General features: G+C 42.3%; 4 protein-coding genes and 1 long non-coding RNA gene across 5 annotated transcripts; 1 reads left to right on the forward strand and 4 right to left on the reverse strand.

The window, feature by feature from the left end:
* Positions 1-4,229: 4,229 nt before the first annotated feature.
* On the reverse strand, positions 4,230-6,472 carry LOC118796268 (CD209 antigen-like protein C). Its single transcript, XM_036555071.1, has 4 exons — positions 6,379-6,472; positions 5,992-6,149; positions 4,821-4,945; positions 4,230-4,467 (listed from the first exon to the last, which is right to left on the reverse strand). The coding sequence occupies exons 1-4, from the start codon at positions 6,413-6,415 to the stop codon at positions 4,314-4,316; spliced, it is 474 nt and encodes a 157-aa protein (XP_036410964.1). The 5' UTR covers positions 6,416-6,472; the 3' UTR covers positions 4,230-4,313.
* Positions 6,473-7,396: 924 nt separating this feature from the next.
* On the reverse strand, positions 7,397-10,392 carry LOC118796430. The gene is made up of 3 exons (XR_005005891.1): positions 10,316-10,392; positions 8,577-8,657; positions 7,397-7,459 (listed from the first exon to the last, which is right to left on the reverse strand). It is a non-coding gene; the product is annotated as an uncharacterized LOC118796430 (long non-coding RNA).
* A 13,199-nt stretch (positions 10,393-23,591) lies between these two features.
* LOC118768793 (gamma-enolase-like) lies at positions 23,592-31,521 on the reverse strand. The gene is made up of 12 exons (XM_036515711.1): positions 31,444-31,521; positions 30,057-30,142; positions 29,324-29,419; positions 28,160-28,218; positions 27,025-27,094; positions 26,624-26,757; positions 25,985-26,207; positions 25,554-25,751; positions 25,008-25,209; positions 24,606-24,714; positions 24,191-24,249; positions 23,592-23,967 (listed from the first exon to the last, which is right to left on the reverse strand). Exons 2-12 carry the CDS (start codon positions 30,139-30,141, stop codon positions 23,898-23,900), a joined length of 1,305 nt encoding a protein of 434 aa, XP_036371604.1. The 5' UTR covers position 30,142; positions 31,444-31,521; the 3' UTR covers positions 23,592-23,897.
* A 4,758-nt stretch (positions 31,522-36,279) lies between these two features.
* LOC118768745 (myeloid leukemia factor 2-like) lies at positions 36,280-42,164 on the reverse strand. The gene is made up of 7 exons (XM_036515631.1): positions 41,374-42,164; positions 40,733-40,844; positions 40,450-40,485; positions 39,958-40,011; positions 39,699-39,827; positions 37,392-37,551; positions 36,280-36,850 (listed from the first exon to the last, which is right to left on the reverse strand). Exons 1-7 carry the CDS (start codon positions 41,415-41,417, stop codon positions 36,633-36,635), a joined length of 753 nt encoding a protein of 250 aa, XP_036371524.1. The 5' UTR covers positions 41,418-42,164; the 3' UTR covers positions 36,280-36,632.
* A 1,657-nt stretch (positions 42,165-43,821) lies between these two features.
* Positions 43,822-51,245, forward strand: LOC118796448 (cell division control protein 42 homolog). Its single transcript, XM_036555312.1, has 6 exons — positions 43,822-43,847; positions 45,105-45,209; positions 45,883-45,955; positions 46,120-46,229; positions 46,944-47,141; positions 50,909-51,245. Exons 2-6 carry the CDS (start codon positions 45,105-45,107, stop codon positions 50,996-50,998), a joined length of 576 nt encoding a protein of 191 aa, XP_036411205.1. The 5' UTR covers positions 43,822-43,847; the 3' UTR covers positions 50,999-51,245.
* The last annotated feature ends 8,369 nt before the right edge of the window (positions 51,246-59,614 follow it).

The following is a 59,614-nucleotide window of genomic DNA, read 5'->3' on the forward strand; positions in this document are numbered from 1 at the left end:
ACACAGACACACACACACACACACACACACAAAACAGACACACACACACACACACACACACACACACACACACACACATACACACACACACACACACAAAACAGACAGACACACACACACACACAAGCACACACACACTATACAGCCGACAGAGCATACAACACATTAGCCTACTACAATACTGGAGTCACAACACCAATGTAACAGCACAGCAGGTGAAGATACTGCTCACTCTACTGAGCCCCTTATCAATCACGTGATACAGTATATCCAAACCCTCAATATCAGGTGTGGCCTCAGCTGCTGACCCAAGATCAGTGCCAGATTTCTTTGAAATTTTGTTTTTGGGCTCCGATTAGGGTTTGGTAAACTGATCCTGATCTAGCCTTTTGAAACGCCCCTTCCTACCTGTTCTGTCATGTTCCTAATAATCACTAGGTCAGCATCCAGTTTCCCACATTCAATGCGACTGTCCGTCCAGTTTTTTCTCTCTGTTGAAAAGTAGTAGCAGCTGGATTCAAACAGCTTCCAGCCTGGTAAACAACGGCCACACATTCTCTCTGTAGGGCACACAGAAAAAAAACATTGTAACGTGTTTTTGTATGTATGATTTAGCATAGTTAGTTACTGTATTGCTCCAGTCAGACTGGGATTTTGCTTCAAAATGTTTTCACCAACGTAGCATGGGACAGGAGGGCACAGGTCTGTCAGGATTCCAAAATGTTTCAAAGCATAATATACACTAAAGAGCACTGCAAGTTTTTAAACCCTGAAGCTGACGTTAAAAAAATCAAAAAGAACTCACCCTGTGTGCCATTTTTCACAGGACAGTAGGAATCCACAGGGAAATACTGTAAGAGCATGGTGTAAGTCTGGTTCAGTATACCTCTCTCTGCCTCTGCCTCCGTTTTCTCTTTCTCTAACTTATCCAGAATAATTGTCAAATTCTTGTTGTCAGCTTGTAGAATATAATTCGTTAAGTTCAGGTTCTTGTTCTCTGACTGTAATCTCTGATTGGTTAAGGTCAGGTTCCTGATCTCTGACTGTAATGTCTGATAGGATGCAGTAAGGACGGTGTGGTTGGCTCTGAGCTGCTCCACTTCATCCATCAGCCTGGATGTGTCAGTTTGTGACAGCTGTCTATTGTCTGTTAAAACGAGTGAGAACACAGGAAAATTCTTAAACAGCAGACACAGTCCGCAATCCTGTTACAGCATTACAGAGTTCACAGACATTTATTTCATGCTCTGCAAAAACGCTCTGCGACAATATAACTGTAAATGGTGCTATGCAAAACACATTTACTTGATTGATTGATTGATTGACAGAGTGAGTGATTGATATATTAACCACGCACAACAGCCACTCAGAGCCAATGTGCAGTGTTTATTTACAATAAATATAAAATAATCACTCACACTGGACACACAACAGTAACTCACAGTGGACACACAGGGCTATGATGGCAGTCAGTAAGAAGACACTCAACAGCACCAGACAAACTGCGGTCACTCTACAGGAAGAAACGCTCGGTCCGGCTTTCTCAATGGGAGCACCTGCTAGAAAAAACAGGAAACAATATTTCACTTCATACAGTGGCATCACTGAACCCTTTTTCGAGACAATCATCAACAGTAACCACTTCCAATAAATCTAGCCTGTGTATGAATATGCATGCAGCTTATGGGGAAAATGGCAAATCAAGTCCTTAGCTTGCAATAAGCTCAATTTTATCTCTCTCTCTCAACCCTCGTGTTTCAGGAGGGGGCGCTGTTTGTTGGGTGCACATTCTAGAAAAAAATGAGAAACAATAGTTCACTTCACACAGTGGCATCCTTGAACTCCTTTCCTAGAATTTCCCCACTACCAGTAAATCGCAACAATTTATGATTGCAAAAGTCTCTTGTGTAATCTCTCTTGCTTCCCTTGTGGGCAAATCACAACTGAAATCTCTGAAGTTTTAAGAGGGTGACAGGCTGCCCCTGATGGGAAGCCATTTTTTACTCCTAGGTCACATGATTTAACTTTGTCATCCAATTGGGTGGCAGATTTTGCCATTGAAATAAATTGAATAGGTGTAGAGCTCTGAAAGGCCACACATTCCCCATATTCACCTGATTTCCCTGGTCATTCAAATGACAGTATTTCCTAAAGCACAATGTCCCCATCACTGCAGTTGGGCATTGGGTTTTCTTATTTTTATTTTGAATATAAAAAAACACATTAAATAAGATAAATGAATTATAACTATACAGTACATATGTACACTTTACATGCACCTCAAAGCACAGGTCCAACAACTAATCAAGGCAGCAGGGAAGGTCATAGATAGGTTTGCCATCTCTACCTCACCCCCCCGGAGGAAATATCATCAAGGTGTTGATTGAATGGCCTACTGTATGCCTTTTAACCTTGCTTATCTCTGTATTACATGACCTGTTGACCCTCATACAGTATATGTGACTTCTTAACTCATTGATTGTATTTGTGTTTTGACCTTATTGGATGTGATTATTTGTAGAAACAACGTTGCATGATTGTATACCCAGAATACTTTTTGCTTCACGAACAATAACATTTATTCTGCTCTATTGACTAGTACGTCCTTACCTGTTTTCTGAGCACCTTTAGTAGATTTTGTGATCTGCTCCAATGTGTTGTACACATCATTGTCTGGAAAAGCCAACCCGGAGTAGACATTCTGAAATTCCTTATCGACGGATACAATTGACACCATTTCTACAGTTGTGCTCTTGCTGTTTAACTTCACGTTTGGTTTGCGCTGTCTGTTACACTACCTCTCGACTGTATGTCTGTATTGTGAGGCATAAAGGGGAAGCTGCTATTTTTTCAAGTGGTAAACTCATAGCTTTAGGAGGAATGTGTGTGTCTGTGTGTGCATGTGCATGTGCATGCGTGTGTGTGTGTGTGTGTTTTACCCTATACCAGAAGCGTCACTAAGCTGCTGAGTTGTGAATTCAGTCCAGCAAAGTAGGTCACACTCCCTTTGATTTCTGCATGCAGGTAAAGACAAAGGAAAAAGGGAAGTAAAACAAATGACATTTTAACGGTGACATTATTTTGTAAGGGTGTGAGGATATAATAAGATCTTGTAACCCTTATTCCTCCATGTGGAGATGTTTATTTTTGAATAACACTGAAGCAACTCAACAGTCACTTTCCCCTATTTTCTTCCCAATAAATAAAGAGTACTATCGGTAGGTCTGGGTTTGCATAATTATCTCTCCTCTGAACTACACAATACACATTGTAGACACTTTCTGAATCTCCAGAAAACATGCTCAAGGTGCTAGGTGTGATTTTCAAAGTGCTTACTGAAAATAATGACATTGTGTATACAGGAGATCAGGCAATGTTCACAATGACAGCCACAAAGGAGCAGTTCCATGAGACGTTGAAACATTAGGGGGTATTGGATAGGCCCATCAGTATCACTTTAAAATTATATAGTCCTGTGCCAGTATTGATGGCAGTCTTCAAAGCTCTGAGAGGTACACTGGTACACTGCTGCTTGAAAAAAAAACATTAAAATGCCTTTATTTTACATGGCAAATAAGTTCAAATAAAACAACAATGACCAACTCATCACAACCTGCCTCTGACTTCATCAGGAACACACACCGACATATAGTGAAATTCGTTCACACCGCAATGGTGTGAATAATTGAAGGGGTGGGTCCCTTTACATGAACCAAAATGACATTAGTCCAATGACATAATCAACAAACACATTTCAGAAGTCAAAAAAGAAAAACCATAATGTATACCAAATCACTGATAGTAGTCAAGTGTGGAGAGCATACATACAAATAGGCTCACAAAAATGCAACAGGCATTAATTTGTGGAAGTTTAAGAAAAGGCAATACATTTTTACAACACCTATAGTTATGATGCATTTAAACATAATTTAGACCATAAAAAGCATTAATTTAAAGGGGGCATAGGAGGAGGAAAAGGATGTTTGAAACAGAACAGGAATGACATGATACCAGTATATGGCTGGATATGAGGTTTAACTTACAAGGCAGAACATGAATAAAAATGAATAAAACTTTTAAATGGAAGTGCACAGGTATCCATGTGTCCATGTATATTTACAGTATGATAAGATACAAGAAAGCAGTGTTTTGTTGTTTTTTTATTGTTTTTTTTTTTTTTTTGCTGAGCAACTATGATGTAATGGAATGTAATTTTTCACAACTCATATAACCACTTCTCCAGTGTTGCAACACCCATGTTGTGTACTGTGGGTGTGTGTGTACGCGCATGTGTGTGTCTCTGTGGCCATTGCCTAATTTGAACCTTTCAATGCCTTGGTCTCACAGATCCACCTATAGCTGTTACTGCAGCTGGCATCATACCAGCTCTGTGATGGATCTGGGGTCTTGGTTGTGGTGGCACAATCTTCATTCATAACGTTATTAGGTTCCAAATAATGCCACAGCCTGAAAGATAGCAGAGTGTCATAAAGATCAACACATCTAAACATTTACATCAGTAACCGCTAGCCTGTACCCAGCACAGCTGTGACACAATGAGGATAAACTTACACAAAGCGTAAGGGAAGATTCCTGTGCATCTGATCAAAGGACTGTGAGTGATCAGACTGAATCATCCCTGTGTGCTTGTTCACACACATAAACACACAGACATGTACTCAGACACACAGACATGCATACACATTCATACAGATACACACACATTCACAAAACCCCAGCTGAACTGTACAGTAGATTGTGATATGTGTGTACCCATTTTACTCAAAAACATCTACACTGCAATTATAATGCAATCTTACGGGGTAGTCATCAGAGTGGAGTCCACCCAGACCCACGTGCCCTCCTTGGCTGCATCAGTGAGTCCAATCCAGTAACCCTCCCATATCATTGAGGTATAAACCACAGCGTTCTGACTGATGAATGCCTGCATGAGATACACACACATTAACACCTTAGAGAGATTCACACAGTTACCAACCAGTCACGAGTTTTGAGCTGCTGCCCTTGACTTTCACATGGCTATGAGATACATTTACCTCACCAAGCTAAAGACCAAATTTAATGGTTTGATGCACTTGCATCTCCACCAGCTAACTTGACATCTTGACCATTTCATGCATTAAATGATATTAAATAAAATAAATTGCTGATTAAAATACACATGTTTAGGTAAGTGTTGAAAATATTAGAGGATGAAACAAGTGATGGACTAACTTTGGGAGAAACTATCCCAACATCAATAAACCAAGCTAAAAGCAAAAATCAGGCAAAAGAAAAAAGTTACTGGTCCTCATCGCTAGCTAAATAATTCATTTTGAAACATGTTTCTAATAGTACCAGAATTTGTCTGGTATCAGTCTAGTTTCACAATGTTTGACAACATGTTTTACATTAACACAAGCTGGCAGTTTTCATCGTACAAGCACAAACGGCTCAGAACCTTTTATTGTTTCCACACTACCAAATGCATGATTACAAAAGCTAGTTTGAAACATCCCATGAGTTCTGAGGAAATTAAGCACATGCTCATTTCCACATGACACATCAGAATTAAAAATGGCAGTGTAAGAGTCACACCACAGTGTGTAGGTGAAAACCTTACCCTGATGTTAGGGGGTTGATGTCATCTTCTGTAGTTGACATGCAAGCACACTAAAGAGCTCTGACACAACTGATGCATTTAACACATCAGTCTACATTATTCATTCAATGTAGCACAGCACAACAGGAAATGTGGCAGACTAAAGACCCAGGTGAAGACACAAGTCACTCAGCTGAGCTCCACATCAATCACATGACATGTTCATGCCCTCAATAACAGGCGTTGGAAGACTCTGGTCCCAGTTGCTGATGCTAGATCAGTTCTACATTTTTTTTTTAATTTTTTGTCTGTGGATCTTATTAGGGTTTGGTAACCTGATCCCGAGTTGGCCGTTAGTGTATATCAAGTGCAATATCGCAGTGTCCCACCTGTTCCTCTGTGTTCTTTATGGTCACTAGGTCGGCATCCAAGTTCTTGCATGCACTGCGGCTGTCCATCCAGTTTTTTCTTTCAGTAGAGAAGTAGTAGCACTTCTGAGTTGAGTTGAACTCAATCCAGCCTGGTAAACAAGGATGACATGTTCTCTCTGTATTGCACACACAGAAAAAAAAAAGATTATGACATGTTTTATTTTTTTTTACAATATACCATCGTTATTTGCAGCATTGATCTAGCCAGGCTATGATTTTTGCTTCAAAGACAAATTTTATTTACCAATGCAAAATGGGGGAGAGTATCTCCGCTGTAACTTAGACAGGTGTTTTACATTGATACTGACAATCATACTTTAATACTTTAAGACTTTAAAGTCTTACTTCTCTGCATAGCTGGACACATTCTTGAAGCTAGCATTGGCCATCTTCACAGGACAGACATCAACTGCCTAGGTTGAGTTAGCTGTAAGGTTTATACTTTGAAGTTATCCATAGCACCAGACAGACATAGAAAAACAGTTATTCCCTTCAGCTAGTTCATAACAAACCATCACTGATACAATATCACACTCAGCATTTTGCAAATGTATGGAACATACAGCTAATAACAGGTAGCAACAGGTCACAAACCCTGAAGATGATGTCAGAAAAGCAAAAACAACTCACCTTGTGTGCCATTTTTTACAGGACAGTAGGAATCCACAGGGAAATACTGTAAGAGCAGGGTGTAAGTCCGGTTCAGTATGTCTCTCTCTGCCTCTGCCTCTTTCTTCTCTTTGGTTATATGGTCCACGGCAGTTGTCAAGTTGTTGATGTCTGCCTGCAGCATATGATTGGTTGAGGTCAGGTTCTTGATGTCTGACCGTAATCTTGGATAGGCTGTCATCAGGGTGAGAACACAGGAAAGTTCTGATGAACAAACGTAGATAATGCACACTCCCAAGGATACAGACTTCATTGACATCTAGTGCCCTAAAAAGTGCTGTATGACAAAGTAGTTGTGCTTTAACAAACACAATTATTTGACTGGCTGATTGACACAATCACTCTCACTATACAGACAATGGTCACCCATAACAGATATACAGTATTCATTTACAGTTAGTACTGAATAATCACCCAAAGTAGACACACAACAGTCCTTCACAGTAGACACACAGTAGTAACTCACTGTGGACACACAGGACTATGATGGCAGTCAGTAAGAGGACACTCAGCAGCCCCAGACATACTACAGCCACTCTACAGGAGGAAGGAACGCTCAATCTGCTTTTCTCAGTTGATGCACATTCTACAAAAAAATGAGAAACAATATTTTACTTCATACAGTGGCATTACTGAACCCCTTTCCAAACAATCATCATTAAACTCAGTTTCATCTCTGTCAACCCACGTGGTTCAGGAGGGGGCGCTGTCTGTTCACTCCTCACATCAGCATAAGGTATCTCTTCTTCCTTTTTCTCTGATATAAAGAGGGATGAAACGCACACATTACAGTGTATCAACACCTTATACATAAAATGAACACCCGATGTACGGCCCAATGTACACCCCAACTCTCTCTCTCTATCTCTAGCTCTCTCTCTCTGTCTATCTCTCTCTCTGTCTCTCTCTCTCAACTTTTAACCCAATTCAACTGTGTTTTATTGTATTATATGTATACAGGAAATGGACAAAATTCTGGAAGCACCAAATAAAAAACATTTTGAAGTAAAAATCATGACAGCTTATGCTAACCAATGAAAAATTTGCAACAGGAGGGAGAAACAGCAACCACCAGTTGAAGCTCACTGACAGGGATATAAGGTCATTTAACAGAACAGTTGCTAAAGACCACGAAACCACAGCCTCAAAGATTACCAAAAACCAGAATCTACATTCCTGTGATCCAGTGGGAGCCACTAGATCCCATTATTATTCTGCTTAGCTGAAATATGGCCAAGGAATGCAAGGTCATTTTTGGTGACTAGGTGCACACTATGGTGTGGATATTGCTTCCTCAAGATGTTCCTGCATTCCAAGATGATAACACCCATACACATACTGCTAAAAGGATTCAAGAGTGGGTTCATGAAAATCAGTACAAAGCCAAACACCATCCATGCCCTCCCACATGACAACATCTTGACCAAATTTAAACTGTATGGGAAGTTCTGAGAGTGTAGTGTTGATTTCCACCTCCTCCATTTCTCAAATAACTAGAGGGTTTCCTGCTTGAAGAATGTCCAATGTCCAACTAAAACAGTTCAAAACTTGTATAACAGTATTCCAAAGAGGACTGAGGCTGAAAACCCAACTTCAAAGTTCACATACTATTTGGTCAGGGCCAGCTGGCTGACGGGACAGTTCTCTGGTTTCAACTCTTGGTATTGTGCAAGTGAGTTTGGATCACTGTGTTGCAAGTCTGTCCAGAACTGTAGTGCATTGTTCTGTATGTTAACCAATGGGTGATTCTTTAATTTGGTCCTGAGACTAAACTTTTCTGAGGCACTCAAAACTAAGTACGTGTAGCTGGAGGTTTGCTCTAGGTTAGCACTGCCCAGATTAGACTTTGTCTCCATTTTTCTCTATTGACTTACCTGTAGGTCTTGTAGGGTGCACTGTCTGTACACTTCCTGTACTCCTCACTGTGGCATAGATTGTCTCTTCTTCCTTTTTTGCTGTATCAGAGAACAATGCAATTTAATTCTCTGAAAATACAGTTTTTTTTTTCTTCCCTTGGAGTTCTTCTCCACTATGTGACCTGCAAGCTGTGTCATCATCCCCTAGACATCCATGTTAGTAAACAGTATAGCCATGTAATCATACATTTTATCAGTTATATTCTTGTAACAATTAATACGGATCCCCTTAGACAACATGGTGGAAAATAATTATTAATATTCATGTCATAATTCGTACCCTCAATTTAACAATCTGCACACACAACTTAGTAAATTACTCCCTCAATTTACCAGTTCCTACCCTCAGTTTATGAATACATACCCATGATTTAGTAATTTGTGTCATTAGGGGTATATATATATATTTGCACCCATGACTTAGTAATTTGCACCATCAAATTAACAGAAATGGGTAATGGGTAAGGCAGACTCTGTGTAAACCAGCTGGCAGCTGGCCAACATAAGTTCCACATAAATGCTGATCTCAGACCAGTCTCCCCAACCGCAATTCTAACCTTCACTATTTTAAAGGAAACGACAGAACCTGTCCTAGATCAGCGTTTACAGGCAGCGCCTCAACATGTGGATTTGGATTGAAAAATAGAGGGAATGATTTACAAAGCTTTGGGCAGGCCTGTGGATTCGGTACACAGGAGTTTGGGAGCGAATGATAACATGCATCACTCTAGTAAAAACACAACCCTTGTTGAGGCAAACCAAGCCAAATTTGCCAATAAATGCTCATGTAGGACAAGTATTACAGGTTAGAATTGTTGTCAGAGAATCTGGCCCTAGATCATCACTTACAGAATTTTTACTGCAGCCACGTTGCTGTAGCATGATAAAATCACAGGTCAGTCACCTGATTATCTACCTGCAAACTTCAGAATACTGCCCTTTTGTTCACTGAACTGTATACGTCACATTCACGTGTGTTTTAGCTTAATTAATTTATGTCACATGCTTCTGTTGTGAATGACTTGTCTATTTTTTTTGTTTGTTCTACAGCACTTTTGATACGCTAGTGTAGGTTAACACATCACTGCACAAATTTTCTGAAGATAATTTTTAAAAAACTCTGCATACACATTCGTTGTAAACTTTTAAATTTTAATTCATTTCCCCATTGCTAAATTCCATCCACAGACATAAACATCTCTGTCAATCTTCATGTCTATGCACTTAGCTTTTGGCAATTACATGAATAACAAAGATCACTGTGCCGTCTGGGCTAAATATGTTAATCAGTCAACAAATGACATAGTTAATCTGTTAACCTAATCAATAAATCTGTCAACATTTCTTTAACTGAGTGCCCTTAAGAAAGGAATGTAAATTGCATCATATTTCTGTTATACCGACTGGAAGCATTCTCATATAAATCTAATGCAGCAGAAGATATATTTATTTATATTTACATTTTTATTGGATGAAAATATAAAACTACAGTAGTTATTACATCCTTCTCAAATGAGCACAATGCACATTTTTTCAAGATTTACATACTTTACATATTCGTATCATATTATTGTGCTGACGATTTACCTGAAAACCTGAATGAAACTAGTTTCTCCCTCTGCGTGGTCTAAAGCTATTCACCAGCCCTGTTGCTGGAACGTACACACTCTCCATGAGCGTGTCACTTTAAAACTCACCTTCATTTGCTGATGTGCCAGGGTTGGCAAAAACCACAGTGGAGTAGCACACTTCGTCAGACATTATTCAACAGACGTTTCACTGTTTGAGACAACTGTTTTGAGACAGTGACGAACATTGAAGGTTCTTCTCTTACGATAAGAGACTGAAACCAAGGGAAGTAGCTTTTAAATTAATTGCATAATTACCCACATCTTCCTCTGTCTTTCTTATTTCTGCTTTTCTAAGTTAATATGTGGTGAAATTTCCGATGTACACGGAAATTTCAACAAACACACACACACAGAGCAAAAGCATCTTTTGATGCCAGAAGGGATGAGGTGGGATGACCAAGGGCTGATCCTGCACTTTTTTTGGGATGCTGTTGGTCCTTTCAGCTTCTCCCACTGCCAGGGACAGCTGCAGCCCCCACAGTTACATGACATTATTGTCATTTAGCAGACACTCTTATCCAGAGCGACTTACATAGGTTGCTATTGTGCACATTATCCATTTATACAGCTGGATATTTACTGAGGCAATATTAGGTGAACTACCTTGCTCAAGGATACAACAGTAGTGCCCCAGCGAGGAATTAAACCAGCATCGTTTTGGTTACAAGCCCTACTTACTTAACTAACTACACTACTAACTACACCACACTGCGGCCCCACCTGATAGCTAATCAGCCCAGGTCTAGCTTGTTGCCTTTGGTTAGGCCTACTATAAAGTAAACCTGCAGCCTGGATGGGCTGGCTGGTTCTGTTTCATTGTGTTTGCAGATTGGCACAAAGTCTGCAGTGTTTTTGGTTTGAATGAACAAGTTGTTTCTGGTAGGTTAGGTTACCAATTTATGCAACCCCACACTGGGGAAAACTAAATTTCTCCTGGCAACCAGCTAGTTGTGCTCTTACCCAAACCGCGTATGGCACGACCTCCTCTGTCACCCTGCCAGACATCATCATGACAGAATTTTGTAACATAATGCTTAGTTGGTGCAGATGATCTCTGATGTACACACACTGTCCCTGGTGTTGAAATATCTGGCCACACTTAACACTTGCATGCCGGTTCCTGTCCGCTGCTTGTGGCATTTTTTGGGACCAGAAAAGACCATACTTTTGATGGATACATCTGATGGACAGTGTATCCTATGGCAGCTTTTCTTTTCACATCATGTGGTAATTTCATATCACTGTATATTCTCTGGGCCGCTCTGTCTGTGTTTATATCCCAGTGTATGTTTGTGTGGCTCTGCTTGTTCATCCTCTATGTGTGTCTGTGTGTGTGTGTGTGTGTGTGTGTGTGTGTGTATCCCAGTATATGTTTGTGTAGCTCTGTTAGTGCACGTGTGTGCGTGTGCGTGTGTGTGTGTGTATGTGTGTGTATGTGTCTGTATGCATGGGTGTGTTTCAGTATCTGAGTGTGTACCTGTGTGCACATGTGTGTACTTCCTACTTCCCTGTGGGATGGCAGTATAGGCTAAGCCACAAACTTCCTCTGTGTGTCTTCTGTGCCCTTAGGCCCAGGAGGTCCATGACAAGCTCAGGCAGTGGTTAAAAGCCAACATGCCTGATGCAGTGGCGGACTCTGTCAGAATCATCTATGAACCAGAAAAGACCATACTTATTGTTTTTACCCATGGTCAACAGTGCAAACCAACAAACAAAAATACAATAACTTCAAATTTATTTTGAATTCTGCTAGGGCTTGGGACAAGGGAAACTGAGAGGAGTGGAAGTAGCTTAAATGCATTTCGCACAGTAAAATGATAAAAACAACTACAGTCTTAGCAAGGAACAAGACCAGGAAATAATTTAAACTCTTTCCCTGTTTTTTTTTTCCAAATCCAAGGCAGTCAAGGCACCCTGTAAAATTCCCTGGCAGGACAAATTTCTAAAGTTCACAGAATAAATATTTCTTGTTCAGCACCTATTTCAATGATTGTTTACCTGAAATAAAAATATCTTAATTTAACCATTGGCTATTTTCAGATTTCTTTAGTCAGAAATTTGAAAATATTTTAGATATGGCTTACGAAAATTTGTTGTCTACCTCATACAGTCTGAACACACACTTGGGTAAATTGAGAAGTCAGCATCCAATTCCTTTTGTCGAATTCCTAAACATATCTGTCACACACGAAATGCACAGACACTGTAGCTGTTAATTTACCATCGCAAATAATTATTTCATTATGCTATTGAATAAATTTGTGATGAGTTGTACTAACGTTAGGAGAAAGGGGGAATGCGGGAAGGGGAAACAGCAGCAAGGGGGGGGGATAGATTAGATCAGCAAAGAAACTATGGAAGCCTACAGGTGACATAAAGGAGGAGTGCGGTAACTGGAGAGAAGATTCGACGAGCACACAAAGAGAGGGAGGAAAAAGAGGAAGTGCAATTTTGTCACGAAGGAAGTGCAAGACTGTGCTACACACTTGTGGATTTTTTTTGTTGTTGTGATTGTTTTTTTTGGTAAAGAAGTAGTCAATCTTACGTGTCAATCAACCATGTATTACAACAGTCAGTCAGTGCATCTGATGGACAGTGTAGCCTATGGCGGCTTTCTTTTCACATCATGTGGTAATTTCATAACACTGTATATTCTCTGGGCCACAACACATTTCCTTTTCTGATTTTTTTCGAAACTTGATGTTGCAGTATTTCCTGATACAATCAGTGTTTCCGTTTAACCAAATTTATTCTTTAATCTTTCTTGTTGTCTCCAACGGCCAGTTATGTCTTAAGCAGTGCATGGATGTGCAGTTTCATCCATATTTGCATCTGAGGCCTTGTGTCTGCGTTCGTGGCCGTGTTTATATTTCTGTCTGTGTTTATATCCCAGTGTATGTTTGTGTGGCTCTGCTTGTTCATCCTCTATGTGTGTATGTGTGTGTGTGTGTGTATGTGTGTCTGCATACATGGGTAGGTTTCGGTATCTGAGTGTGTACCTGTGTGCACATGTGTGTACTTCCTACTTCCCTGTGGGATGGCAGTATAGGCTAAGCCACAAACTTCCTCTGTTTGTCTTCTGTGCCCTTAGGCCCAGGAGGTCCATGACAAGCTCAGGCAGTGGTTAAAAGCCAACATGTCTAATGCAGTGGCGGACTCTGTCAGAATCATCTATGGAGGTCAGTATGGGACACACTGTGCAAGACTGCTTAGTTCCATAGTGTCTCAAATATTAACCAACAATGTTCATGCTCTGTGACAGTATTCATTCATGACATGTCGTGACAGTCATTTATGGGCCATGAAAAACTCTAAATACTCTATCAATTCAAAAAGCACTGCCTTTAACTGTATGTGTGCTGAACGATGAGGCACACATCACTCCTGTGCCACCCTGAGCCTGTCAAGCTGACAAATTTGTGGTTATAGGATGCCGACTTCTCCGTCAGAGAGGGTCACCTTGTTTTGATTTGGCCAGGTACACTTACCTGGGATAAGGTGATCTTTCTGTGCCAGCTTTCCAGTCTCAAAGCCCTACCCCCTGTTGCCCACAGGTGAGTGTGACTAAGACGACAGTAACCATCAGGGCATTGCAGTATGGAAGGTCAAATGTTAACAGAATGACCATTTCCGGACAACAACACAGTAACCAAATGTATTTAATACAGCACATTTTAAGGTTGTCACAAAGCACGGAACAGAGGTTTTCTAGAAAGAATTAAAAAAAAAACAGAAAACTCCTGGGGCCAACCTCATAAAACTCTTGTAGAATATTTCAAGACAGGTGTCTTGACACATAATGTCAATGGGGTGGCCTTTCCCCTGGAAACATGCACTTACCAACATCCACACTTTTGTATACATTGGGATTGGGATGCCACACCACTGGGACCCTGCCTTCTCCTTCATGTGAAACAGGTATCTGTTCATCATATCTGTCTAAAACTTTCCGCTTAGCCCAGAGGTCCATGATTCATTTTTACCCTCACCAACCCTCATCTACCAAGACAGTCTGAAACTCCCCAAAATACAATATCTTAATAACAATGTGTATAATCAGAGTTGAGCAGAATCACATCAACGACAATATAAACTTCAGGCAGTGAACAGTGCAAGCAGTATGCATGTAATCTTCATTCTATTTTAATTCCATTAATTTCAGACAGTATTGTAACACATATGAGCAGTTAGCATAGAATGCAGCATAGCATGTTGAGGTTAGTGTTTTCTTGTCTGAAATATTACACATTTATTCACAGTAATGTGCACAGTGAGATTAAACATAACCATGCTACACCTCAGAATGTTTTGCTTCACTGAGAAATACACTCACACAATGACATCAACACTTTAAAAACAGAACTCTGACAATTGTGAAATTATTCTGTTAAGTCTGAGATTACTTCAACAATTGTAAAATATTACTACTGTTGTATTGTCATTACCATTACTTATACTAATAGGGGGAGAGCAATAATATAAAATACATACAAAATAAGTACAAGACGAGATGACAAGGGCAAGAATAGCTTTATATAAAACAGCTATCACATGATACGAGTATAAGACTCAGATACACAGAAACAAAGTTGGACTTACACAATGGAATATTATACGTGAATAAAACTATTCCAGATGGAGGTTAAAATGGGGGTGTACCTTCATGATAATACACCAAAAAGCTCTCATGTAAAGCTTTTTCCTTAGCAACTGTTTCCTTAGCAACTGTAATGGAATATAATGTAATTTTAACAAGTAATACACAACATCTCTCCACCATCATGGTCTCCATTGTGTGTGTGTTTGTCTGTGCTCATTGTCTAGTCTGGACCTTTTAGTGCCTTGCTTTCACAGATCCATCGATAGCTGTTACTGCAAGGATTGTCATACCATTTGCCTGATTGCTGTTGGGTCTTGGCAATGGTACCACAATCTTCAATTGGATTGTTATTAGTCTCAGTACTGGCCCAGTACCTGAAAGAAAACAGGGTGTTCTAAAAGTTAGCGCAACTAAATATTTACATCAGTACCCTCTATCATGTACCAGCACAGCTATATCAGGCTGAAGATAAACTTACACAAAGCTTGAGAGAAAATTTCTGTGTGTCTGATCAGAGGACTTTAGGTGATTGGACACAGATGCATACATACACATGCACACACACACACACACACACACACACACACACACACACAGAACACTCACACATAAACACAAATGTACAGAGATGCACGCACACACACACACACACACACACACACACTTAAGCCCCATTGTTTTCAATGTGGCAATTCTAATATTTGACATTTGGAATCAAAACTTAAGTGAACTTCTGCTTTACAGTAGAGTATGATGAATTTTCATGAATGTACATGAATGCAATGTTTGCACTGTAATTCAAACACAATCTTACGATGTTGTCATCAGAGTGTAGTCCACCCAGACCCAGACAGTCTCGTTGAACGTATCAGTTGCTCCAATCCAGTAATGAGACCATGGTTGTCCACTATAACTCTCAATGGTCTCATCCATGAACGTCTGCATGAGACACACACATACATTCACACCTCAGAGAGAGAGAGTCACACACTTAGCTAACAAATCTAATGGAAGAAGGTCAGTGATGAGTTTTGGGCCACAGCCCTGTCCTTCCACATGGCTCAACAAGAGATATATTTAGTTCACTAAGCTAAAGACCCAAGTTCCTGGTTAAGGGTACCATACTAACTACAGGGTCACTTTTAAAATTGTATCTTCATCATTTACATTCATTAATTGATGGGTACAACAATAGATTTAAAAATAAATCGCTGGAGATTTTGTTGAAGTATTGTAAATAAAAACATTAGAGGATAAAACAAATCATGGATAATCAAAATGCGTGAAAAAGATAGGAGGCATAAATCACAGCAACTAATTAGGGAAAAAACGATATGAAGATAACAAGCCAAGCTGGTAAAAGAAAACTTTACTGATGCTTATTGAAAGCAAAGTATTTGATTTATTTTTCAATACGGTTGTTACTTTGATGTGGTGTCAGTTTCATGATACACTATATGGACAAAAGTATTCGGACACCTGACCATTATACCAACAGGGACTGTAATGACATTGTATTCAAATACATATACTTTAATATGGAGTTGGTCCCCCTTTTGCAGCTATAACAGCTTCCACTCTTCTTGGAAGGCTTTCCACAAGATTTTGGAGTGTTTCTGTGGGAATTTGTGCCCATTCATTCTGTAGAGCATTTATGAGGTCAGGCACTGATGTTGGATGAGAAGGCCTGGCTCGCAATCTCCGTTGCTGAAAATTCCTTACAGGTGTATTGAGTATAACATCAAAGCCTGTTACCTGTTCTGACGTGTTCCTTATAATCACTAGGTCAGCATCCAGTTTCCTGCATTCAATGCGACTGTCCGTCCAGTTTTTTCTCTCGTTTGAAAAGTAGTAGCAGCTGGATTCAAACAGCTTCCAGCCTGGTAAACAACGGCCACACATTCTCTCTGTAGGGCACAAACAGATAAAACATTATGACACATTTTTAGATAGCATATTTAGCTACAGCAATGCTCCAGCGAGACTGGGATTTTTGTTGTAAAGACAAAGTTTATTCATCAATGCATCATGGGAGAGAATGTCTAAGTTACAAGCCAGACTAGTCCCTAAGAATGATAGTTTAAAAGCATGATATACACGAAGGTAAGGTACTCAGGTCACACCCCCTCCATGGCCTGTGTGTAGCACTGAGCACATATATAAAATTAGTTATTCCCTTCAGCCAATTCATAAAAAAACTTCATTGCCATACTATCATACTCAACATTTTGCAATTTGATAGAACTTACTAACACTTTTTGGAAATTATTAACAATTAGCAACAGGTTTCAAACCCTGAAGTTGATGTTAGAAAGGCAAAAGGAACTCACCCCATGTGCCAGGTTTTACAGGACAGTAGGAATCCACAGGGAAATACTGTAAGAGCATGGTGTAAGTCTGGTTCAGTATACCTCTCTCTGCCTCTGCCTCTGTTTTCTCTTTCTCTAACTGATCCAGGGTAGTTGTCAAGTTCTTGTTGTCAGCTTCTAATATCTGAATGGTTAAAGTTAAGTTGTTGTTCTCTGACTGTAATCTCTGATCGGTTAAGGTCAGGTTCTTGTTCTCTGACTGCAATCTTTGATTGGTTGAGGTCAGGTTCTTGTTCTCTGACTGTAATCCCTGATTGGCTGCAGTAAGGGTGCTGTGGTTGGCTCTGAGCTGCATTATTTCATCTCTTAGCCTGGATGTGTCAGTTTGTGACAGTTGGCTGTTGTCTGTGAAAAGGGGGAGAACATGGGAAAAGTACTAATCAACAAACACACAAAATTAACACTGCCAATGTTACAGACTTCACTGACATTTATCAAGTAACCTGTAAAGTGCTCTGTGATGGAATGGTAACATTAATGGGACCATGCCAAACGTGTTTGTTTAATTTATTGATTGGGTTGATTGATTATTTGATTGATAAATTATTGTAATAATCACTCAGAGTAGACACACAATAGTCACTTGTAGCAGATATGCAACATTCATTTACAGTAAATATACGATTGCAGTTGACACACAATATACCTTCACAGTTGATACACAATAACAACTCGTGGTGTCACTCACAGTAGACACACAGGGCAATGATGGCAGTCAGAAAGACGACACTCAGCAGCCCCAGACAAACTGCAGTCACTTTACAGGAAGGAACAGTTGGTCTGGTGTTGTCGATGGGTCCAGATGCTAGAAAAAAAGGACAAACAATATTTTACTTCACAAAGTGGAATTACTGAACCCATTTTATAGACTATAGTATCAATAGTAATCACTTCTAGTCAGACAACAGTAATCACTTCCCATAAATCTCGCCAAAGTATGACTACACACGCCGCTTGTGGGAAAATGTAAAATGGAAAATCAAGTCCTCAGTTTGCGTTAAGCTCAGTTTCATCTCTGTCAACCCACGTGGTTCAGGAGGGGGCGCTGTCTGTTCACTCCTCACATCAGCATAGAGTATCTCTTCTTCCTTTTTCTCTGATATAAAGAGGGATGAAACGCACACATTACAGTGCATCAACACCTTAAACAGAGAGGGAGAGAAGCCACAAAACGCAGCACAGCAGTGTAAAACACAACAATGTACACCCCAACTGACACACATCTCTCTCTTGCTCTCTCTCTCTCTCTCTTTCTCACACACACACACACACACACACGCACCTACACACATATGCACAGACTCTCTCTCTCAATTTTTACTTCAAAGCAATGGTGCTCTAGGGTAGTGTTGCCCAGAACAATATGAATTCTGGTATCTCTGTTTTATTACCTGTATGACCTGTAGGGGGCACTGTCCGCACATTCCCTGTTGTCATCACCTGCGCGTACGTTGTCTCTTCTTCCTTTGTCACTGTATCAGAGAACAATGAAATTAAATTTTCACAAAATGCATTTTTTTTCCTCCCTTGCAGAAATTAGGGCCTGAAGTTTTTATCCACTAAGTGGCCTGCAAACTGTGTCATCATCCCCCAGGTGTCTGGGTAATCCAGTCTTAGTAAACAGTATAAATGAATAATAATTATCAATTATTAATTAATAATCATCAATTACTTGATTATATACCTGCAAACATCACAGCAGTGGACATTTTTTTCACTAAACCATATACATCACATTCACAAGTGCCTTTTTTAGCTTCATTAGTTATTTCACATGCTTCTGTTGCAAATAACATCTATTTTTCGCACTACGCTTTCTATACGCTAGTGTAGGTTAACATGTTACTTAACTCATTTTCTGAAAACTACATTTTGCCTTCCCTTCACATAAAAAACCCTGCTGTATACACTTTCCTTGAGAACATTTTAATTTATTGCCCCATAGCTACAGTCCATCCACAGAAATACACATCTCTCTAAATCTTCATACCCAGCTTTCAGTAATTACATGAAAACTTACCATCTGAGTGAAATCAATTAATCAATAAATATGTTAACATTTCCCTAATTAAGTGCCCTTAAGAAAGGAATTTAGCTCTTATCAGAGTGAAATAAGTAGGAGGTAAAGAGAATGATTAATAGTTACAAAAAATTGTACAATTTTAAAAAGCCAAATCAACTGATATTAGAAACAATTAGATATGTTGACACAAATCATTTCCATCATATCGAACGATTCTCAAATGAGCACAGTGCAGCTGAAAGCTACATATTGTCACGATTTACATATTTTATATACTATATACTAATTTTTGTCACGATTTACATATTTTATATATATTATTGTGCTGACGATTTACCTGAAAACCTGAATGAAACTAGTTTCTCCCTCTGCGTGGTCTAAAGCTATTCACCAGCCCTGTTGCTGGAACATACACACTCTCCATGAGCGTGTCACTTTAAAACTCACCTTCATTTGCTGATGTGCCAGGGTTGGCAAAAACCACAGTGGAGTAGCACACTTCGCCAGACATTTCACCTGAGACGTTTCACACATGTAACTGTTTGAGACAGTGACTGACAGTTTAAAGTGCGGAAAATCATAAAGGTACAAGGGTCTGCAGACATAGGGGAAGTATGAGATACACTTTCTCGTACCTTCCTCTATATATTTCTGCTTTTCTTAATATCATGTGGTGAAATTCCTCCTATACTTTTTAAATTCCCCAGTATCTAATTTCTCACACACACACACACATACACACACACACACAGCAAAATGCCCTTTCTGGCATCACAGTGGTGAGATGGGGGCATAGAGGGCTGCCCCTGAACCTGTGTGTGTGTCATGGTTATACATGTTGCTGGGACCTGTGAAATATGCAAAAACTGTCACCTGCACCTGGTCAGTTTGGTGATCCAAAATCAGACATCAGGATGTAAGTAAATCAACCAAAACAAACATGCAACACTTCCCAAAAGATTAATTGGCAGATGGCCAATTTTATCTGACAGTATCACAGACTAGATAGTACTAGATAACTCCTAAGAGAAAAAGAGGTACTTGAGCGTGGGAGTTTGAAGTGTTGGGTCATTTTTCACACTTAGTCCTACTATTAGCATACTGTTTGCCTCTTTCATGTTTGTGACATATGGTTTTGTAACCAGAAAGGACTTTTCTTTTCTTAGTTTACCCATACTCAACAGTTCAAAACCAGCAAAGAAACGCTTAAATGAGGGCCACCAACAGACGCAAGCATGTTATATCCTTTATGTGACGATTTTGATAACATTTAAACTCATCTAAGTTTAAAAGTAAAGTGGCAGGGACCGCCGTTTTCCAAGCAGGTGGGAGGATCACAGTTTAAATGCATCATGGGTAACCCACTCTGTGTAAACCAGTGGTTCTCAACCCTGCTCCTGGAGGCACACTGTCCTGCATATCTTCTATCTATCCTTGTTCTACCTGCCTGACTGAAGTCATCAGTGGCACTTTTAATTAGCTGAGCACACCTGATTTAATCAAGCAGCAAGGATAGATAGAAGATATGCAGGACAGTGTGCCTCCAGGAGCAGGGTTGAGAACCACTGGTCTAAACGACAGTGTTATTAAGATTGGATTTGCCGTTGCTGGGACCATCATATCACTCTGCTTCTTCCCATCACAAAGATAAAGGACTGCTACAGTGCATAAAAGTGTAAATATGAAAAAAATTCAGATTATGTGGCAAAACTGGGTATATTCATTCATTTTTTTCTCATCTGATCATTCAATATAGCATCCAGACTGACATTCCTTTTCCTGTTGTTAACACTCGGTATGGATTTTGCCACTACTGTTCTGCCATTGATGTTACTTTTTCCTCAATACATGTTCCATTTGTGCTTTTGGCTTAATTTATAACTGTAAATGCTTAAAGGAGTGTGAACACATGCCGCGGGTTGTAACATTTTAGTAATTTTGCTTAGCGATTTGATTCCCTGCTTCAATCCCCTGCATAACCTCCTCCCGTCCTGCATCCCCATCCCCATCCCCTCCACTTCTCTGTGACTAGGGTCCATCTGGAGCCGCCCCCTGCTGCCCCGTTGCAAACGTCTGGCCGTTTCCGTCTCCAGTCCCTCGGGGGGGGGGGGGGTCACGTGCCACTCGCTGACGTCAGAGCACCAGCCGCACACCGCCTTCTGTCGCCTTCTGAACGCTCACCGTTAGATGCTGAGCTCCTTCAGCGCTGATCCATCCATCCTCGCAGTGTGACCAGACGCTCGCCCAAGATCGGGAAGAAGGTGCCTATTACTGTCAGCGGCCTGGCCTGAATTGCCCACTTACAACAGCTGTGCGCGCACTGACTGAATCTCCGCGCAATTACACGGTTTGAGAATAGACCTGTCACTCACATGTAAGTGGATGATTTTGGGGTGAAAAAATCGCCTCCCTGGAACGCGATGAGATAACGGGGTCCTTGTGCCTGTTGTCTTATCAAATGTACAGTTTCTGTTAACATTTGTGGTCACACAAAACCAAAACTTTCTTCTGAGCTTAAAGCAAGCTTGTCCTCTACACTGTAAAAGATTAACCTTCATACTGATCAACATTCAACAGCCTTAGTGACTTATTTGTACCATTGAAAATTATTTAACCTTGCACTAAATACCTGTTGATTACATAATCGGTTTTGCTGTTTATGGAACAGTGGAATAATTCATACTATGAATGTGTGCATTTATATTTTGTCAGGAAAGCTAAGGCAACACACACATGTGGGTGCATGTGTGTGTGTGTGTGTGCATGTAATGTATGTATATACAGCATAGATGAGGCTGAATTAATCTTTCTTAAAACATGTAAACACTGAAAAAACTACTGCCATGGGTATCAAAAAATTCACCCATGTTCTGCTCTACTGAGCACTACCCCTGTCTAAAAGTGGGGGCAGATACAACCTGCAGGGTTTTGGAAAGTGTTGGAAATGTTGGAAAGTGATCATTCAAGTAACAGGTTAAAATATGACTGAGTAGATGCATCAATAAAAAGTAGTTTCTTGAAAAATTCTTTGTGTCCATGTTATTCATATTTAAATTTCATATTTGTTTATTGCAGCAAATTTGGTTATGCATTCATGAGAAACCACACAAAAGGTCTGCATGGAGAGTCTTTCACACATATGCTAATGGTGGTAAACAGCTTGAAGTGCCACTCCAGTACTGCTCAAAGTAGCTTGGTTAAGTGGCAGTTGAATAAAACTTGCCTGTCATATACATGAGCTGCAAGGAATATCACATGTATTTCTCTGCACAAAGCCAATTGTGTTTATGGAGAACTGTTTCAAAAAATACCCTTCATCCCACTAATTTAAACATACTTTTAAAAACACCCTGTAGCATGTGATAGGGAACTAGTGGTGTATACTTTTGATTTAATATGGTATTCAACAATAAAAACATTATTGACATTTACTTTTTACATCGACAAATGTCAATGTCAAACAGTGAAATAATACCATATGCAACAGAAGTGCTAGGTGTGCCAAAAAAAACAAACTTTGTTTTTTTCTTCTTCCAAATCCAAGACAATTAAAGCAAACAAAAAAATTCCCAGCAGGACGCAAATATCCGGAGTTTTTAAAGTTCACGGCATAAATATTTCTGATTCAATATCTACTTGATCAGATACTGACCTGAAGTAAATTTAACTTTAATTAACCATCAGCTTTGTTCCGTTTTCTTGAGCCTGAAATTTGAAAATAGTTTAGATATGGCATATGAAATTAGTCGCCCACTGTTGAGAATAAATGTTTTTCATGCCACATAAGCAGATACAATCTTCATCTTAACCTCCCTGGGTCCTGAAAAGTAGAAGCAGACTGCTACATCCTGCCCTGAAAAACCTTTAACAGCATTCTTTCCATAAAGCCTGTGGTGGAATTGTGGGAATATCATTAGGAATAATTTTGCATTTTTGATCATCAGTTCAGGTTGTTTCTGAGCACACGTTTGTGTAAAATTTTATCCCAACTTCTACTTTGTTCAATTTCTAACATGCACAAAATACACAGACACTGTAGCTGTGGTTTAAGTTACCATCATAAATAATTATCTCTTTATTTTATTGAATAAATCTATGATGCATTGCATTTTACTCCAGGAATTCAACTAACATTAGGAGAGAGAGGAGGAATGCAGGAAGGGGAAACAGCGGCAAGGTGGAGGGATTAGATCAGGTCAGCAAAGAAACTATGGAAGCCTACAGGTGACATAAAGGAGGAGTGCGGTAACTGGAGAGAAGAAACGCCGAGCACGCAAAGAGAGGGAGGAAAAAAAGGAAGTGCAATTTTGTCACGAAGGAAGTGCGAGACTGTGCTACACACTCGTTGCATTTTTTTTTTTTTTTCCTTTTTTAGTGAAGCGGTCAGTTTTATGAGTGTCCATCAACCATGCAACACAAGTCGGTTAGTGCATTTGACAATTCTGTGTGTGGCAGTTATTATTTCCTCAATGTGCCATTCATTGAGTCAGTGTGTGTCAGTCCCTGTACGTCTGGCTGCATATCAACGATACATCCCGTGTTTCTCCCTTTGTGCCCATCTGTCTGTCTGTCTGTGAGTCTGTCTGTCTGTCTGTCCGTCTTCATGAGAGTCAAAGTGATTCAGTGTGTCTGTGCGTCTCTTTGTCCACACGAGTCTCACAGGGCGCTGGGATTTCGGAAGTTGTGTCCGGCGAAACGAGCTTGATCGCCCAGCTCCTCCTCAATCCTGAGATGGTGAAAGGGAAAGAGCTGACTTAGTGAAGTTTTGGTCTTGTCTCAGGAGTCTGAATAGACTCTTACCAGGCATAATCCATGGGCTGGTTAACTGCTGTCCTTATATCAACTCTATATGTCAATGAGCCACCCTTACGCTAATAACACTGTCTGAATGGACCTGACACCAGCGCATATTAACTCTGACACAATGGATAGAAAGGATTAAGACTGACCTCATCAGCTGGTTGTATTTGGCCAGACGTTCTGATCGACAAGGAGCTCCAGTCTTAATCTGATTGGGACGGAGAGAGAAAGAGACGTTATGCAGGTTTGGGGGATTAGCTGCTGCCGCACACAATCAGGAACAGAGGGGCAGATGTGTATGCTGGCATGAGAAGTGGTTGCTGTTACATTACATCACATTATTGTCATTTAGCAGATGCTCTTATCCAGAGCAACTTTTTTGACATGTTACCCATTTATAAAGCAGTATATTTACTGAGGCAATTCTGGGTTAAGTACCTTGCCTAAGGGTACAACAGCAGTGCCTCAGTGGGGATTCAAACTGGTAACCTTTCAATTACAAGCCCTGCTCCTTAACCGCTACGCTACACTGCCTGTGCATTGAAACACAGGTGCTGAAGTTACCTGTCCAGTGCAAAGCCCCACCACCAGGTCAGCGATGAAGGTGTCTTCAGTCTCCCCAGACCGATGGCTGACCATGACTCCCCAGCCATTTGCCTGGGCCAGCTTACACCTGAAAAGGAGACACAGTGAAAAAAATATTAGCCGTCCGTTAAAGGAAAGGTGGGGTTGCGTATTTTGAACTGATTTTAGTCTGAGCCGATACATATGGCAGTACTGGTCATGGTAATTTGTTGTATTTCCATGAACCTACGATGCCAGGGCAGAACTACATAGCCGGAGCCTTTGAGGGGATTGCCAGATTATCTGCAGATGATAAATAACCGGCCAAATGTCTGTTCGAGAGAATGCAAGGGCAGCCGCTGATAATCTGCGGGGCGATTACTGAGGACAGGGGGACATTACGCCTGTATGGCTTCGGTGACAGAGCCGATCTGGTTGACTTTGAGCAGCAGGCAGTTGCAGGCCCTCTCCTCGGCCGCCTTCTCGATCCGCCGGGGGTTGGTCACCGTCAGGTCGTCGCCCACCACCTGGATCCCCATAGAGGCGGTCAGCTGTGACCACGCCGCCCAGTCGTCCTGGTCGAAGGGGTCCTCTATGGACACAACTGTGACACAGTAGGGGGAAAGGAGGGGAGTTAGTTCGCACTCAGTGGATTAATGGACTCGCCAGAGCCGTTTGCGCTGAGACTGCATGTTATGCACTTCTGAATGCACCTTAAAAATGCAATATTTGGGAAAATGGGAACCGCCCCGCCCTAATAAGGCCTGTTTATCACTGCGTTCAGGTTGAAGCAGTGGGTTTTCCCCTTCACTGGTGAACTACAGCGAGACCAGACAATACAGGGGATCAGTTATTTGAGGATTCTGCACAAGCACACACAACCAAACAGGACAGAGATGGGCACATACGAACAGGTGCAGGTACACACAGGTATACGCACGGCCTCACCTGGGTAGTTGTTGACGAAGCTCTGATAAATCTCACACAGCTCGTCGGCGCTGATGTGCCTGCTGGGGTCGGGAGGGGACTTGAAGTCCAGGTCGTACTTCCCGTTGCGGTAGAATTCAGAGGCTGCCACATCCATGCCGATCACCACTTTGTCTGTGAAGCCCGCCTTCTCTATGGCCGTCTTCAGCAGCTCCAGGGCTATGGGCAGAGAGAGGGAGACGCAGAGAGGGAGGGTGAGCAGACATTGAGTTCACCAGTTTTTGGATTTGATCTGATTTCTTTCCTAATATAGCAGAGAAATGTACAGTAAATGAGGAAGCCCTCAGGTAAAGACAATGAGGACAGACAGAAAGAAGGCGACAATCAGGGCCTACGACGTCGGTCAGATTGTGGAATCGGCATGGCAACGGGCAGTCCGGGCCCCTGCGTACCTTCGCTGTTCTCCAGGATGTTGGGGGCGAAGCCGCCCTCGTCACCCACGTTGGTGGCGTCCTGGCCGTACTTGTCGCGGATCACGCCCCTGAGGGTGTGGTAGAGCTCGGAGCCCACGCGCAGGGCCTCCCGAAACGACTCGGCCCCCACGGGCAGAACCATGAACTCCTGCATGGCCAGCTTGTTCCCGGCGTGCGACCCGCCGTTGATCACGTTGAAAGCCTGAGGGGAACGGAGGAGCACCGCAGGAGAGTGAGCGCGCTCCTGGCTGTTCTCACGGCAACCACAGCAGCGTGAGGATCATACAGTAATGGGAGGAAAGGGCACAAAGCAAACCCACCCCCCTTTGAGGGACAGAGATGCTCCAGGATTCTGCGCCCCTAAAATTTTTAAGCCCCATGGTGAATTTCTGAGAACCTCTAACCCACGGTCACCTGCTTTAATGTCACGTAATAACGGACGTGATCATTTAACTAAGATCTCAAACAGGATAAAAACCAGAAACCTCTCCGGCACCCCAGGGCTAGGATTATACTGTATATCCCCGCTCTCCATTACACAACAGCTGGCAACACAACGCTCTAGCAGAAAGATGAGCTCATTCAGAAGCATCAATAATGTTATTAACGTTTTCTTACGGGAACAGGAAGCACCAGCTCCGTGTTTCCCGCAAGGTCAGCGATATGGCGGTACAGGGGGACACCTTTCTCCGCTGCACCAGCCTTGCATATAGCCAGGGAGACACCCAGGATAGCATTGGCACCAAACCGAGCTGGAAGGGGGGGGAGATGATGAAAGAGTTTACAATAGACATAGTGACCGCAAAGAATTAGCAGTGAAGCAGACACGCAAGTTCAAAAACTTGGGTTGTCGTGATCTAGTAAATTCACTAATCTGTATTAAATATAATTGATTAACAACAACATTTGCAATGACATGTGGTTGTTACTTTTCCTGCTGACGTATGGAACGTTTTTGGCCTTGGATGTTGATTGGTCTAAAGCAGAAGAGGTAGGTTGAATGACAGATGATGACTCACACTTGTTCTCGGTACCGTCCATCTCGAGCATCAGGTTATCCAGTTTCTCCTGCTCATCAACAGGGATGCCCTGCACACAAAACAAAGCAGAGTCCTCTACATGTCCAGCTACAGCACCAGTCAAAAGCTTGGACACAACTTTTATTCTTTATTTTTGCTATTTTCCACATTTTAGAATGAGAGCGAACGCATTAAAACTATGAATTAGCGCAAATGGAATTAAGCAGTGACCAAAAAAGTGTTTAACAAATCAAAACTATCATATGTTGTAGATTCTTCAAAGTAGCCAAAAATATTTTTTAACAATAAACATTTTTTTGGAAAGAAATTCATATACAGGTATCAATGTCACTCTTTAGATTTGTCTAAGAAACAAATTTCAAGCATTTAAGAACAAGTCTTTAGATGAAAATGCCTGTTTCCGATTATCTTAATCAGGTGTGTCCAGACTTTTGACTGGTACTGTATATCCTGCCTCTGTTTTCACCACATTTGCCAGAGAAATAGCTGTATCAGCCTCTATTCCCAAAACAGCTGTGCATATATGCTCCTGTTCATAGCACTGAACTTGGGGTATTCATCTTCATTTGCTACACTACACAAATATCTCCAGCAGCTCCAGTGGCCTCTAAAATGTTTTTGCTTTGTCATTATGGGTTATTGTGTGCAGACTGACAGCCAAAAGAATACATTTAATACATTTTTGATGAAGTCTATAACATAACAAAGTGTGCAAAAAAGCAAAGGGGTCTGAATACTTTGGGGTGCTTTTGGGGAAAGGATAACTCCTTATGAGCATGGCTCTGTGATTTAAGTCTTGTTATGGCCTGTTGGATTTCGGATGGATGTACTTCCTGTATCTTTCTCGTGGATGTACTTTTTTTTTTTTTTTTTTTTACAAAACAGAAATGTGTTTGCATAAAATCCGTCACATCCATCACGGTGGGCGGTTAGATAATTGCGTTAGCCCACGGCCAAGCCGCGGAGGGGAAACTGAGTTAATATTCTCTCATAGCAAACAACAAACAGCCACACATGGACACAGGCCTCTACTGCACTGTGCCGCTGCTCACGGCAGTCACTCACACACACCGTCACACACCTAACGCCACCGGCAACGCGATTCAAAACTCACAGAGTCCATGAGGGCATGGCGGATGGTGTCGTTGATATGGGCCACAGCCTTGAGCACGCCTGGGAGTAAGAGAGAGTAAAGGAGTAAGAAATTTTTTTGTGCATTATTGCGGTGCGTTTTGGGTTCTGTGATTTAGCGACTGATGTGTGGTAGTGTACTTGGCTTCCTTTGTCTAGTCAGGTTGCACAAGTTAACGAGGGGTAGGGCTTGAATAGTATTACGCTCAGACTCACTGGTCTGGGAGAATTGTTAACATGGCCTGACACTGTTGCTCGTTCAGCTTGAATGGATACACTTATGTTCTCTTGTGCTGGAAGTCGCTCTCAATAAGAGCATCTGTTAAATGAATTTAATGTAATGTAAAGAGAGAGACGGGGGTGGGTAGCAGGGAGACATGGAGAGAGGAGGAAAGGTAAGAGATTGATTGCGGAAAGAGGAAAGGCATTTTTTTTTCCAACCTTAGTGAATTTTTAAACCCAAACAAAAATACCAAAGCACATGAAAGCTTGGAAAGCTCGGTATACTCTGGGGAGTTATGAAATGTAATGGTCTCTAACAAACAGGGCTTTCCAGTCTTCGCGCTCTAAGTTTTTTTTTTTTTTTTTTTTTTGGCAGGACACTTTTTTGCTCACATTTTGCTCACAGCTGTTAATGGTCACGATAATATTCTCAAAGTGGAAAATCCTAATTGATCATTCTTTGGGCATAAACGTCTAATGAAATTCAAAGAGTGCTCTACACCAATTGATCTAACTTGAAAACTGAGTGAGATCAATGGAAATGGTTACTTATGATCACTTCAGTTATGTTAAACAGGCAGCCTCTTGTCCGCTGACGTAAATACAAAAACCGATCGATGTGCTTCGAAGCATTGTGCAACCTGAAGACATCTGAACATATCTTTGCGTTTCCACTGAGAGAGCTGGCATAAGGGAGAGTGGTATAATGAAATGAACTTCCTTACAACACAAAGCAAAACATTTGCAGGCAACAGTTTTGTCTAAATCATTTTTAAAACCCATTCACACAGGGTAATATTTGATGGCTGTTAAGTGGATGATCACTGTGTTACCAGTTGATTTCACCTCCCTCCTTCCCTTTAGCACAGATGAGTATTATTACCTCTGTGTTTAACAGACAGCTCAAATCTCCACCCTGTTTTACCTTTTCCTTTGTAGCGATTTTTATCCCCATCTCTCAGCTCCAAAGCCTCGTAGATTCCAGTAGATGCTCCGCTGGGCACAGCCGCTCTGAACAGACCTGAGAGGGTGAGGCAGGGAGAGAAGGAATGAAGGAGTAAAAATATGAAATCAGTAATAAAAGAACTTAATTCTTTTATTTGTATTGCATATTACAGTCTCCTTTTGAAAAAAAAATCTCTTTTTATGTGGTGAGACTTGGGTAAATCAATGACAAATCAATGGAGAATTGAAAAAATATATCATGAGTATCTACATTCCGAAAGCTTGTTATTGATGTAAACTTGATGTTGTTAATTGAGTTTTAATCTTGTGTGTTGCTTAATACGATGCACTATCCACTCACTGAGTACTTAGAGTCACAACGGCAGCAGTTTGTGATTCATTTTGAGCAATTTTATCAATGCTTTCTTTCTTTTTTTGGTAGCTCATACATTGTCCTCTCAGCCTGAAACCTCTGCTTGAAAGCTCCTGTCTGAACAGAGGGTGACTCGAGTTTCATCACATTTGTATCATCATACTGCAATGTCGCTGACCCCCACATGTAGGAAAGCCTGTGATGTGAGAAAGCGTTTACAAAATAATAACAAATCACAGTAAAGTGGTTTTTTTTAGATTCTGGGGTCAGCTGTTGACTCACACCCTGACATCAGTACAGAATTTAATAACCAACATTTCACGGGCAGTTAGCTGGTCACCTTTATCGGTCTGGAGGTCCACCTCAACTGTGGGGTTTCCCCTGGAGTCAAGGATCTCCCTGGCAATAATGTTTAATATGGACATCCTGTGAGAAAGGAGACACGAGTCAGTCCTCCAAAGCAGGGGGGTCTCTGGGTTTTCTTCTGTACTTCAGCAGTGTAATTCAAGGGTCTGGGCTTGTAACCATAACATAACAGGTTCAGTCCCCAGGTAGGGCCACTTCTGTTGCAAACCTTGAGCAAGGTACTTAGCTAATCTGAACTGCTTCAGAAAACATCCAGCTGCATCAATAAATGACACACAAGTAAGGTAAGTGTCCCTGGAAAAAGAGCACTTGTCAAGTACACAAATATTATCAATTGCATTTCAGATATTACCAATTTCAATACCAATACCTATTTCATCTCAACATTCAAACTGCATTTGGAGAGGGAGTAGAGGACAGAGGACCATATGCAGCATTCTGGTGTCCAGCCTTGAAAGGCTGCAATTGCCAAGAAACGCTCCGGCTAGAAGGGGCACCACAGAGTGACCGACACTCCCGGAGATGGAAGAGTGTCAAAAAACATTAAACAGAACTGACAGCGACGGCCGTGCCGAAAAATTTCCAACAGATGCTATTTCCACTCGTTCAAGAACGCATCACAAAAGTAACATAATTTGCCACACTTACAGTATGCAAGGTATACTGGCACTACCTCCGCTGAGTGCGGAGGACTGTCGGCATAAATATCATAAGAGAGAGAGGGAGGGAGGGCATTGATGGGGAGATTGAGATGAATTATTAAACCCCCTTTTGGCTGAAATGGGGAAGATTCTGAGACGGGCAGAGAGAAGGGGAGAGAAGCAGAGAAACAGAGAACAGAAATAGAACAGGGGAGAGGAGCAGAATCAGTTGGGTTTCCGAAGGAAATGAGCACAGATGCTCAGACACACGCTGACAGAGACACATTACACACGCACGCAAACACACACACACACACACACACACACACACACCGCCACTTACTGACGCATCAACAAAAAAATACGCATTGATAGTAGTGATGTCTGATGACAAATTCACTGACACAGATATACATGACTGTCAACACACCCACACCCACCCACACACACACACACACACACACATGCTCGCACACAAAGTTGCAATTAAATACATGCAAACAAACCCAGTCCCACACTGACGTTAGCATCCACAAACACACCCACACATACACGGAATTCCTCACAACGCCTGGAATGATATTACAACTGCTGCACAAGTCTAGCGATGAATGAACAACAGGAGACTGTCAACAGACTGAATAAAACAGACAGACAGAGAGGAGAAGAGAAAAGTGAACAACAGAAAAAAAAAGGATTAGATTTGCCATTTATCATTACCTGCTGCCGAGCCTTCAGCCTTGCAGGGCAAGCGAGAGAATGTGTGAGACAGAGAGAGGGAGAGAAAGCAGGGGAGGAAGAAGGGGGGAATGTGTTACAGCCGGGGGAGGGGTGGAGGTATGAGTCACAGGAAGAAGCCAAGTAATAAGGAGGGAGGGAGGGAGGGAGGAACGCATCAAGGAGACTGGAAAATTAGGGAGAGCGATGCAGTGGCACTGACAGACAGGAAATAATAGGGTGCCGTCTCGGTTTGAAGAAGAAGAAAAAAAAACAGGACAAGGGAAGATGAGTAAGGGGAAATGAAGTACTATTCTCACTCATTACCTACTGCAGTGACAACATGACCAGGCCCTCAGATAGAATATTTAGTAATGTGCTGCAGGGGAAAGCGCACTCGTGCAGAGACACCAGGCATGGTGAATTTGCTGCTGTCAGGAGATGGGAGGCTTCAGGTTGATTCGTTTTGCACAAAATGCATACATGCACTCCTTTAGCATGCACAGAACATTGTCTCCCCCCTGTCCTCTTTCAAGCGTTGTGTGTTTTCCGCCGTAACTGTCAAAAAAAAAGAAACCACGTGCGATGCTACAGAGGCGTGCGTACCCTCAATCAGCACGGTTACGGTGCGCAACAGACATCTTGCGAAAGTTGATATGAATGTGGGAGATCACAAGGATGTTTTGGGGAAAAAAAATGAAAACAAGTGTCTCCAGGCAAGAAACTGTTGCCAGGTTAGCTAACTGCTTGTCAGTGTAGCTGTTACAGTTTCTCCTTTGGTTTTTAAGGAAGTGTTTAGAACAGCAGTTGCAATCAAATTAAGCCATTTAGTGATTTTATTGTGAGTGAAATATTCATTTTAAATTCAATTCAGTAATTCAGATAGAGGTTGCCAGTGCATATCTATAATATACGAGATTAAAAGCATCACAAATTTTCTAGGGTCTCTAGATATAGGCCTACATATTATATTATATAATATATTATATAACAGAGACATATGTAATATAAAAAGCCAGTATATAATAAACCAGATGAGCACATAATGTTTTTATGCCTGAGTTTTCCCTTCTGGCTCCGGTTTTCAGATAGCATACAAATTACTTTGTCACAACGGCTTAGTGAAAATTACATAAATTACGTAAACACCTGGACAAAAAAAAAAAAGTTTCTTCTCTGTAACTAGGCATCTCAGATTCAGTTGAAGCAGTGACATTCCTATAGGCACATAAAAAAATGTACATTTACACTGAGCAGAAAACGCAGCATCACTTTAGTTACACATGTACGCCTTTAGAATATGAACAGATTTTGGATTTTGATTAACCTTCTTTTGCACTTGATTTGATGAATGACCCCAAATAACAACCCAAAGGGATTGTTGCATGAGCACCACATCACCTCGTTAGTCGCACAAAGGTTATTGTGCACCAGCTATGAGGTGATAAATCGTGCTGAATGCCAAACACGGTGAAACACAAGGAAGTGAAACAAGGAAAGTGACCAATATGGCCGGCTTGTCAAGGGCACAGAGCCCTTGCGCTATCGGGTATGCAACGTTGGTCACTGGACTTAGTCGGGGCACTGTCTGGACATTAGGTTATGACCCGAATTAAATCATGGTGGACTGTGGAGAAAAAAAAAACATCAAGCACACGCTTGGGGACACGACACAAACACTGGCAAATTTCCACATGGCTTCGGACACAAGGTTGCCCACTACGTCCATGTCCTATTTTTTTTTTTTGCTGGGCATGTCCTGTTTGCCAGACAGAGATAAAAAAGAAGTGTTGAGTGTAATAGTTTCTGAAAGGAAGTGCAGACCGTAAATACGGTCTGACGACAGCAGGCCGGTGAAGTTATTGTGTGAGGAGACAGAGGGGAGAGAGATAATCCCCAATTAAACAGCTGAGTTTAATGGGATTATCTCTGAGAACGGCTGACATGCCGTCCTTGACACCCAGAGACTGAAGAGGTATAGGGAATGTATGAAAACAGAGGAAGAAATGACAGACAGGAATAAGGGGGGGGTGTATATATATAAGAGAGAAAGAGAGGACGTGAGGAAAAAATGGTGGGGGGGGGGGGTTGTTGTATGAATGCATGAGGTAAAAGGAAGAGGTAGATTTAGCACAGATTTTTGGCTTTCAGATGGTTGTGCAGCACATGCAGCTGATACCCGTTTTGGCAGCATTGCAAGCCGTCATTAACCCTCAGCTTCTCCCAGTCGAACGCCTCTCAAAACTAATCTCCAAACTAGCGATTCATCGGTTTTGAAGGTGCGGCCAACTGGACAATGGGGTGCATTCCAAAAGGTCACGTTAACGGGCACAACCTTTATGAGAGGCGTTAGTCGTCTCTTCAGTGTGTTAAAGCATTGGGGAGGGGGTGTTGAGCCCTGTTGAGCCACTGGTTGTGTATAGAAAACAGGCTGAAGCTTCCGTGATTACTCACACTTTCTACACAGAAAAACAACAGGCGTGTTGTTGGTGGGTATTCAACTTTCTCCACTGCCTAGTGGTCTAGACAAGTGGTCTGGCAGGGTGCCCACTCAGTTTATTTGTACTGAACATGCTGGTTGTTGTCCAGTTGGCTTTCTATCAGACCGAGTGCTGTGAAATTTACTTTTGCTGTGCATTTGGTTTCTTACAATTTCTGATAATGCTTGTGACTGTAATGAGAAAAAAAATAGGAATCAAACATTAAAAATGTCCAATTTACTAAATTGTGTCGTGGCCCACCTATAACAAAACAGCTCATTTTAAATGTTACGGTTACATTAAGTCAGACAATACACGCTCATGCAATTATTTAACAATGTTTATTTATGAATATTAAGTGGTGTAATTAGTCCACAGTATACAATTCAACCCACGCAGAGACTTCAGTGTCAACACCAACATATTTGGACTAAACAGTATATTGTGCAATACTGTTTTATCAGCATGGTTCATGTTGTAGTGTGTGTGTGTGTGTTTGTGTGTGTGTGTGTCCATGTGTGTGATGTTGCATAAGGTCTTCACTGAAAGTACTGAGGTATTTTGTACACTGTGTTTTGTGGTGTCGTACAGTGTATGATGTATACATTTAATATAGAAAGAGTCCCATTATAGGAGGAATTTTCAATGATCACTTAACCTGTCAATCTGTCCCTCATTATTACACTTTCACAGCATCAACCTTAGTTTCCTTTGAAAACCCCTACGCTGTGAGGCAAAAAAATAACCAATGACAGACCTGGAGTTAACTGACTAGGAACTAACATTATGAGTTTAAACACAGGGAACATTTAATTGTTACACATTCTCAGAAAAAACATTGGGCAGGGCATCCCACATTATCAAGCGTTCATATTCAACCAGAAGAGAATTTTGTGGAAGAGGAAAACAATAAGTCTTCAGTACAGGGTATACATATTTATAAGGATTAAATGAGAGGGCTCCATCAAATCAGAAGTATATTAAGTGAATGTGAGCTATGGCTCAATTGCAGCAAATACCCTGAAGTGTGTGACTTGGTTCCATGCGGGAATTTGTGAATACGGTGTCAGTGAGAGAACGGCCATCTTAAACTGCAGAGCAAAGGCCGAGCCAGGCCACGCTCACTCAAAATGACCGCCTGCTTTTTTTCCACGGGTGCAGTGGATCTCGCACACGTTCCTTACAACAGGTTCACAACATGGAGCATCAGTATGGCCACCGAGAAACACCACAGACAAGCAGCACTGACGGTCAGGAGGCGGAGAGCTTGCCTTTTCTTCTGCGTGCTACTCGCCTCCTGTTCATGCAATTCCACATTTGTTGGCTGTTATGGACCAAAACACTTTGTACCCATTCTATTTCTTACAAATCTGAATAAATACTGAATTCAGACAGGAGTTATTCTGTGACAAAAACTAAAAGTAATGTATGTGCACTTGATTTTTCTTAGTGACAATTAACCAGAACTACTGAACAGTCTGTGCAAAACAAGGCTATTGAATGCTTCAAATGCAAACTGGGCAAAATACTAAAAATCTACTTCCTTCATTAAATGATAAAAAAAAAACCTTTCAAAAATTAGCTACTTGGCTTAAAACCCTCAAACATCTTGATTAAAGTAAGCCCTACCTCACTGACGCAATGCTGGATCTGCAGTCCAAAAAATGAGGGGATCAAAACATTTGCCGGCAATGGCTGAACAAGTAGGTTTGCAGCAGCCGGGTGTGGCTGTGCAGAGAAAGCTCTGGACAGAATGCTACAAGGACATCCGGCAGGGGGTTTACAGCTTTCAGCAGCACGGTTATACTGAAGAGCACTGGAAACTTGCTCTGGGGGGTGGCCACACTCAGTACAGGTAAACCTGGATTTTAATCTCCACTGCAGTGAAAACCAGACCAGTGCCAAAATGGCAATAATGGAAACTGATATGGTGCAAGCAGGTGCCCTAGTACAATACCAAGCATGGCTGGCAGAAAGATCCTACAACATAAAGCACTAACTGCCTCACGGCACCACACTTTTCAACATTTCTGAGGGAAAGATCGATTTAAAATACAGCTAGAGAAAGGAGACTATTACGTTTATTTATTTGTTAACATCCTCAGTAACTAACACCACCCACTGCAAAAGTCTATCACTAGGTAAACGCCACTCCAAAAACTAATCACAACTTCACCCTACAATTTTTATGTTTAAAGTCACTCTGCAAAATCGAACAAGGCTTTGGAAGTTAAAGGGGATCATATTAATAAGATTAATAAAAAAAAAAATTTTAAAAAAACTATAAAATTGAAAGAATTCTCACACCCTTTTCTCCCCTTCTGTATTTCGAACACACACACACACACAGCCTCTGTAAATGAGTTATGCAACTGAGACAGATGAATTCTGGGATCTGTAGTTCTGTCAGCCACAAAATCCAGCTTAGTCTCTTATAAGAAGCCGTTTCTGTTCGTATCGTCTTAACGTGGGCGCTGCCAGCACCACACTGCGGTGCTTGGTTTTACAGCAATGTATTTAGCAAGTGAACATAAATTACGTTGCAGATATTCTACTGTAATTCACCTCTGGATATTTGCTGCAACTGAGGCCATCTCTCCATACAGAGCAATAGTAATGATGTTACTGTGCTGTTGTTGTACTCTGTTTTTTTTTTTGTTTTTTTTTTAAATCCATTAGTTCCTCAGCCATTTTTCTGCGCTCACCTCTCGCTCACCAATCGTAGCGGGGGCGAGAGGGGGGTGGGCGGTGCCGGGGGGAGTCGTGGCGAGGGGCGGGGGGGGACGATGAACCGGAGGGGCCAGGGAGAGCCAGCTGCTGCCCACCCCCTGCCGCCCGCCTCTCTCGGCCGTAGTCCAGGCCCCGAGCGTTTGGAGGGGGGTATCTTCCAGTCTCCCTCCTCCATTCGTCATCGAAGGCTGCAGCCTCACCTGTTGGGGGGGGGGTGATTGCGACTGATTACTTGTATTACATGCTGTTTATATGTAGAATCACAATGTCTTTTGGATTCTGTGATCGAGTGACTGAGATGTATGGTAGTTTACTTGCCTTCCCTTGCCTAGTCAGGTTGCACAAGTTAACTCATGGCAGGGCTTGAATAAAGTGTTATGCCCACACATACTGGTCTAGGAGTGCTGTTAGCCTGGTCTGACACTGTTGCTGATTCAACTTGCATGGATACAGTGCTGTTCTCTTATGCTGGAAGTTGCTCTGGATAAGAGCGTCTGCTAAATGCAGGTAATGTAATGTAATGTAAATGTAACATGAACCATCTCTCCTTTAACTGCAGCACTCTCTCTCCTCCCCCCTCCCAACTTCTTCCTTCTGTTCCAGCACAATAAAGATTGATAAAGACACCCCTGGAAGGATCGTAAAATACTGTGCAAACGAGCTGGGCTAGAAACTGGCAGGCAGAGTCTGTGTGCAGTATGCCTGGGGAATGAGATGGAAAGAGCTGGCTGGTGCTCTCACTCTCTTCCAGGTTGATGAACTCCTGCCTCTCCTCCCGGTCTCCCGTTTTGTGGTTGCGGGACCTCTCCATCACGTGGCCCCGGTCCCGGATGTGGTGGCCAATGGCCAGGCGCTCCACCCCGCTCTCGCTGTCCCGCATGGCCTGGCGCGTCTCCCTTATCTGGACGGGGACGGGGGGGGGGACAAGGTGCAGCCGCAAGGCAGAGAGAGAAAGAGGGAGATGCAATCTGAGTGCGCTACAGCCTAAGGATAAACTAAGGATATACTGTTAGTGATGCACACAAAATGAACAATACACTTCACTGGTGTACCCATGGTAACAGATTAATTATATTTTGCACCATTCAAATTCCATTATACAATTTCAATTTAAATGTCTGTTTAATCCAATCCAATCCTTCCTTAACTTTTTGTCATGATTTTATTGGCCTAGTTTGTGTTAATGACTAGCATCGCATAGTGGGAACATCTTCTAAATTTCCAACTTAGTCTCTGCTGAAAGTGTCTCTCCTCACAGTGTACCAATCACTTAGCTGTCTCCTCGTTCTCTCCATATTGATTAGGTACATTCACTTTCACAGCAGCTTGACTGACCAGTCACTTCAGACTCTAAATTTCATGTTTCCCTATGTAGTCAAGCATCACACTGTTGCTGACACCTTGTAAATCATTGTGTGAACACACTACACAAGACACTGGAACCGGAGTCAAATTCCTTGTATGTGTAAAACCATACTTGGCCAATAAAGACTGATTCTGATTCTGATCACAGCTGTGCCCTCTCTCTCTTCAGGCCCCCGTTTGGTAGAGTGAGCTTCCCGCGGTGGCCGGGACAGCCGAGTCAATGGCCATCTTCCACCCAGTAGACCCACCTCTTCAGACTGTATCTCGGCTCCCCCACCCAAGCATAGCTCACACCTTTCCCTTACTAGTGTATTCTTTGTATTACTCTAGGGTACGCTGCATTCAACTTGTTGTAGCGCATACTAATACTTGTAACAAGTAATTACGATAGCATTACCCACTACAGCACAGTGTTACGGACTGACATGATCAGACACAACTGTTGTGTTCTGTATCCACACTAATGCACTTTCATTAAGTGACATTCTGTTCTCCTCTTCCGCAAGCATCTGCTAACTCCAAGGTAAACTGGTATATTGTATCTCTTTATCTAACCTCTCATGGATTCTGCACACCTAACAAAAAGTGTTTTATGTTAAAATTGTGTTCTAGACAGTATTATCCAATATTGTCAATGTTATGAATAGTGGAAAAAATTGGTTTTCCAATACTGATAACTTAATATGTATAATATGCAAATTGGCATACATTGCTTGGCATAAATCAAAAGGCACAAATTTCCTTTCTTGTTTAAGATCTCATGAAATTAGCAAATAGAGCTGAAAACTAGTCAAATATTGTGCAAAGCTGTCAGCTTTATGGTCCATCAAACCAGCCTGATTACAGCTCTAAAGTAAATGACTATTGATGACAACTCCATTGACATTAGATTTTTAGGAAAGAGATGCTTTTCCGTCCCCAATATCCATCACTGAGATGAGTCAGATCTTTAATTCTGAACAATTTAAACTGTTTTATGTGCACTGCCACATTATGCAACCTCTGTCCTCTGGCCTTTGTCTGTATGCTGCCTTACTTCCAAGCAAAACTGCTGTTCCCCAGACTTAATGAGCTGTAAAGACTGAATTAGCCATTTACAGTGCTCTGTGCTCTGAGGCCATATTATGTCAGAATAGAATCAGAACAGAGAAAGTAACAGAGCCAAAACAGTTCAGAGACAAAGGCTAATGGGCCAAACCTGCAATCTGTTCGTCAGTTTAATGACAAAATCCAGAAAGCTCTAAAACGCATATTGCCAGTTACCATAATTAATGCTGGGATATGTTGGAACAAAAGCCAGCATGGACACTGAGACCCCAGGAGAGTTCTTGGGAGGGTCTACCCTGGGGAATCCAAGACTAATGAAGTGGAGGCAGAACACCTTTAATTCTGTCCAAGCAATTGCAACTGCAATTGAAATGGCAACTTCAGCACAATGCAGGCCCTCCTTTCAAAGTCCCCCTCACTGCTGGTAAACAGCAAGTCCCTCTAGTAAAATTAGAAACATCAACACTAGAATATCCATTCCGCCATTTTGCACACCAAGATGCTCCTATCAGCCCTGAAGGCTTGTCTGCCTTATCCCCAGATGCCATAATCAATGTGCTGAAAATAAAACCCTGTGACTGGCATCGTTCCCTCTTGCTTTTGGGGGGGGGTCCCTCGAGTCCCCATTCTCCTCACCCCTCCAGGCGCAGTCCTCATCTCGCTGGTCTGCTGGTAGACCCTAGGGGTGCCGGACCCTGACGAGGAGTAGGAGATGACCGTGGAAGAAGAGAAGGTCTGACAGCCAGGAGAGCCAGACATTCGCTCCTGGGGCAGGGGGGAGGAAGAGGTGAGAACAAGGGACTAACACAGCCGTCAGCACAGATTCTGACAGATTGCGTGTGTGTGTGTGCATTTGTGTGTGCGTGTGTGTGGGCGGATGGGAGGTCACACACACCATATTCTCCATCATTCCTCCCATCATCCCAAACATGTCCATGAAGCCTCCTCCCTGGAAGAGAGAGAAGTGGAACCTTTTTTAGAATTTCAAAATGGCGCAATGATGTAATAATAGCAACCAATTATAGGTTAAAAAATAGTATCTACGCCATAAACTAGGCTTGGGCCTAAGGGCAGTGAAACCAAATGCCACCGATGTGCCAGTAAACCTAAGGATATTCATAGCAAACTGCCAGTTTATGTTATACACATTTTGAAAAACGAGAACTGTTGTAAAATTGCCTCAAATGCCTGGAAGAACATGAAGCTGTCACTCAGCACATTTGTGGATATCAATTTCCCAAGCATCCCCACTAAAGAGGAACGCTGCTATGCTCCCAGAAGCCAAACCGTGGTTATTTCTGAGTTACACTTTGTTAAAAATTTAAATACCAGCCCAAGCTGACTGAAAACAATGACCACAATAACAAAAACAGGGGAACAGACTTACCATTCCCATCATTCCAAATGGGGATAAAGCACCCGCCTAGAGGAGAAAAAGAAAAGGACAGAGAATTACTGTTGTTCCCTAAGTCAATTAAAGAAAGATAGCAACCACTCATTAATAAGAGAAAGCATGCAGACTTACAGCCATCTCACATGCAAGAGTAAGCAATGCGAGTAATACTATTACAGTCAAACACACACACAATGTAAGACCTAATTGCCAGTCACAAGGATAAGACAGCTGGTGGCACAATGTCATACACATGGACTGTGGGATGGCCAATCACCTGGAGGTGGGGGTTCCTTGGAGGCTGTAACTGGGGGGCAAAGGGAAACGGTTCGAAGCCAAACGACCCAAAGAGACTCCTCATCTGCTGCCTGTGAGCCGAGAATGGATCCCTGCAAAGTCACAGGTGCACACGCTGTTACCGTCCAACGCAGTTACTCATTACAGAAGCGTGCACTTCAGTGAACAATGTTTAGGCTGGTATTACTCATAAGAGAAGACGTTACAGTGTCAGAGTCTGAAGTGAGAGATTGTTACAGTAAGGGAATGACAACGGTCAAACCTGGACACCTTTTCATAATTTCAAGATCACTTCGCTTCCTGTTTGTTGTAGCGTTCAACAATTTGCAGTGATAATACAGACAACGAAGCCATTAAATCTTGTGTTTATACCCATGCACTTCCTACGATGCCTGACTCTCGGTACCACAACTTCCTCCAATCGAGGCGTTAGGCCCCAGAGTTTTAAAACTCAATTTCACGCTTTACCGGTCATCTCCAACCCCTAATCACCGTCTCACATCCACTCGGCCTTCCATTTCCTATGCTGTTGCATTTGTAACATGAAAAAGGTCGGCCAGAGCACAGGACTGTTAGCTAGTTGTGCGTTTGTTAGCCAGCGAAGTAGCTAACGTTACTTACATCATGAACGGGCTCTCGTCCACGTCACTTAAGTATCGAAACATCTTTGTTTAAGAAGTGGTTTCCTTTCTTCAGTTGGGAATTCAAAACAGGTGCTATAAGTTAAACCACTAGCTAGCTATCGCGTAAATTGGCGACCGACCATTTAGTAATGTCAGTGATGATAGCTAGCGATGGCTATACAACAGACCACACGCAAACAAAACACTAGTTAGCTAACGTTAGGTAGCGCTATCGAAAAAGAGCAGCTCGAAAGTGAAATGTTGTTTGAATTTACGACACACCGCACATACATTTGACGGCAGCGTTAACTAACCACATAATACGCGTCCGACAACATGCAAAACCGTGCATACCAGCAGAGAAATTTCTCGTATTTACTCCCGAAAATCAACCAGCAACTGCTAGCTGGTGAGCGCCGTTGTTGCTAACGTTGATTACATGGATTGTTAACACACATGCAGGTTAGCTGTCTACATTGATTTAGCTAGCTAGGTTTCCTGGGCCAAAGCAAAGGTTAATCGCGCTACTCTTTTAGTAGAAAATGAAAGCCATAAAAAAACTGACAATGGAAGCCAGAGGACACGACTCGACTTTCTGATTGTTGTTGTTCAGGGACACCCGCTCCGATCCGTTCGATCAATTACGCAATACCCAGGTCTCGTTATTATAAACGGTGTTTTCAAACGCATCTTATTAAAGCCCAGCTGCGGAAAAAAAATCGAAAAATTTGCAGCCAGACGAAAACCGAACAATGCGTACGATCTATGTTAGTTGAGGACACACCGGAAATGGCGTCAAATAAATCTGCGAAACTGGCCTGCGCCCGAGCCTGTTGCGGAACGGGGTAGCAAAAGCATGTGGAGCGTTTTTTACATGGATTACGGTACCAGTGCAGCGCGTTTGCTGCGCGTCTGCAGCTGACCTCTCAGTGAATGACAATGTAAATGACGTTTACAAATAGTTGCTGCAAAAAGTTTACAGAGGTTTTATTGTGTAGAGCCATACAGTACATGAATTACACAGAATTTCTGTCGTGTGCATACTCAATTGGGGTGGAAAAGCTGGGAGTGGCTCTGGCGTCTGCAAAATGAATGTAATGTAATGTGAAAAGGCAAATATCTAACACATCCAAAATGTAAAAATGTAGCTAGCATGGGTACGATTGTAATTTCTGTTACAAACAATGCATTTTGCCTAATGCAAACTAATAACTTTATACTTTACTAATAACTTTTTTCTTTAGACGTATGCCCTGTGTTGGTTGCAATAGGCCTAAAATAATTAACCCAACGAAAGCCGTTTTATCGAGTGTGTTGTGTACTTAGCACTAACAGAATCAGAAATGGTTTTGAGAATGGTCACAAAGCGAAACTTCTGTTTTCTCAACTCCTGTTTTCTCTCTACTCCTACTTAGGCTAGTGGTCAGTGGGTGGCCAGGAAAGTAACGCTTTGACAGCTGACGTGCGTCTGAAATTTGGCTGCGCTGTTAAACGAATGGACTTCCACCTTCTAGCATCGGACTGTCACAACATCGTACTGTACTGCGGTAAATTATGTACACTCTCTTTGCAAAAAAAAAAAAAAAAAAAAAAAACATTTTCAGTTTACTCGGCCTCTCAGTTTATGGATTTTGGTTCATTTCATCATTTTTGTGGTTTATTACTTCTCAAAATGGTTGCCTTGTGTTAGTTTTTAGCGTTGCTGTTTTTAACAGCGGCCTAGCCAAATAGTTACCTATTAACGTTCCTGCATGCTGCAATTGCTTGCAGGGAAAAAATGAGTTCCAAATCAGGTTGATGATTTGGTTACAGACTTCGTGGTTACGGGTCCTGGTGGTTACGACAGCATCACACTGCTGCCCCTGTTTGAATGCTCTGATTGCTTCGGTTCAATTTTCAGCCATTTAGATGCATTTCATTCTTTTGTAATTCTCCACACAGACATAACATTCATGAAATGCTGAAGCAATGTGATCTGGCCTTTTCTTTGCTCTCTTTCAGAAAGCAAAATATATTCGGGCTTGTGGTGGATGCCAACCAGGGTTCTGACTTTCTTCAACCACTCAGTTTTCCTCTCTAAGGGGAGGGTTTGTTTTGACACCTTTCAGGGAGCGTAATGTGACTGACAAACTTAGTTTGGATTTTGACTGTGCAAATGGTCTAGAATCTGTCCAATTTACAAAGAGACACATGGGCTAAATTAATCTGTGGTCATTGGTAACCAAAAGGGTTCATCTGCCAATCGCTCTAACATACAGGCTTTGCTTGCTGTCGCTCAGAACTAGTCTGAAACACCCAATATTGGTTCTACATTAATAGGGTTTGCCAGGTCAAATCCAATCTTTACCTCAGAGACTAATTTATTGGGGGGTTGGGTTTCCGAACTGCCACGCCCCTTCGAGAGGTTACCTCGAGACGGTGCGGCTCGCGCTGACTAACCCGGATGTACCAACGCCTTGTCGGACCGAGAGGGTGAGTCGATGTTAACTTCAGCGTTATTAAAATTAAAGCAAGCGAAATTCCACTATAGACAGCGACATCACTGAAAATAGTTTGCTAGCTAACTTGCTGTCAAGGGTGTTCCACGATCCTTTTTCTACAGCCTTTTTCCGTACGGAGGTATTTGTAGCTTGGTAGCTAGCTAGCTAAGTGGGGAGCTAGCTGGCTAGCCGGCTTGCGTTTATCCGGCGAGCATGATCTACAAGTTAACTGATCAGCCCAGATTGCGGTAACTTTTCATAAGTTTCAGAATTAGCTCATTTAGACGTTTCGTTGATGTACATATGTACGACGGTAATGACACGGCTTTATTGATGATTTTGTTCAGATGAAAAGAGCTTGCCAGTTTACTCGCTTGGTTTAAAGTTAGCTAGCAAACTTCACTAACGTTGGCTAGGAAGCAAGTGGGTGATCTCTGCTGTTTTAGATTTAAAGACACGTATTGTTAAAACATAGGGGCTCTGCCCGTCAACAGTTTTTAATGTGTGTTTTCAGCGAAAGGTCCTTGAGGAAGTAGGTAGCGATCTTATACGATTATAGACAAGGCTAGTCTCTTGCTTTGTATGCGGAAGTGAATAGGTACGGTGTCATCTACCTTTTTTGATCATAACGCACAGTTTGAAATTACCATTAGTGTCTTAAAGAGAATTCCTTTTCCTGCTTACCCGAAATGGTCGCTCTAAAATCATGTGTTTCAGTGTGTAGCTGTGTATGTGTGGATATACATTTTAACGTTTTGGTGTCGGTAGTCTAGTTCGTTTGTTGTGTACGACCTAAATGTCACTAGTTACAGGTCTGAAGTCTAACTGTGGTTTTAGATTAGCTTTTTCCGTTACATTCATTTTCCTATGCGCTTATCTACATGTAAGGTATATTAATTTGTGCTGCATGGAGCTGATATGTTTTCACAGTGAATTGAACCCACGGAACTGGCTGTTTCGTGTGAAAAGGACAAAATATTTATGAGCAAGGTTTAAACAACTGGATTAACACTGGGTCTATTTAGGTTACCAGCAAGTGCACTGTTCATCTTGCCTGGAACGGGCCCTGTGCTATGGCCACTGCATCACACTGCTGCTCTTGTTTGGATGTTTCTGATTGCCCCCATTCTGTTTTCAGTCATAAACATACATTGAATTCTTTACTAATTCTACACATGGACACAACACTCATGCTGTGTGTAAGTGGTCATGCATCAAACTCTCTGTCTCTGTCTGCCTGTCGTTTTAGATGCAGACAATAAAGTGTGTTGTGGTGGGCGATGGCGCCGTGGGGAAGACCTGTCTGCTGATCTCCTACACAACTAACAAGTTCCCCTCTGAATATGTGCCCACGGTAAGGAGCACAGACGTTCCCCCTAACGAGTTATCCTAGAACGTTATCCAGATTTTACACAAAATGGTGGCGGCCAGGATTAATGCCAGGTAAACCGATCCTGGATCAGGTTCTGATGGAGAAAGAAGGCACAAAGGAAAGAGTAGGGTGCAGTGTGTGTTTCACAACGCGAGGAATTAGTGGGTGCCGAAGAGACATTTTTCAGTAGATGTTTTACATGAGATGGGAGTTGCGGAGACACAGGAACCCACTGTTAACCAATCACAGTACACCGCTTTGCCATGAGCACAGGAACACAGCTTGTTTGTACTGCCAAAGAAGTAGTCCCCAACCTGTAAAACACAGCTGCCTTTCGAGATGACAGCCAACATGCACCGGTATTCAAGCTTCCAGCAATGAAAGCAAAGGCTAACTAGCAGCTTTGCTGCTCAGCCTTATTCTTCTGAGCAACTTGCCTTTGTCCATGCAGAGAAGCTGGAAGATGGCTCACCACTGCAGAAAGCAGTCAGCTGTGGCGTTTTTTTAGTCAGCTACTGCCTGACACTAATTATTGGAATAACACAGTATCTGAGACACAGGGAGGTACCAAATGGCTTGGAAATGAGTGGAGTTGAAGTGGTGTCAGTGTATGGGTGTGATTTTCATTGCTCACACCCCTCTGTCCCTCCCTCAGGTGTTCGATAACTATGCAGTGACTGTAATGATTGGCGGGGAGCCGTACACGCTGGGGCTGTTCGACACTGCAGGTAAGGTGCACCTCCCCCCACACTGTGCCGGGATCGACCTTTCTGTCCATCTCGCCCACCTACCCCCCCCCCCCCCCACCCCCCGCAGAGCTGTCAGTGCATTCTGGCACCCAGCCTGTCAGCACGCTGTCCATCGCCGTGACCCTTTTCCTGTCCGCCCCCAGGTCAGGAGGACTACGACAGGCTGCGACCACTCAGCTACCCCCAGACCGACGTCTTCCTGGTCTGCTTCTCCGTCGTGTCCCCGTCCTCTTTCGAGAACGTCAAAGAGAAGGTCGGTCTGGACCTCTCCATTCATCTCAGTGGTTTATGCATATGAGTTTGTGTTTTCTTTCCCCTCTCTGTCTGAACTCCTCTGTTTGTCTGTACACACAGTTTGTTGTGTTGTCTCTATGGTCTGGTATGTTGGTGACCTCTACTCACTGAGGGTCAGTGGACTGTTGTACAGTCACTGTTTTCAGTTTCTCAGGCATTGTATATGTAGTACACTCTCGGGTTAATGTGTTTTAGTCTCTGATGATATACCTTACATAATTCTCACTGGCTCAGTAGGTGCACTATCTAACCTCTTCCCTCTTTCTCTTATTCTGTCTCTTCCTCCCACCCTCCACCTCTCTCTTGGTTTATCTCTTTTGTGTCTCCCCTAATTTCTATCTCACTGTCTTTCTGTCTTCTCTCTGCCTCTTCTTTTTTGGTTCTCTCTTGTCTGCCCCTCCGTCTCTCCCCTTCGATCCCTTTTCTCCTTTTCCTCCTTCCCCCTCTCTCATACTTCTTTCCATCCCTCTTACCCTCCCTCCTTCCTCCCTCCATCCTTCCCTCTCTCCCTCATTTCCTCTTTTTCTCTCTCCCTTCTTCCCTCTTTGTCTCTTGGTGCTTCCCCTTCCCTCTCCCTGTTTCCATCTTCCCCCCCCCCCCCCCCCCCTCCTATCTTCTCTCCCCCCTTCCTTCTTTGTCTCTTGCTGCTGCCCTCTCTGTCCCCCTTCCTCAGTGGGTACCTGAGATCTCTCACCACTGTCCCCGCACGCCTTTCCTGCTGGTGGGAACTCAAGTTGACCTGCGGGATGACAGCAACACCGTGGAGAAACTGGCCAAAAACAAACAGCGCCCCCTGTCTTCTGAGAGCGGCGACAAGCTGGCCCGGGACCTGCGTGCCGTCAAGTATGTGGAGTGCTCCGCCCTAACGCAGGTATGTGACGCACTCTTACAAGCCCTAATTAGCCTTACACTAATACCTGGCAAGAATGTGAACTACATTGAGTGACCTGAGGCCATTTGCCATTCATGAAAGATGTGGCATTTACTGGAAATTACTATGAAATTTTTAAAACATCACTGGGGAATTTTACTGTGCTGTGATTATTGTGTATTGTTAGAGTATCTTGCTTTGATCCAGGGAAATACAATGAAAGCATGTAATGGGAACACTTTAGTCATGGTTTTACAAACAGGTCCTTAAAATACTTTGAGCCTGCATTTAATAAGCTCTGTCTGATAACGTTAGTGTTTGGTTTTTGTTTTCCAAATATCTTTGAAAATGGCCAGTAATGACAACTAAAACACACCCCATTGGACTTCCTTCAATTCATTTCCCTCAGTGACACAGAAACCTCTCAAGCTACAGTAGACCTGAGTACGTATCATTACACAGTGCTGTCAGTCATATTAATAGGGCCAACCACAGTATGCACAACCTTATAAAGAAACTGGTTAGATACGGGAAAATGGGCCAAGGGTTTGGCTTTCTCAGTGACACAGGTAACTTCAGAGGGAAAAACACAACTATGCTCTATGTGCATGCATTCCAAACATGATAGGGCATGACCAGTCATGGTAATGTTAGGAATAATGGTAACTGAGGTGATCACTCAATAGTATTTTCATATCATTGGTATTTGCTTTGACATGCCTATGTCTATAGGTCTATATTTATGTATCTCAGCTTCTTTGTATGAGTATATTTCTGTATCTATCTATTGATTGATGATAGGTAGTTACGTTAATATTATATTAATGTTATTATATTGTTATATAGAGACCTGTCGATGTTTGTTATGTATCAGAAACAGTGAATGGCTGTAAATCCACATGCTTGTTCTAACAAGAACGTGAGCAAAGAGCTCTGCTGTGTTCATGGATACGAGTAAGTCAAAATATTTAGGTATCAGTCCTGGCCTGTTCTGATGACACATATGATGAGGAGTCAATTCAAGAGCTGACACGAAGAGCGACACTTCCTGCTCTTTGCCGTTCGCCTGAGTCGAGATGACAAAACTTGAGGAAGTGATAAAACTGACAAGTCTTAGACAATCAGACTCTGAGCACCAGGGTGGGGGAGGAGTGTGTGTGTGTGTGTTTCTGTATGTGTGAGAGTGTGTGTGTGTGTGTGTGTGTGTGTGTGTGTGTGTGTGTGTGTGTGTGTGTGTGTGTGTGTGTGTGTGTGTGGGGCGGGAGGGGTAAAAAATGCTCTGACTGTTTTCCTGGAAAAGGGAAAGTGAAAGCCACGTCACCGGATGCTCTACCCGCCAAATTGGGAGTTTCCCCTGAGGGGGCATCTCACTTACGGGAGTCTGTGGCTGAATGAGGGGGAGGAGCCGCTAATTTGGTGGCACGGTTCCAGATTAATATGGTGTCTAGTTTCAGGTTAGCACAGGTGAAGTTGTGGTAGGGCTGGAATAGTGTTGTGCTCACGGTCACTGGTCTGGGAGTGTTGTTTGCCTGGTCTGTCGCTGTCGCTCTTGAACGGATACACCTCTGGATAAAAGCGTCTGCTAAATGAATGTAACGTTACGTAACGGATCAAATCGTTTTGATATTTTTTTTTTGCAAGTGACACCACATTCTGATCAGGGAAGACAGTAATACTCTTTGAATTTAAAGGCTGCCATCTTGCTGGGAATAGCTGCCAGATGCCCCCCCCCCCCCCCACACACACACACACACACACACACACACACACACACACACACACACACACACACCCATAGCATGTGGTGCCAGCAACTTTGCAAAGGCTATTGTTGCTTTTTTTGTTTAAATGGGGCTGCTGAATTGGCATTGACACTACAGAAAATCTAAATTATGATAGGCCCTAGCTGCCCTGGCTCAAAAGCAAATAAGAAATGGTTGTAAAAGGGAAGTGCTAGCAAAACCTAATTGTGTGTTGTGTGAGAATGCTGAAAGGGTGAGTTGATAAGTTCAGCGTTATTAAAAATAAAACAAGCAAAATTTCACTAATGACAGAAACATCACTGAAAATAGATAGCTAACTTGCAGTCAGCAGTTTTCCAACATACTCTTTCTATGGCCTTTTTGTACAGCGGTATTTGTTGCAAAAAAAAAAAAAAAAAAAAACAAACCCGACACTGGCACAAGGCCGACCTCCCAAAACCAGAGAGCCTAGGTGAACACACCAACTCTTGAGATTCTCCCTCAGGAGCCTGGTCTTCTGGGCTCCAATAGCCACCAGGGCCACATCAGTGGGTTTGACGTGTAGTTTAGTTATATTTAACAATGATGGCACAGAGGCAGTAGTCCAGCTCCCGGCTTCAGGGCACTGACGGAGAACAGGTAACTCCAAAAATGCAGTCTTACGAGTACCAGCGAAACAAACCGCATATCAAAACAATCTAGCATTACAGTCGTTTACAGTTGGCCCCCAACAAACACTGCCTACTCACAGAGTTAGCAAACGACCGAAATTGCGGTGAGCCAGACAAATCCTGACTGCTGCTGTCCCCAGCCAAACAGCATCAAAAAAAGTCACCAAGGTCTTCATCAAACTCACAGTTTTCCACCATGAATTTGTATATTTTTTTTTGCTTTCCTCTTTCCCTCCCAGTCAGCAGTTCACCTTTTATACCTACCAGGAAAGGGAGGCTTTCTCTAGCTGCATGCTTGCATCAGCAGTGGATGCCAAATCAAAGAAACAAAAGAAAAAAAGTGTGCCGCATGATGTGTCTGTGACCCATTTCCAACAGTTATATCCTCTGTTTTTCAAGGATGTTGTCAGTATTTACTGTCATTTATCCAGGATTGAGACATTATCAATTATTTGTATTTTTTTTTTTGCATGATTGTGATACTTTAAATATAAGATAATATAATTTTTTAGTCCAGCAGTTAACCATTCTACTCAGCCCAATCTGAATCCTTTTTTTATCAGTCTCAGAGTAGTGTAGTTCTCTTGAAAATGTGTGTGGGAGAGCAATGGCAGTTGTCAACACAAGTAACTGTCTGTTCAGCACAGAATGCTAGCAACATTTGAACAGCACATATCACAGTGGTTAATAACTTTGTATTTTAGTCTAGTTCCTGTTAACCACAGCACATGGACAGCTACTCAGAGTATGCTGTTACTTACAAGTGTACAGTTTTGACATCTTCTTGTTTGTTGAGTAATTTAAGTAAGATAATTAAGGAACTGGAAAGTCAATGTGTGGTTACTCTGTGTCAGCTCACGCTTTGTAGAATGGCCATTGCAAAACTGACCTACATGGAACAGGTGATTGCACGTGCTGATGAAAAAATACGCTGCATTGAGTCCAATCAAGGCACTAATGTGTTATTCAGTGGGATTGTAAATGCTTATAATGTCACCTCCAACAGCTTGTGGTTATGCAGTGGCGGAACTATGCTGCCATTTTCAGTCCTGCAGAGTCTTGACCCATACATGTACCTGCAGTAACAGGCACCTTGCCTGGGGAATTAATCGATCATTAACTTGACACTACGGCGTGTGACTAATACCTGACACACTGTTGTGTCGTGTTGAATCAGGCCCACACATGTCTCTATTTTTTTATTTATTTATTTTTTTGGAAGCGTGTGTGTAGAACACAAGGCTCGCTGGGTGCGTACGGACTGTAGCGTGTGCTAACAGTAGCATGCTAACCCCGTCCCTCTCTCTCTCTCTCTCTCTCTCTCTTTCTCTCTCTCTCTCTCTCTCTGCCACAGCGAGGACTGAAGAACGTGTTTGACGAGGCCATCCTGGCCGCCCTGGAGCCCCCCGAGACCAAGCCCAAGAAGCGCTGCACTCTGCTATAGAGCGGGAGAGAGAAACCGGAAAACAGGAGTCAAAGGAGGGGGGGGAGGGGAGGAAAGCAGAAATGGACACAGACCCACTCTTTGACACAGTGCCTTCAGCCAATCCTGAGAGAAGCGGGGGGAGGGGGGGGGGAACGAGAAGTGTGCTAACACCCTCCCAGCCAAAGCTCACTCCTCTCAGAGGAGAATACAGGAGGAAGCCAATAATAGTTGCTCTTCTTTTTCCCTGGTGGACATAGTTTAAAAATTAGTTTTGTTTTCGTTCTTTTTTTTTTTTTTTTTTAACCTTACCACACAGAGCTTTGGAAGAAGGCATAGAGAATGTAAGGTTTGGTGGATTATTTTATTTGATTGCCTGTAAAGAGTGAAGTGGCTAGAAAGCTGTTAACCCTTATCTCATACTGCAGACTGGACACAAATACATAGCCTACTTATTCACTTTCCTCCACTTGCTGCCACCTGCTGGTTAATAATGGGAAATTCAAGTGCATTTTTCTCAAGCAATCTGCTGGCAACAGAACTGAATTTATATTTCCTTTTTTTTTGTTTTGGAGTATGATGTTATTAATATTATAAATATTGTATTTTCCTCTATTAGGGGATTTTTAGTGGTTTTCAGTTTTAAGACTTGAGTTTTTTTATTGTTTTTATTATTTTATGATTTTTTTTGTGTTACAGTATCACTTTGGTTGCAGTTTATTAATGGCATAACGATCATAATTCTAATGGCTAAATCACTGATCTGAATAATTATGATATAACAATCATAACGGCAAGTATCCTCTGGGTGTTTGTAATCAAGGAATGTCTAATAAAACGGTTCAACTGGCACTGATTGTTTAATTTACAGTCACCCACTCTTTTATTTTGTAGCGTGCAGCTGGTCTCAGTTCCCTCTGACTTTTAACTGGTGTGTGTATGCTCTGAAGCACATAATGTCAGCAGTCCCAGTCTGATGCAGTAAACAGGAGCTAATTCTAGTTCAATGGTTCTCTGACATTTTCTCACTTGTGAGAGGTTTGGTGCAGGTAAATAACTGTGGCTACAGTCATGATGCAATACTGATATGGACAGTATAATTTTCAACCGGGGTAATTTATTAGGCTTCAAGCATTTCACCTGGACTACAACACAAATAAATCACTATGAGCAGATTCAAATTCAAATCCATAGGCACCAAGAGATTACACAGTTGTGTGTGAAAGTCAAGAGATTAAAACCAGCCTCAACAGCCAGATATTGTAAAAGCACAGTCTCATTTGAATTAAAGAGATTAAAACCAGCCTCAACAGCCAGATATTGTAAAAGCACAGTCTCATTTGAATTAACAGCTACTTAAGGGTTGCCATCACCACCTTTGAAAGTAGTCACAGTCAGTTCTGTGTGTAAGGGTGTGACATCTGTTTGAACAGGGTGAGTAGGGGAGTATACCTATTTGGTCCATGATGGCAGTCACTCCTTTGAACTACGTAAATGCAGTTCATATGTTATAATTATTTAATATACTGTAACTGTGCACATGTTTCCATGAACATTCAAAGGAGATATTGTGAAGCAGACAGGCCTATGTTTAAACTTCTCTTTGCTGTTGTCATTGTACCACAGTATCCTACCAGTGTTCATGCCATCCCACAGGTGTTCTATAGCTGAAGCAGACTCTTAGGAAAGTGTTATCTGGGCCCTGCAATCATGTTTCCACAATCTAATAATTTGGTTTGTAATTTTTCAACCTGTTGTGACCATTCAAGGGTCACTCCACCAATAGCTGTGGACATGTGGCCAAACCCAGATTCGTCCATCAGACTGCCAGAGAGTAAAGCGTGATTCATCACTCCAGAGTCCAGTGGTGGCCGTGCTTTGCACCACTCCAGCCGTCGCATGGCATTGCACATAGTGACGTTGGACTTGTGTAGAAACCCATTTCAGGAAGCTCCCGACGCACAGTTCTTGTGCTGATGTTGCAGAGACAGATTGGAACTCTGTAGTGAGTGATACAACAGGATAAGCGGTTTTTACGTGCTATACACTTCAGCATTCGGTGGCCCCAAGTGGTCTACCGCTTCATGGCTGAGCTGTTGTTGCTCCTAGACGCTTCCACTTGACAATAATAGCACTTACAGTTGACCGGGGCAGATCTAGCAGGGCAGAAATTTCGCCAACTGACATGTGGCAAAGATGGCATCCTATGACAGTGCCACGTTTAAAGTCACTGAGCTCTCCAGTACGACCCATTCTACTTCCAAGGTTTGTCTATGGATGTTGTATGGCTATGTGCTTGATTTTATGCACCTGTTAACAATCGGTGTGGCTGAAACACCTGAACTCAATAATAAGGAGGGATGTCCACATATTGGCCATGTAGTGTATGTCATACTATATATACAGTCTCATCCATAGTTATTCATTATCTCTGATTAACGAGGAACAAAAATATTATATAACACATGTATCAGATATGTTTTTGCATTTTTTTATGTCATATGGCCTTAATAGTAATACTCAGGGCAAGGTCATATTGTTCACAAATGTTTTTCATTCTAACACAAACAGACAGAGCAGACTGGGTACTGTATTTCATGAAGTTTGTCCAAAGTGTCCATGTTTGTAAGACCTAATGAAGTAATGATTCATTTTTTTGTTTTGTTTTATTATTTTTATCATTATTTATTATTTTATTATTGCTTCTGGACCTGCACTCTAACAGATAGATAACCCACTGGTGCAGTATTGCGGGTAGTATTTTAACTGACTGAGTACTGTATATCTGCCCCATGCATCAAGTCAGCCCTCATATATGGAGTGACTCATACAAAATTACACAGACTACAACCTGTACTGTGGACTGCAGAAGTGACAGACAAGCACATTGCCCACCTCCTTGGCCACCATCTCTGCCTCCTCAACCTGAGAGAGAGGGAGAGAAAGTGGGAGAGAGGGAGTCAGAGAAAGGGTGAATGGAGCAAAATGAAGGTAAGAAACCGTGTAACAAAAATCTAGCAAGAATGAATGAGGCTGCAAATGATATTAATGCCCAGCAAACATTAAATGATGTCACAATATACTAACGAACATTATATGATGTCACAATATACAGGCAGCAAAAAAAAGCAAATGAGCCGTCTGTTTTTACTAAGCATGTAAATACTCAAGAAAAACCTTCATGAAGTCGCCAGCAGAAACATGAATTATTTGACTGAGAAATCAAATCAAATCAAAGAGGCATTTGTCCAAGTCGTCATTTTGGGAACTCTCACAAAACTATATAAAAATATACTGGCAATCCAGAAAAGTCCCATGTGGAGAACAAATATTTAAAAACCCATTTAAAAATTACGGACCATAAAGGATTACACTGTAGATGAGATAGAAATGTAAATATTGTAAACAAATTGCAGTCATAATGAACCATTAAAACACTGTCAGCCATTACAAAATGGTTCAATATTTACATCATTAGCAATAATGTATTAGCCGGAGTCCGTGTACCTGTCTCTGTCTATCTGACAAACAGTCTGTTGTTTGTCGTGTCGTAATGTTCACAAGAGTGTTCGCACAAGAGGGTGTGTGTTACGTTTTATAGGTCTTAGTTGGAGGATAAAACATACATTTTTATCAATATGCCTGCTGTTTATAGGAATAATGGTTAACTTTGTCATTACTATTAACATTTTCAGTTGTCAGTTGAGACATCCAATATAACTGTTTTATTCAGAATCCACAATTTATCTGTAAACGTGACCACGTTATCATGTTTTTGTATGGCAACCCTGTACAAAGCTAAAATTATAACAGTGTGTACAACAGTCATTGTAGTGTTGATGCAGAAGCAAGAAATCCAGATTTATGCCGTTAAAGCAACTAAATGAATCAAAAAGACATTATCTTACGTTATATTGTAGAAAAATGTTAGCTATACATTACCGATTGATGTACAGTGCAAGACTATTGCAGGAAACTAACAGCAGGGGGAGCCCTTTTATCTGTTTTTGGCTGAAACTAATGTAAACGAATTCTTCGGCACCACTATACGTTCAATCAAAATTCAAATTGTAAGTAATTATTTTGTTTCTGTGTTCATAACAAATAATTTAAATGAATGAAGCAATATCTTTGGACAAATATGTTGTTTTATTGCGCAGTTCTGATCACTTAAATTCACCAGTATTCATATTTCAGTTTGCATTGAATTATATTTTGATATTATCTTCAGCTTTGTTGTGCTATTAAGTGAATATATACAAAAACATTAACATGAACTCCTTTATTTTAACAAATTATTATATGAAAATCATTGTTGTCAGTAAAACAAGGAAAAAAACAAGGAACAAGGGGAAAAAAATCATTCCATGCGGCTGAACAAATTTGGAAATGAAGCATTCGTGCTGTAAGTGATCATTGTAATATTTGTTAACGCTACCGTTTTATTTTTTCAATGTTAGCTCTCTATTTGTCTATGATCCATGAGTTTTGTTACCTTTGATCTTTCTCTCCCCCTCTTCTTGTGGACTAAGGCCATTGTAATTATGGAGACAGGAGCGGAAAGACACAGAGTACTCCACTCACAAGCACATCAACTCAAGAAAATTATTAACATTGATTTAAAGAAACAATTATTCACAAAAAAAAAAACGTTGATTTAAAGACCCTCTGTCTTAAGTGGACGCGTATGCACTATTGTTTTGTTTTATTACAAGATCCATCTTTCTGAGCACTCTCCTGTCCCCACGTCCCACAGAAAGGATTGGCTCAGCCGGGAGTGGCAGAGGGACAGTGGATGGAAGGAGAAATTGACAGAGGAGAGGGGGCCACAGAGGAAGAGAAGAAGAGAGAGAGAGTGGGAGTGAATTAGGGTGACGGGGGGGTGCAGTAATTTTGTGGCAGCACATTACCACTGACACCAGAGAGATGGTTAGTGCCACAGTTCAGCATTTTATGTGAGAGGAGACGTCCACTCAGAATACATTTGCAGAGAGACGACAGTTGTGTGTGAGTGTGCATATATTTTGTTATCTTGAATTTAAGGACAGAATGAAAGAGAATCTTCTCACAAAAGCCAGATTGATCACAAAAAAAAGGCAAAAAGGTTGATCCCATCCTAAGTGTCAATGGTGTTTGAGATGAGATTAAACCTGTGGCCTCTCCAGCCAGAAGAACAGCATGGCCCCAGTGGTACACACTCAGCTCACTGTGCCAAAGACCCCGGTATCTCGCATGTGGGACTGTCCATGTGATGTCAGTGTCCTCCGCTGCCACACATTTCATGTCCCTTCCTCTCGCCATCATGAGTGTGCACACTTCTCCATCTCTCTGGTACCTCCTATCACTTCCCCTGTGTCTCTCCTTTTCTAGATATCTATCCCTAGAATGGCTGATATTTACTTATGGTGGGAAACCCAATTCCATCAACTAGAGGAAAGAAGAAAAAAAATAATTGCGTGAGTGTGTGTGTGTGTGTGTGTGTTAGTGTGTACATCTGTGCTCATGTGTGCATGGGAGGGAGAGAGAAATGGAGAGGGAGGAGGGCGAGAGGGAGGTGGTAGTATTGACAGAAGGGTGACTATTTTGGGAAGTCGCTCTGTGGTATTTTGTGGAAATGAGGCTGCAGTGAAAGGACACGAGTGCCATGAAGGACTGTCAGTTCTCGTCTGTAGAGTGACCATCCTCCGTTCCTAATCGTTAATTCTATCCTTCCTGTCTCTCCTCCTCCATCCTGTCCTCGTCCATCTCTGCCCCCTCCTTCAGGCAAATTCATTACCTTACATTACATTATTGTCATTTAGCAAACACTCTTATCCACAGCAATTTACATAGGTTACAGTTTTCACATGTTATCCATTTATACAGCTGGGTATTTACTGTGGCAAATGTGGGATAAGTACCTTACCCAGGTGTTCAGCAGCAGTGCCCGAGCGGGGAGTTGGACTAGCAACCTTTCAGTCATGAGCCCTGTTCCTTACCGCTATACAACACTGGTTCAAGTTCAAGTTCACAATGATGGGTCAATGCCTTTTCCTAAGTCCTGGAATTTCCCAATTTTAATAAACAACCTGGCCAGTTGCACAGTGCAAACTCCAGCCTCTCCACCCATGGCTCAGAAACACTCTGACGATACGGCAGTTTTTCCTGATTTTTTTGTTTTTTTTTTTGAATCAGCAATTCGGCATTAAGGCCACCTCATCATGGCACCTCCTGCACGCGTGTGCTGAAGCAAGCGCAATCTTTCAACGCGCGCACCTGCGGCGAATGGCAATTTTACACTGCACAGCCCGACAGCAGCCTTCAGAGGAGCCAGTGTTCGTTGGAGGAATTGACCCATTTCTCACTGATATCTCAGGTGCATGATGAATTTTTTTTTTGGGGGGGGGGGGGGGGGGGGGGGGGCACTGATGTATGCAGGAGAGAGACAAGAAGCCCCAGCTAACGTCAGCTCACCCAGAAGGATAAAGCCAACTATGTCACATCACTGTGGACTCACAGCTAACAACACACAGCAGCCCAGAATCAAACTTTTTGAGGTAAGCGCCTTTTCCAACTGACCCAGTCAGGAGACATGTTTTAAATGGGAATTTAAAGGACCACACATTATGAGAGGTTTGTTGGAAGGGAGAGAACAGATCATCCACCTTGCCTTTCCCGCCTCACTCTTGGGCTGTTCCCTGTGCTTTGATGTATTTACCGCCAGGCTCAACACTGATGGCGTCAACATGACATCTAGCAGGTGTGGATCTAATGGCATAAGCACCTGTGCTTTCACCACGAATGGCTGCTAACGGCCAGCCGGAACGGTCAGCGTCTCTCCGTTTGCCGGTTTCTCTTTGTTCCATGCGTTACTCCTCTGTCCGGTTTTTCCTTTCCGTTCACGTCATCCCTCATATTCCCTGGCAACGCGGCGGCGACGCTACACTCCAAAGTTTCATTCGACACCCCAGCGGCACTCATTCCCCTCCATCTCCTGCCAGCGTCTCGCGGCTAACACCCCTCCGTCTCTGTCCACCATCTGCGGGGGTCCTCTCTCGGCTTTTACTTCGCCCGCACCACCACCCGCCCCCCCCCTTGCCGTGTGTCGGTGTGTTCGTTCGTACCCTTCTGTCTCAAGGTGAAGATGTACCGCAGGCAAGAGCCGTGCAAGAAAACCATTTGTCAACGATGACCCCATTGTACTGGAAGAAGCGACAGTGCCCTGCCCACAAGAAAATCGTTATGAATGAGGACCCAGTGATGGACCACAGTAACTGATGCTTCTTTATACTGAGTGTCAGAACCCGTGTGTCTTTTGAAACATGTCAGAAAACATATGCTCCATATCTGATTGTAAAGGATGCAGTATCGTCATACTGCATCCTTCCCATCTGGAAAAACCTCCTGTGGAAATATAAATATCCCTATACCGACCAGAAATATAAATATCCCTATACCGACCGTGCATCTGAAATGCTGCTGGACCACACAGTCATTTTTGTGTCCAGGCAGACGGATTTTGAACCGGACGGCACCTGTCTAAGTGAATTCGGTCGAAAATCTTCGAGATTTCTTTGTACCTTCTGTTGGAAGAAAAGGACTATGTTGCTTCTAGAGTGTTCTTGCAAGAAACGTGTGCTGTGTCACACGCAAGATGTGCGTCACCTATTGGTCATCGCTGGCTCGCATTCACAGTGTGTTCCTGGATTTAACATTAATGTTTCTGCAAACATAAGTGTGTATGGATCTATACCCTTCCTAGCCACTCTGTTTTCAATATGGTATTACATGATGAATTCTGAGCTGAATGTGATTTTATCTTTGTACATATGCATGTGTCTATGCAGTTTGTACTATATATACAGTCTGTGCCTATGTGCCTCCCAGAGTCTCTGAGTCACAGTGGTTTGTGATTATTATTGGATGGCCAGTTGACCTCATTATAAGATGGTTGCCACTGGTAACTGTAGACGTCTGGGGCAGAATTATGGGATAGAAAACCAACCCCTCCCATTTTACTTTTCTCTCTCATTATACTCTGTTTCATCAAAAAAAATGCATGTAATGCATAAAACCTACAAACACACCACACCTAGAATGCGGTCCCTAAATTACCCATATACTCAATCCACAACGCAATATACATTCCACGTTTATGCAAACACCAATTGCATACGCACACGCACCGTGCACACAAACACCGCTCACATCGAACGCAGACGTACAGACACACTTATCTCTCAGTCGCTGACATAACCGGTTACCATGCTGACTGTGGCGGCAAGGCGGTCGAGGTTGCGTGGCAGGGTGGATATTATGGGATGTTCTTTGTTTTGTCACAACGTGTCCTGGTATGGGATAGAGGGTGTGCGGGGGAAGGGGGGGGGGGGGACTAAGATGGTGTTGGGGAAGGTGTTATACTTGTCTGCAGGAACAGGGCTGTAGAGGAGTCCCTCTCTGAAGACCTCCATTGAACAAAATTGCATTGCAACTTCATAACCCTGTCCTTTCCCCTGGTCTGTACTGTGATTTTTAAGATGAATTCAAAGTTAATGTCACATTCACTCTAATGATGGAATAAAGTGCTCAGGGTCTGCTGAGAATTATGCAGATGGCAAGGAACCTCCAAATGTCTTCGCATATGAAGCATGTTCAGCT

This window comes from Megalops cyprinoides, chromosome 21, assembly GCF_013368585.1.
Source record: "Megalops cyprinoides isolate fMegCyp1 chromosome 21, fMegCyp1.pri, whole genome shotgun sequence".
In the NCBI taxonomy this organism is placed as follows: domain Eukaryota; kingdom Metazoa; phylum Chordata; class Actinopteri; order Elopiformes; family Megalopidae; genus Megalops; species Megalops cyprinoides.

Bases quoted from the DNA above. Each gene is read 5' to 3' on its own strand.
- LOC118768793 (XM_036515711.1), bottom strand. From the start codon at position 30,141: ATGTCCATATTAAACATTATTGCCAGGGAGATCCTTGACTCCAGGGGA. The intron at 24,715-25,007 runs GTAATGTCCCCC...TCTCCTTTTCAG, and splicing joins GTCACCGAAGCCATACAGGC to GTGTAAGCTGGCCCAGGCAA. The intron at 23,968-24,190 runs GTCAGTCTTAAT...TCACCATCTCAG, and splicing joins AAATACAACCAGCTGATGAG to GATTGAGGAGGAGCTGGGCG.
- LOC118796268 (XM_036555071.1), bottom strand. From the start codon at position 6,415: ATGCTAGCTTCAAGAATGTGTCCAGCTATGCAGAGAA. The intron at 6,150-6,378 runs GTAAGACTTTAA...TGTGCAATACAG, and splicing joins GTGTCCAGCTATGCAGAGAA to AGAGAACATGTCATCCTTGT. The intron at 4,468-4,820 runs GTAAGATTGCAT...GCTATCTTTCAG, and splicing joins TCCACTCTGATGACTACCCC to GCTGTGGCATTATTTGGAAC.
- LOC118796448 (XM_036555312.1), top strand. From the start codon at position 45,105: ATGCAGACAATAAAGTGTGTTGTGGTGGGCGATGGCGCCGTGGGGAAG. The intron at 45,210-45,882 runs GTAAGGAGCACA...TCCCTCCCTCAG, and splicing joins CCTCTGAATATGTGCCCACG to GTGTTCGATAACTATGCAGT. The intron at 46,230-46,943 runs GTCGGTCTGGAC...CCCCTTCCTCAG, and splicing joins TCGAGAACGTCAAAGAGAAG to TGGGTACCTGAGATCTCTCA.
- LOC118768745 (XM_036515631.1), bottom strand. From the start codon at position 41,417: ATGTTTCGATACTTAAGTGACGTGGACGAGAGCCCGTTCATGAT. The intron at 39,828-39,957 runs GTGTGTGTGACC...CCCCTGCCCCAG, and splicing joins GAGGAATGATGGAGAATATG to GAGCGAATGTCTGGCTCTCC. The intron at 36,851-37,391 runs GTGAGAGCACCA...CCCCCCCAACAG, and splicing joins GTTCATCAACCTGGAAGAGA to GTGAGGCTGCAGCCTTCGAT.